Source organism: Lactuca saligna, chromosome 9, assembly GCF_052625555.1.
Source record: "Lactuca saligna cultivar CGN05327 chromosome 9, ASM5262555v1, whole genome shotgun sequence".
Classification (NCBI taxonomy): domain Eukaryota; kingdom Viridiplantae; phylum Streptophyta; class Magnoliopsida; order Asterales; family Asteraceae; genus Lactuca; species Lactuca saligna.
In genome coordinates this window covers 42,836,970-42,909,058 of record NC_136425.1, presented here as the reverse complement: position 1 = coordinate 42,909,058, position 72,089 = coordinate 42,836,970, and the positions used below count along the sequence as shown (strand labels likewise).

At 35.4% G+C, this 72,089-nt stretch overlaps 3 protein-coding genes and 1 non-coding gene across 5 annotated transcripts in view; 2 read left to right on the top strand and 2 right to left on the bottom strand.

The window, feature by feature from the left end:
* The window catches only part of CPK1 (calcium dependent protein kinase 1), a 4,459-nt gene extending 1,168 nt beyond the window's left edge, over nt 1–3,291 (bottom strand). Inside the window, exons 1-5 of the mRNA XM_078976013.1 lie at nt 3,082–3,291; nt 1,670–2,558; nt 1,407–1,550; nt 371–523; nt 1–83 (exon numbers count right to left, since the gene is read on the bottom strand). The exon at nt 1–83 is cut by the window's left edge and continues 33 nt beyond it. Coding sequence (XP_078832139.1) covers nt 1–83; nt 371–523; nt 1,407–1,550; nt 1,670–2,501 — 1,212 coding nt within the window. The 5' untranslated portion in view covers nt 2,502–2,558; nt 3,082–3,291. The remainder of the gene's footprint in view (nt 84–370; nt 524–1,406; nt 1,551–1,669; nt 2,559–3,081) is intronic.
* An 8,485-nt stretch (nt 3,292–11,776) lies between these two features.
* Nucleotides 11,777–17,407, bottom strand: LOC145014513 (fasciclin-like arabinogalactan protein 17). The gene is made up of 4 exons (XM_078972897.1): nt 16,262–17,407; nt 15,694–16,160; nt 12,634–12,759; nt 11,777–12,029 (listed from the first exon to the last, which is right to left on the bottom strand). The coding sequence occupies exons 1-3, from the start codon at nt 17,062–17,064 to the stop codon at nt 12,686–12,688; spliced, it is 1,344 nt and encodes a 447-aa protein (XP_078829023.1). The 5' UTR covers nt 17,065–17,407; the 3' UTR covers nt 11,777–12,029; nt 12,634–12,685.
* A 17,784-nt stretch (nt 17,408–35,191) lies between these two features.
* Nucleotides 35,192–42,771, top strand: LOC145014079 (ubiquitin C-terminal hydrolase 13-like). 2 transcript variants are annotated; one of them, XM_078972449.1, is made up of 29 exons: nt 35,192–35,424; nt 35,783–35,852; nt 36,008–36,155; nt 36,249–36,406; nt 36,507–36,772; nt 36,903–37,121; nt 37,204–37,428; nt 37,522–37,620; nt 37,842–37,951; nt 38,039–38,113; nt 38,202–38,427; nt 38,517–38,717; nt 38,878–39,000; nt 39,092–39,169; nt 39,284–39,372; nt 39,769–39,877; nt 39,957–40,025; nt 40,108–40,215; nt 40,312–40,367; nt 40,452–40,629; nt 40,708–40,809; nt 40,918–40,989; nt 41,091–41,156; nt 41,265–41,330; nt 41,604–41,687; nt 41,775–41,891; nt 41,964–42,038; nt 42,135–42,221; nt 42,322–42,771. In XM_078972449.1, exons 1-29 carry the CDS (start codon nt 35,395–35,397, stop codon nt 42,361–42,363), a joined length of 3,348 nt encoding a protein of 1,115 aa, XP_078828575.1. In that variant the 5' UTR covers nt 35,192–35,394; the 3' UTR covers nt 42,364–42,771. The 2 variants fall into 2 exon arrangements, with proteins under 2 accessions (XP_078828575.1, XP_078828574.1); XM_078972448.1 differs by having other exon boundaries at nt 35,193–35,424; nt 41,604–41,690.
* Nucleotides 42,772–48,599: 5,828 nt separating this feature from the next.
* Nucleotides 48,600–48,706, top strand: LOC145018864 (small nucleolar RNA R71). The gene has a single exon (XR_013667225.1). It is a non-coding gene; the product is annotated as a small nucleolar RNA R71 (small nucleolar RNA).
* Nucleotides 48,707–72,089: the final 23,383 nt, after the last annotated feature.

Genomic DNA, 72,089 nt, shown 5'->3' with positions numbered 1-72,089 from the left:
TGAAAATTGCTTCATTCGACTTAGAACTGCTGAATCAAGAGGCTTGTCAGGAGCGACACCATCAACTTGAACCCATGGATGACCTGTAAAAAGGTCAACGTTATAAACAGATAAAAAGAATACAAATACGTTGAAATTAAAACAACCAAATCAATAACTACACGAGTAAAAAACAATTTTGAGTGGCAATAAGTTTAAATCTTTGAGTGATTTAGAAGGTCGTAAGCACTGAATGATTTTCAAAACGCTCAACCAGTTAACTTTTTAGCTAATTTGATATATTTTACCCATTGGAGATACAATATAACCAAAATCGACCCATTTTTAGGTCAACAATCTCGTTGTTTAAGCATGGAAGTAGAAGACTTACATAAAACTTCATGTGCAGTTAATCGTCTTTTAGGGTCTCGAATAAGCATTCTCCTTACAAGATCTTTTGCATCTTCAGAAATATTTGGCCATGGATCAGAAGAGAAATCAAGATCGCCTTGCAGGACTTGTTCAAATATTCCTTGCTCCGTTTCTATATATAAAATTAATATACCCATTAATTACCAAATACGAAAAAAAAAAAAATAGGCTACAATAAACAACACTAGTTATACGATTAATATCACGAATAGCTATAAAGATACACAAATTACAACAATTTTCATTTCATTGCAAAGTTTCCGATTTTGTCAAACTTTTATAGTTAAATTAACTACATGTCCTTAGCATTATTACAAATTATCGATGGTGGTGATGTTGATCATATGTAATGATGTATTCTCCTTTGTCGTTCTTGAAGGGTATTTTAGACATTTAATCAATAATCAAAAACTTCAATTAAGTGATGAGTAGAGTTAGAGTCACTCTTGAAGGGTATTTTAGACATTTGATCAATAGTCAAAAAACTTCAATTAAGTGAGGAGTCAAGTTAGAGTCGTTCGTGAAGGGTATTTTAGACACTTAATCAATAATCAAAAACTTCAATTACATGAGGAGTAGAGTCTTTCTTGAAGGGTATTTTCGACATTTAATCAATAATCAAAAACTTCAATCAAGTAAGGAATCGAGATAGAGTCGTTCCTGAAAGGTATTTTAGACATGTGATCAATAGTGAAAAAGTTGGACTAAGTTATAACTAGAGTCAAAAGTTGTAACTTTCATCAAACGGAGGGTATTTTAGACATTTGATCAATAGTCAAACACTTCTTTTATTCTAAAACTAGAATCAAAAGTAGTAATCTTCATGGCATGGAGAGAGTATAATCCAAAAAGATATGCAATAAAGAAGCATTCAACTATCAACATTTTGTATAATCAGTAATCACCAATAGGAAAAGAAGGAATCTTAGAACACAAACAAATTGTTTCCATGTATTTTAGGGTATAAAAAATGAAGGGTATATAAGTAATTTCACCAGCCCAAAATGGAGGTACACCACTTAATAGGATATAAACAATAACCCCAGCACTCCAAACATCCGCTTCAGGACCATAACGTTTTCTCAACACTTCTGGTGCCACATAGTATGGGCTTCCAACCACATCATTAAATGATTCACCTACAAAAACAATAATAATATTAACTCAATCTTTTTACAAACTTATGCATATCCATATTTGTTTCACTTGTTAACCATTCTTTAACCAAATTGGTAAAACAATGCAAATAAAAGTATACCTGGTTTGAAGAAAACCGATAATCCAAAATCAATAGTTTTGAGAAGTGAATCTTCTTTCTTATCAACAAGCAAGAAATTTTCAGGCTTTAAATCGCGATGCATAACACCTAAAGAATGACAAGTCTCAACAACCCCAACAATCGTTCTTGTAAGCTCAGCTGCTTTTTTCTCAGTGTAATGTCCTCTTTGAATAATCCTATCAAAAAGCTCACCTCCTGCACACAATTCCATAACAACATGAACTGCAACAGCATCTTCATAAGCTCCTTTAATGGCTATAACATTCGGATGCCCTGCTAAATGATGCATTATCTGAATCTCCCTTCTCACATCCTCCACATCTTCATCTGTCAATAGCTTCCTTTTTGCAATCGATTTGCACGCGTAATGTTCACCCGTTGCTTTTTCTATACAAAGAAAAGTTGTACCAAATTGCCCTTGTCCTAGTTTCTTCCCCAATGTGAAGAACTCCTTTAAACTCCCGGTTTTTCTTTGTAAGACTGAATCGGTTCTAAGGCCAGCACTTGATACCCTTTTCATTTGAGGGGCTTTTTTGGGTTTTACTTGTTGTTGTTGTTCTTGTTTCTTGTCTGGTTTTGGAATTGTGATTTGTTCTGGTGGCTTGTTTTGAACAGGTAATGGTGATTCTGATTGTCTGCTGTGATTTGATTGGTCTCCATTTGGGGTAGGTGGGGTGGAATCAGCTGGGGTTCTCCACATTGCAGCTGAAACGGATTGGATGAATCCGTTTTTTGAAATATTTGGTCCAACACAGGTGTTACCCATTTCGCTTTGATCAATTGTCAAGAAACCCGATAAGGATTTTAACATAAAGATTTGATTTTTCGCTCAGAGAAAGAAAGATCTGAACTTCATCGTCGAGATAACCTAGAAAAATAAAGTCAAACCCACTTCAATTGACTGCAAGATTGTCAAAACAAGAACATGGTATCAATTATCATATACTATCATATCACCTCCCAAGATACCCCCTTTTCACCTTTAATATAAAGATTCAAAACAAAGATCTAAACTTTATCAAAAACCCAAAAGTCAAATCCACTCCGATTGACTTCAAGATTATCAAAACAAGATCACGAATCTCAACTCAAATTGCCAAAAGCAGAAGCAAATTAAACTGAACCACGATTCAAAAACTATACAGATTTGATTCGAGTTGTATAAAGTAAATTAAACATCAAGTAACGATTAATCACATCAAGCGATAAAGAGCAACAAGCATTTTGTATGCATAGATAGAGAAGAAAAGAAGACCTAGAAAGGATGAGAGAGTAATCGAAAGTCTATGCAAAGAACAAACAAATGTTGAAAACGAAGGAAAAGGTCAAAGCATCTCAAATGGAAAAAAGGTTGAGAGATCTTGATACGAAGAAAACAAAGAAATACTTACCTAATAGCTATGGAGGAGAAGGCGAAGCGAAGCAGAGGTGCTGAATTAGTCTAACCATTTCTTATTTTATGTGTTTTGATTAGTTCAAGGGAATGAATGAGGAAAGATGTATTATGTGAGTAAAAACATGTTGAGGATTATTATACTATTACTAAATCGTGAAGTAGAATATATACGACTGTTTGTTAATTGTTAGTATCATCCAACCTTTCATTCACACGGACAAGATAAACGCGGTTACTCCTGTCCTTCTTTTGATATCTCAATCCCCCGAAACTGGCGTTTGATATTTTCAATTTGTTTTCGTCTTTTAAGTTCTTTTGTCGTGTTTTTTTTTCCATCTATTAGAGGTTACAAGTTCTTTAGATAATTTTCCATTTTCGACATTGTTGAAAGAAAATTCGCATAACTCCGTTTATAGGTAAACCCATTGTGGATCTTATCCAAAATAGTTGGACTTGGACCCAACAACCGGATCGGGCTGATGGATTGGGCAAGTTCACATTTGGTCGTGCATAAAACTACATGCAAAATATGGCATCTAGGTAGAATTGACCGGGTCTCTTTGTAGAATCAGAAAGATCAAGTGTATAGTTGTATCCAATCAATATTGATAATTATGAAGATGGAGAAACTTGAACCTATATGAGAATGATTAAATTTAGGGGTGAGCATTTGAATCGATCTGGAACCAGACCGCTTTGAGAGGATTGTGTGGACCGTGGACCGAACATATTGAGACATACTAGTTCCGATGCTGGTTGTCCGGTACTTGAAGCAGTACAACATCCGTTGTGTATGGTATAAGTCGTTAAAACAATAGTGAAAGTTAGTTTTTTTTATGTTAAAGTTGATTTTTTTTATGGAAGCGTATTACGAGACTGACGACAAAGGCATAAGGAGAAAACATAAAAGTTGGAAAAAAATTTACTTTTATATACCAACTTTGGACGATTGTAACTCATTGAATATGCAACTAAAACGACGAATTTATAGCCTAAAATAAAGCATAAAGTCTAAATTGTATGCTCCGACTTCAAACGAATTAGTTATGCAACTATTAGAAGATTACACATAAAAGTTGAAAAAACTCTCAACTTTAATATCCCGACTGTAACTCATTAAATATGGAACCAAAATATTGAAATTATAGTCTAGATTGAATCACAAACTCTAAAAAGGATCTCATATCAGTCTGATTTCAAACGAATGAATTATGTAATTTTTAAAAAATTCACATAACATAAATTGGGAATCGATCCAAACTAATCCAAAAGCAATAATTGTTGTACTGTTCTGATTAACTGATAAAAAATCATAACATGTTGAGTGTGATTTCATATAATGAGAACCAGCTGAATAGTATAAAACCGATCTCAATCTGGTGTCGGTCCAAGTACAAATTAATGTAGTCCGTCAATCTGGATGATCATCCCTAATTAAATTCATGTCTCGCGTTCAATGATATTAGAACAAATGGAAATAAAAATGACAATTCATTCGACATTAAAAATTAATGGATGTTTTATGAAGATAAACAATCATGTATGATTAGGAGTAGTGACATATCAGTAGACAGTGAACACAATTTGTATAGTTGATTAGTTTTATCACGTGTATAATTGTGTCGTGTATTATATACCAGTGTGTATTTTCGAAAAACATATATATATGTTATGTTATATATAATTAAACCCAGAGTAATAAATAAATTATGTATGACATTGGTTAAAGAAAAGTATTGATCTTTAAATTATACTAATTTAGTGGAAATAAAATAAAGTAATTTTGTGTGTTGTATGTAAATGAATAAAGGAAAACATTTTTTTTTGTTTTAGTTTATCTCTTCATGAATTAAAAAGAATGGGAAATGAACTCTATAAAATGACTCAACTAGTGGTGTTATAAAAAAAAAAAAATAAAAAAAAAAAAAAATAAAAAAAAAAAAGCGTGGTTCCACATTAAACCAATTGGTTTCATCGTACCAACTGGTTTTATCAAACCAAACCACTTCAATGAACGAGTAATCTATTTTGGACCGAGTTTGACTAACTTTCATTTAGTTAATCTGTTTTTGACCTAGTTTAAATAATTCATAGAATATCTAATTAGTATATTTGCCTTTAACCCCGGGTTATATGCAAATATACTAATTAAATATTCTTTGAGTTATTATAGATTTTTAACTCCGAAATTAATGTAGAATAATTTATGTATAATACCAAAGACTTGACGCACGGTGGCTTAGAAATTAAAATCTCCACCAACCCAATTAAAATGTCACCATCAAACAAACAATGCAAGTACTCATGATTTGGGGATAAGATCTACTTTCGGATAAGATTTCTTAAGCCCAATGTTTAGCCCATTAAAGGTTTACGTTAGTTAGGCGCACACATTGCAAGTGCAAACTTCCCTTTTGGGTGGGTTGAGTCAAGAGTTAAGAAACCTTTCTTTCGATTGAATTGGGTTAATTTACATGAAAAACATAACCCATGGCATAAAGCAACGCTGGAAAAAGGAAGTGGCATGTTATTTTTTATTTTTATTTTTAAAGTTTGGAAGCACGGGAATGAATTAGCTTAGTTTACAAATGAACAAAACATAATCTAAAACATTGAAATAAAGACATAATAATACAACACTTATCCATTGATTACAAAATTTAAAGTTCAACGGACTCATGATTAGGGAGGTTAGACACAAATAAACCGAATAAGATTAATTGGTTAGATTGAACCAATACGGGTCAGGTTCAATTCAGATACTAATCGGTCTGGTTCGGTTATTACTCAAATAAACCAAATAACATTTATAATATAATTAAGGACAGAAGAACTGAAACCGAATAAAGTGTATTGTTTGATTTTTTTTTAACTTATGGCGTTGTTTTTGTAATTATTTAAGGGATTAGAAATGTAATAAGATATATTTTCGGATGTATTAAATTATTTATATCGTTGGGTTTCACAAGTTTTAAAATAATATTTTTTATATTTTTAACATGATATGATGCTACGATTAAATGTTAACTAATATTAATTCATTTATTAAAAAAAAAAAAATCACAATTGAGTATAGCTAACTATAAATTATATGCATCCAAATCTTGAGATATAGTTATGAAAGCCATATAATAAACAATAAACATTAAACATCCAAAAATCCATATATAAATATATAAGTCAAACATTGAACATTAAACACCCAAACGAAAATATGAATAAGCCTAAAATATATACCCGAGAACCAAACCAAAAAGCTTATTACGTCCTAATTTGGTCTGGTTCCTTTAGAACCGATTAAGCAGTTATCCAGGTAACCGGGGCCAAAATACCCGAGAACCAAATAAGTCTAAAATATATACCTAAGAATCGAACCGGATAGCTTATTTGATCTGAATTTGGTTCGGTTCGGTTCAAGTTCATGTATTCGATTCAAATGCTCATCCCTACTCATTATGATTCTAAAACATAAAGCTAGTGCAAAAATTCATAGCCTTCAAATAAATAAATCTCCCAAATCACACGACCTAATTTGAAAATTTTCGAATATGTTGCTTCCATCATTTCCTCATCAACTTCATATTGAAGCTCAAAGATTACAATTTAGCTAAAATTAAAAGTCTAGGTTGTCTTTTTGATACTTTTTCTTCTTCATTGCTTCCAAAACTAATCTCCATCCAAGTCTCTAGTCAATTCCAATGAGAGAGAAAGAAGTTGGGAGTTTATGTTCAAATGTTTGGACACTTGGCTTTTTATTCCTTTTATAATAAAGTTTATCATAAGCTTGTCGAACTTGTTTAATTAAACCTAATACATTAGGATTTTTCTACCTTAAATCCTATACACAAAGTTTCTTAACATATTTGAACCCGACCAAGTCAAATCAAGGCCAAATCTAAGTTTTTGAATTTAAGAAGTTTATCCTCTCAAACTTAAATCTTCTCATTTATCTTATTTTGACCTTCTAACTATTTTGGAACATAAAAAACTCTAAAAAAATCCTTTTCCAAAATCATGGTTGTAGAGACACAAAAGTTGGCGGAAAACACAATATCATATCCCTAAACATGGAGCTTCTAGGGTTTTCCAACTAAAGGATCACATGTTTTTTTCATGCTAATGCCAAGGATAATTCAAACCCTTATAGACTTCCTTTCTTTGTCTAAAGAGTTTCAGATCTAATATTCAATTTAATGTGATCTGCTTTTTTTAAATGCTTTCATATTATAACTCGTATTGTAAATATTATTAGGGGTCAATTAATAATAGATAATAACCATATTATTCATTCACTTTTTATGTAACGTCCGGTTTCCAGGTAAATTCTTTAAGTTTTCAATATTTAATTATTTTGCATAAAAGACGATTATGATGGTCGTAATTGAGAGTTACGAGGGGCGTAACTCATTAAACTTGGTCGCGATTTCTCTTGAGTACGTCGGTCTGTATTCAAGGCAAAGGCAAACCCTAATTTTTGGGTATTGAACCATATTTAAAGACCTTAACCCCTTGGAAACCCTTCTTATCATCAGCCACCACCAAGGCCGTCCCAAGATGATTTGAGGCCCAGGGCAAAAAAATGGAGCCCTTTGCAATTGATATATAAATCTAAATTTTATTTTTAGTAAAGGAGGGCGGTACCTCTGGAAAATTTTATTAATTATAAAAAATTAATACAATTGCAGGCTGGGAACTCCCCACCTATGGAAAGGAAAAAGCTTTGGGCCAGCCCAACCAAAGCCAAATAATCTAAAACTGTAAATATAAAACAATAAAATAGAAAGACTATAACATGTTTTAAACCCTATTACATAAAGATAGCAAAAAAACTATAAAAAATTACATTTACGAGCTTTTTTAAAAGCAAAGTCATCATAAATAGTATCAATGTCAATTTTATCCAACATATCTTTTTCAATACATAACATAGTCAAACCATTCAATCTTTATTGTGACATAGATGATCTCAAATAACTTTAATTCTGAAAAACTTCTTTTTACTAATGCTATAGTAACATGTATAATTAATAATATTCGATATGTAATGAAAACTACCATTATTATCTTCATTAAGCTTCTTGTTAGACCCTCAAAAAGCCAAATTTTGTATTTTGATAAATATTTGACAACAAAAATTATTCTTATTAAAACTTATCTCCAACGTTCTTTTTCTTTTACATATTGTTGTTGCAAGTCTTTATCAATCGTTTCATTATTATTCAATCGTATTTTTAGCTCATTCCAAGATCGCACACATAAAATATGTTGGGCACTATTTTTATGTTCATCAAGTCTTTCAAAAAGGTGTTTCCAATTGTTAAATCCATTATTTGCCAAAGTAATTTGATTACTATTATTATTAGGTTTAAACAACTTACAACAAAAACAGTAAACTTTATCTACTTGTTTAAAATAAATTAATCATTTTTGATCACTTGTTTTACCATTACCTAGCTTTCTAGTATAAGCACCATTCGAAAAATATCTAGATAAAGTATCTTTAGGAAACACAAGATTTAATTCTCTAATGGATCATTTTTCAACTAAATTTTCCTTAATTTATTGTCAATTTTATCCTAATTACATGGATCATAAATATTTAAATGATGAACAAATTGATGGTCATTTTCATTCATATCATTTTCACAAATAGCATTAGTTTCATTACCAATTTCATTCTTATTAGTGCTATTTTCATCCACATTAGTAAAAATATTTTCATTACCAATTTCATTCTCATTAGTATTGTTTACATTCTCATTAGTAACATTATTTTCATTATCAATTTCATTCTCATTAGCATTAATCTCATTATCATGGTTGTCATTTTCATTATCATTTGTGATATTTTCATGTTCCGTTGAAGCATTAGAATTATTTACCTTTTTTATAAATTTCTAAATAGATCCCTTTTGAGCTTGTTCGCTTGTTCATCTTGTTCTATTTTTTGTTTCTTGTCTTTTTTGAATTCCAGATAGATGTTTTCTAGAATTATTTACCTTTTTTTTATAAATTTATCCATAGTTCCTTCTGATTTTGTTATTATATAGGCCTTTTATATATACATTAACATACTTCTAAAGTGGGCCCTATACAATTTTGAGGCCCTGGGCCAATACCCAACCTGCCCCCCCCCCCTCCCGTATTGGGCTGGGCATGGCCACCACCCTCTCTCTCAGCCTCTGATATACATTAACATACTTCATTTGTGAGAATCTCAAGCTTTTATGTGATTTTTGGTGTGTTATAACGAAGAGGGAGATCTTGGAAGGTGTGCTTGGAGCCCATAGCTTATAGATCCAGACTTTGCTCACATTGATCATCCTTCTGGAGGTATAAAGTCTCAACCTTTATGATTCTTTTGCATAGATCTAGATTTAGCTTAAGGTTTTGGCATGCTTGGTCCTAAGGGTTGGTCTTGTGAGTATAAGCTACTCTAGAGTTCAAGTTAGTTACTTTAAGATGTTTATGAGGATCTTGAGCCATAAAAATGGAGTCTTTGATGTTATTTCTCACTCATGCGAGAGTTTAAGGTTGTTTAAGAGTGTTAGGGACTTAGGGTTTGGTTTTGGGCTCTATTAAGCAATACAAAAGCTTAAAGTAGTCAAGTTTATAAATTAAGACGTTCCCAAGATTAAGATCTATGAGTTAGATAAAAAGGTCTTTAAGCAGTAAAAGCTTAATAACAATTTTGAGCAACTGACAAGTACGTTGGGCATACCCTCTAGGTACGCATGGCATAACGGGTTTAGCTCGTGTCCCTTTTCAATGAATTCCTATTACGCTGGGCGTATGCACGGTGTACAGATGACGTACTCACCTGAAGCCCTTTGGGCCTTGGGCCAGTTTGGGCATTGGGTCATGGTTAGTTGGGTCCATAGTAGGAAGGGTAAAATGGCCTTTTACCCTTTGTAAGAGAGATTATGATTTAGACCTTTATTTGTGGGTTATTACCCTAAATAGTGATTAGGGTTGGTTTGAATGTGTTCAGTGTGAGGAGTTGTTGTAACAGCATCAGATTGAGGTGAGTTGTTACATTGTACTTGTGGGTCGAAGACACCAATATCGGCCCATTGGATTATATTTGTAGGATGCTAGTTGTCTATGTGATACTTGCATGTTGTGTATGTTGGGTGGGGCTCGTTATGCGAGTTAGGGCGAGGCCCGTTATACTCATTGGGCGGGATTCGTTGCTTGTATGGTATGTGGTATTTTGGGAAACTCACTAAGCTTCGTGGTTATGGTTTGTGTTTAAATGTTTTTAAGTACTTTTGGTTCAAAGGGAAAGGTTCCAGCCTGATCACAGTGCATCCACCCGTATCCAACATTTTACAATTTTTGGATCGTACTATGAGAACTATTTTCTATCTTGACATACTTTAAGAATTTGAGATGAATGATTGATGATTTGGGTTGATCTAAAAATAAAAAATTTTACTTAGTATTTTTAGAATGTTACATTTTCCTTTTTGTACGACCCAAAATAGAATAGATGGCAATGTTGTGCTTATTGTATGATCATGTACATACACTAATAAGAATTGCATTATTTATGTACTCTCATCCATGATAGACGTTATGATCCTACAACTTTCTTATATTTGAATTGCTTGTAAAGGAACAATTTGGATATTGTGATTTTTTAGAATCCGTAAAACTAATATTAATAGAAACATCTAGATCATGTTTGTCTATTGTATGTTGCGACCATATAATTGGCATGAGATTAAGGGTATACATGATTATGATGACACATACGGTATTGGCATCCAGTGAGGGTGCGGATAGTGAATCGTTGGAGAAGAATGTCCTGTGACAACTTAGTATTCTAGATTATTGATAACCAAATAGTTGGAATTAATGTGGGCAAGCCCGAAGGATGCCCCATGACAACTAAGCATTTTAGATTGTTAATAACCAAATAGTTGGAACTAATGTGGGTAAGCCCACTCCACAAGTAACTTCCCAATATATTTGTTGAGGCATGTAAATATATGTAGAATCTCATATTAACTCCCTAAAATAGTCTTTGTGGAGAGAAAGGAGACCTAACATATATAAACACTTATTGAACCGTGTTGCACCGTTGTGGGATACACTAACACTGACATCAGAGTAGGAGGCTCGATTCGGATAAACAAGAATGTGTTGAGCCATTGGGGTGCAGGAAGTCAATTATGATACCATGTAAACATATGTTGAGTCCTATATTTACTTTCCAAAAGAGTTGTTGTGGAGAGAAGAAATACCAACATATATAGATATTTATTGGACTGACCAATATGATATACAATAGCATGGAATCTTAGTAAAGATGATGATTGGGTTTGATTATGAAAAATTCCACCCAACCATGACAAAGATGGGATGTAGCATGCGTTGCACATAACATAGCATGCACACATTATATTCATCCATGAAAATTCAATTTTTCCATGATATATGTTTGTATGTTTTATTGTATATGAACCCCTTATGTTTGTATGTTTGTAATTTGTCTATAAACAAGTTACTTATCGATTAAGATTCCAACTTTACTTACGCACGACTCAAGATGACCATCACATACCAAATTCTTTTGTACCTTTTTCCTTTTCTTTATTTTATATCTTTCCACATTTTAATGTGATTAAACAACTTAGACGCAACACTTGCAACAAACAATACAAATAGACGTTAGACAACTCACCTTACCACCATCCAATCCTTTATTTATTTCACTATGCACAAAATAATAATACAAAAAAAATATTCTTTGATTGTCATCTCCAACTACCAATGGAGAATGACTATTATACCCTTTTCTTTTATCAAATAAAAGAGCTTACACATTAAACAAACACAAATAACAACCCACTAACACCCCCACAAAAAAAGAAAGCATGGAGTTTGATGCATACCATAACTGTATCTCACATGTCCTTTCAAGTCTTTATACATTCCCTGTGATGAAAAAAGAAATGGAAAAACAAATACTGTAGGAATTAATGACTCGTTTAATTAGGAGAAATTGGTTGTATTTTCGAAATACCCATTTATTAATCTATTTCCCATAATGAACGTTTTATAAACATTTTTTTGGTAAAACAATTTGAGCAATTCGGCCTAGGCGTAGATGTGACATATAACTTGAATCAATAAGAGAAAACTTTTGTTATTGCCTTTCTATTTTTTAGGTAAGCAATACACAACACCTGAATAGAAATTTGAAAGAGAGGTAACAACAAAAGATTCATGGACCTTTTTATACCTAATTAATTAAAAATTAAGAAATATCTAAGTTCATTTATGTCATTTTCTATCTTCATTTGCAATTTGTGACAGGTCATCCGAACTTTCCCATTATTAAAGATGACTATATATACGGTTGAGTTGACCTTTCTCTATGATAGAAATCCAATAAACTAAACCACACCACAATTCATTTGAAGAAAACTTTTGTGATATATATATATTATCATTTATTTAATATAAATAAAACCAATCATGAAATTATATATATAAAAAATAATAATAAACACAAGATTTGAGAAGAGAGTTTTTGAACCTTTTGATTGGCAGATCAGATGAAGTGTAAGTGATGAATGAAAGGGAGAATTCTAGTGGCACGTGGTGAACCGGGAATCTTGCCCAAATGTCCCAAGCACTTGACATGCTACCTCGACCAATTTCCCTGCATATAATAATAATATATTATTATTTTTTTTGGTTAATTAAGTATAGGTTTATTAATAATTAATAAATAATTAGTTCATCATTAGCTACATATAGTTTAATTAAACTCATTCAAAAAATAAAACAGCTTCATAACTTCATGTTATTCCGTAACGACTACTGACAACAGTTAATTGCTTCTTAAAATAATAATTAATTATGTTTAACATTTAACACGTCGTTGCACACCATAACTATGTATACACATTAAACACGTACATAACCACCTTTATTTATTTATTTAATATAGATATAGATATAGATATGACTAATCCAGTGCACTATATGTGAGTATTATTATTACTTATTATAGATGAATTTAGTTTAATAAATAAAATATATGAAGATTAACGAATTGCTAAATATAAAAAAAAAAAAAAAAAAAAAAAAAAAAAACAAGGAGCGGAAAACTGACAAATACTATAATTAGTGAGATTGAATGCTTTTACTGACAGCATGATTCTGAAGATGTCAAAAAGCAGGAGAAGATCCGATCATATGGCTAACTACATTACAATTGTAAATGCACGTATAAAGATATAAAATATTTGATGATTAATGATTAATGTATGTATAATAATACACTTTGGATTCTTTAATTATTTTTAAAAGCACATGAGTATACATACCGATACCATCAAAATAAAGATGAAATACCCTTTTCGTTTTTAAGCTATAAAACATGTTTGATGCGTAAAGTGTGGAACATGCAACATGCCTACTCATGAATTTCGATGTCAAGAAAGTGGAAGATAGATAGATTGACCATACATGTACAAGCGAATGAGCACAGAGTACAAGTGAGTTTCAGCAGTGAGTAGGGTCTCAAAGAGGACAATTACAACAAGAAGGAGTTGGGGTTTTGGATTTATATGTTGGTTTCGATTTGAAGTTTCAGTGTGTTGTTTAGTGGAAGTGAGAAGCCTGCCAACGTGGCGAAAGTATATAGAGTTTTATTTCCTTTAATTTTAAGAATTCTATCAATTACAATTTACAATAATGGTAATAAAAAAAAAAAAAAAAAAAAAAAAAGTCAACCGAGCAAAATAATTTGACCGAGTTGGCATATCAAAGAGCCCTTTAAATCACCTAATCCGAATTTGTATACCGACTACTCGTGGATCGGTTATTCATTGCAATAATTGTATGTATTTTTTTTAAATACTATAAACAAATAACTAAAAATATATCGTTGTATCTTGCTTTTAGCTCTATTTCGATATAAACCACTAATTTTTTGCAATTTGCAAAAAGAAATACACTCCAGCTCATATATATGTTTATATCAAAATATATATGTACATCATCATTAAATAATGGACCTCACAACAAATATTATTTATTTATTACCGAAACAAAACAAAAAACCACCATGACATAATGTTTTAGTTGTGTTCATGGTAGATGCATCATGATTAATGATATAGAAACTTAGACAAGAATCCTTCTTGTTACACTAAAGGTTGTTTTGTCTCTGGCTGAGAAATGTTGTACATTACAAGTACCAAAAGCTATGTTTTTATTTTTCCCATTGAAATGGTAAGAGTATAAAAATTGTAATTCTACATTTTTTATCAACATATATTTCTTATAAGCTAATTAATTATATTATTTGTATAATGTAACCAAATTAACTATAACATAATTAGTGAGTTAGGCGCAAAGAGACAATGTTAGGTACGATAGTATAATGAAGCATTTATGAAAAGATTAGTATCTAATATAATTATAGAAACATAAACATATAATTTATATCTTTTTTTTTTTAGGTATGCAACTACAAATATGCGAAAACTTTACCAAATGTATAAATTGAATATTAATTAATTTGTCAAGGTCGTACATGACAAAATCATAAATTTTATTTATACTTTTACGTGTTTAACATCCTTTTAGTATTTATAATACTTGTACCTTTTGATGCAATTATTGATCATGCATAAAAACTTTAATATATTTATATTGACTTCATATGTTTAAAAAGGTTTCAAATGTAGAATTAAAGTATGACAACGAGTAAACTAACAGATGGACAATCACTCAACCATTGGAGAAGTTAGTACTTCATTTATCGCTATGAAATTATAATATTTACAATATCATAGAAATGTCAGTTTCAACAATTTATTAGAAAATGAATCAATTTTGTTTTATATTTGGTTTTTAACGGGTCAAATAAGTAAATTTTAAAACAAACAAATATATTAACTTTATGAAACAAATTTTGTGATAAAAAATTGAGCAACAAAAAAAGGTCAAAATTTTTCTTCCTATCTTCTAAAGAAAATTCACTAGAATGTATACTTAAGCTAATTGAATCAAATACAACTACGGATTACACAAAGGCTTTTAAGTGTAATATTAAATTGTCTGAATCTAACCGAATTAGACACAGCTAAAAGAAAATTCACTAGAATATATACTTAAGCTAATAGAATTAAAGTATGACAATATTTTTAAATTATTTTGTAAAAATATGGTTAAGTTTGTTGGATCTATTTGTTTGAATTTCAGGAAAAATCGATAAATTATAAATAGTAGTAAACATTTTTCATGAAATTCAACCTTGAAATTTCACTACCTCATTTATGATGTTCTTTAACATCCTAATAATTAAAAGGTGTTATTCATCACGGGCCACCAGTACAGATTAGCAAAATGTCGATTTTGCCCCTCTTTGACTCACCGACAAAACAAGTCTAAAGAAGTAAGAACAGTGATTTTGATTCTTGTGAAGAAATAGGTTGATTGAAATGTCTGTTGGCATCATGTAATTAGGTAAAAAGATAACTCATGAATCAACGTAAAATGTATGCAAAATTAAACCACCATTGTTTCCGGCAAGAAAGGATAAAACAAGAAAATGTAATGCAAGAAGAGGTTTCCGGCGTACCTCTACGAGATTTGGGTGTGACTTGAACATGATCGACGGTTTTTGTGATTTCTGTCTTCTCCGATGCCGGAAACAAAACCCCATCAATACCCTGAACCGATATTCTACCGTCGGTGTAAATATCAGGATCGAACAGATACGCCGTTTCCTCGTCGTCGCCGAATTTCACCGATCCATCGGCTTCCTGAGCCACCACCTTATGAGGAACGTGAAGAGTATCGTATCGAATCTTCCCGAACCTTCTAACAGCATTATACATGCTTTCTTCAGTTTGGTACTCCGGCACGATATGGTAGTACATGATCCTCTCCGGCGCACCAGGCTCCGCCAGTTGATCGGCGGTCAATTTCGCCATTGCTTCGTCGTTAGGTGCTAGAACGGTTAATACGTATCCCTCCGACACTAGTTTCCCCATTTCCGTTGCCAAATTCGTTAAATTCACCAAAATGTCAGCCATCTCGTTGTATCTATATACACCAATTAAGAGCAATCGTGTTGAGTTTTGGAAATAAGTTGTGATTTTAGATGATTAACATTTAACATGATCGAATTGTGGGTTTAAATTTACCCGCCGTAGTGCAGCAGCGTGTGGATGAAATCCTTCACCTGGCTCTCACCGTCGAAGTGGTGGCGTGGACCGCCAGGTCCGGGAGCGGGAGCAGGTGCCAACGACGGACCGGGTGCCATGGCGTAGTAAATTGGTAGCACCGGAGACGATCCAGCGGGAACCGGAGGTGCCGGTTTCTTCAGTCTATTTGTTCTCGGATCCACCTCCGGTGCACCCTCCGGTTTAACGGCGGAAATGGCACGTAAGCTCCGACGGTTGTTGAAATCCTGCTGTACGGATTTGGGGATCAACAAACGACTAATTCCGTGAATTATTCCATCGGGTCGGAAAACGTCGTCTACCCGAACAACCTCCGCATTGCCGGCGAGCTTCATTGAATCCAAATTGGAGAGGTGTATGGGTTCCGCCGAGAGTGTGTCGTGACGAGTTGACTTTTCCGGCCACTCAGACTGACCTAGTCGACTAGGAACGATGTGGTGGAGGAGAAGCGTTTGAAGAGACTGAAGATTCCGAGGTTCAAGTAAAAACCGTTTGAATTCCGGGTCAAGCTCCCGCTCCAGAGCTTCATTTCTCGGAGCAAAAATGGTGATATTATGATTCGAAACAGCTTCTTCAAGCGTCTGCAATAAGAGCGCCTTCTCCACCAGCTCCGCCAGTTCGGTATAATGGGAATCAAGCAGCGCCACCAGTACAGAATTGGAGTTGATTTGCGTGGTCGCGTTGGTGGGTTTCCCAGACAATGCAGCCGCAGCGAGTTGACTCAATACAAACAGCATAGTAAGACACTTTCGTGTGGACGCCATTTTTTCCGGTTGGTGTCTAGCCGGCGATTATGGCGAGGGAACCCGTCTTCTTCAAGTAGGAAAAAGGGATTTTGATTTGCTTGGAAGGGAGGTCAAGCGTCTATGTGTGTGTGTGTGTGAGAGAGAGAGAGAGAGAGAAAGAGTGTGTGTGTTTGTTTCTCTCTCTTATTGGTGTTATTTCTCTCTCTAAGTTTGCTTCTAATTTATATCTTCATGGTGGTCGGGAGAGATGGTGGTGTGTACGACAGTGGTAAACAGGGGTTTGGTATAAAGGCGAGGGGTTGTGTGGAATTAAGCGAATCTTGAGGGGAGTTAAGTGTAAAGTTATGGGTAAAGTATCGTCGGTGGTGTGGTGGTGTGTTGCTGTCTATCGTCTATACGTAAGAGTCAGGCAGAAGAGAAATGAAAGTTTGATTATATGATGAGGAAGTCTCATAAAGTCGTCTTGCGATAATAGACAATGTATTAAGGGGGTGATTGGACTTTTAATATAAAACTGTTTATAAATTGTCTAATTTATAACTTATATATTGGATCTTAATAGGAAGTGGGGCAAATTATTATCTTATTATCTAATTAATAATTTCTATATCAAATGTCCAAGTTATAGTGATTGGTGAGTGATATTGAGAGGAAATGGGTTTGTTATTTTCATAATTTATTTTAACTAGGACCTTCTATTGTGAGGGATAGGAATGTTGAAGGATTCAAAAGAAATCGTCAAACTTATATAAGGTTTATTTGTGATGATCAATAGCAAGAACGTGAAGAATGCGTTTGAGGATAATGAGAATGAACAAAGTCGTAGAAAGAGATCGATTTCCTATTGGTACGGGAGGATAAAGTAAAGTCGCTAGCAAACTTTTTTAACATTTTCCTAGACACAATCAAGATGTTTAACCACTAGAGATTTTAGCATTGTGAATATCTATGAAACAAATAGGAAAATAAATTATAAGGATAATTTTTTTTTATATATATATTTGACCGGTTAAGTAGTCAAATATGTATATATAAAAAAATTGTTTAAATGCGATCAAATTTTTTTATAAATTTTTTAAGGTTTTTTATAATTTCTTACACTATTTTTATTATATTTGTTTCTAATACAATGTTTTAGATTTTGTTTATAACTTTTTTAATATTTTTTATACTTTCATATAATTTTAATACAAGTGTTTTTAAACCAAATATTTTATAAATGTTTTAAATTTGTCTTACAAGTTTTTAGCTTGCTTTTTTATATTTTCATACAATTTTTTTTAACTTTCATATATTTATTTATAAACTTTCTTTTACAACATTTTTAGAGTGTTTCACAAATTTTATATGTCAATTTATTATTTTTTATAACATTTTAAAATAGTTTCGTTAAATATTAGTTTAAAATGTTGTATTTAAAAAACTAAAAGTTTATAAACTTCTAATTAAAAATTATTAAAAAGTTCCAATAATTTTAAAACATTTACATTATATATATTTTTTATTTTTTTATTTGCTAAGTAATATTTTCTTTGTATTTTTTTAAAAGACATTTCATATTTATTGTTGCATATTTATTTTATTAAATTTTATTGTTAGATATTATTTACTTTAAAAGTATTGTATATGCTTAAAACAAAAGAATATATATATATATATATATATATATATATATATATATATATATATATATATATATATATATAAGAGGCTATATAAAATATTTCACAAAACAGAAATATATTTCTTAATTAAAAAGTAAAATTTAGAATTGATCAATATTTAATTAATATTTATGAAATTATGGATATTTTAAAAATAACGCTTGAAAAAAAAAATACAAACAAATATGAAAAATAAAATCGTTATTAAAAATGGGGAAAATGACTTATCATGGTAATTAATTTTTCGTTTTATTCATATTTAGGCAATTTTTTTTACACATTTAACCATTTAACTTGTTAATTTGTTCACATATTATCAATGTCATCTACTATAACCGGTGACAATGGCAATATATAAACACATATAACAAGTTAAATGGTCAAATGTATACAAAAGTAAAAAAGTTACTAAAATGTAAACAAACGATAGAGATTATTACTCCGGTAAGTCATTTTCCTAAATAAATATGGCAAAGATGAGTGATGTTGTAATGATCTAACACTGTGATACTAATATGTGATAATGAAAAATGTGGCAACTATAGAGGTATTAAGTTATTTAGTCATATAATTACAATATTTAGAAATATCCTATAAGTTGTTCTATGTTTAAAAATATCCTATAAGTTGTTCTAACTCACAAAAAAATTATCCTATAAGTTGTTCTAACTCGTATTTTATAAGATTTAAATTTTGATGTGTTGTATTATTTACAAAGATTTAGGGGTATTTTCTTGGCATAATATTTTTTAAAGTAATAGAATTTGTCAAATGAATTTGAATTTGAATTTGATATAGGTTTGTTTGATATGGAATGAAATCTAGTTTGTTTTTTTATTTGTTAAATGAATTGGAAATGAAATTATATAATATGATCAAAAATACATTTTTAGTGATTTTTTTGTAACTTATTTTTTTAATAAACATGTCATGAATTTATAATTTTCATTTAACTAAAAATTATATTATTAAATATTCTTCAAATATAAATTATACAAATAACTAACATTTATTTTGATGAACACCTGACTACAAATCAAAAAACCTTTTAAAACAAAATATTGAACGATTGACTATAATAATATAAATCAATAAATGTCGGTCATTATCAATCTAAAAATAAAAAGGTTCACCACAAATGAATATGTAAAATAATGTAGCCACCTAATTTATACTCATAACACTCATGCAACATAATCATCACAGCATTACCACAATCTTTTCCTTCCAAATTCCAAAAACTTAACACAAATTCTGAATCATGCATTATTTTCCGACTTGCTTTGACTTGATTTGAACCTATCTAGCACACTCAATGACTGCATTTTTGAAACTTCATAAATCTCCATAGAAGCTTTCTTTTGTACATTTGTTTATTCTAATATAGCTTCATTCATGTTCTTCACTACCTTCTTCATTTTTTTTTCTCGATGCATCTTAGTTGCAATAGTTATTCCTTCTATTACATGATCAACTCTAAATTCCTCTTCTTTGTGCATGCATTTGTATTGGTTGCATCTTCTTCCATTTGGATGGTTGAAATCCACATCTATTCTTTAGTTTGCTCTTCATTGTTTACATATTCTTCCATTTAGGTAAAATCTTTGGTTTTATTCCCTTTCTATCCTTTCTAAAAATAATACGTAAGTCCTCCAAGTGAGGAAATATCGTGTTTGTCCACATGTACCTTTTCAAGTACTTTTATATATAATGAAACATTTAGCACATAAAAGTAAAATATGAATATTCATGAAGTAATAAAATATATAATAGTTTATATATTATACCGACATGCAAGACTCCTAAATTGTTGGTTTGGTTGTTACAAAATGTGTGGAGCTATCATAACAAAAACCACTTGTGTTCGTACCATTCACCATATCATAAACGACTTATCAAACTTTTTTCATGGTCTTGATACTTGACTAAATGCCAGGTTTACCCATTATACCATATTCTATAATATTTTTCCTTCAATTTATTTTCTTGATGTTGAGAATGTCCTGATTTAAAATTGATGTGATATGTGATCTCTGATAAGTCTCCTCATGACAGCAGCTACAGTGATGATTTGCTAACACACAAGGAAGAAAAAGAGCACCCCAACCATTTTCCAAAAAGGGGTCCCAGGAAAACACTCTAATGGTCTAGTTAGTTTCTAAAAAAGAGAGTTGTAGTGAGTATGAGAATATGAGGAATGGGATTTCTTTACAAATGTGAGAAAGGGGCCTTTATATTAACTCCTTGATATTGGTATCGCAATGAGAGACAATGGCGTCAAATCCGACAGGGGATAATGACATTGATTAGATGATCATTCTCATTTTGTATGTCAAAGCTTATGATTGGTTCGGGTAGTAATGGTCTATGCATTCCTCTTTGACGCCTGAAGGCGTTGCTTTTTGTCACAAGGTGACCAGAATCAAAGGTTAGCCAACCCTCCGCAGGCTAGTTGGCGCGAATTGTGAATGTCCGATGACTTGGCGCTAAATAGGGGTTTAAAATGTAAAATGGTAGCTTGGTTGTGACGACCAAAATCTTTTTCACTCTAGGTAGTTCTGGGATTATTAGAGATTTCTATAAAAATGTGGAATTCTATAACTCAAAACATTTTACATCCCAAACTAATATTGGGTTTATAATAAAATCATAATTATAGTTTAAAGCAACAAGGTCATACGAAAAAATAAACTTCTTATACTCCAAGTCCTTGTGCTCATATCTCCTCTTATACAACAGTTACTACATACACCTGCAACACATCAAATTATCTACAACATCATACCACGTGTTTAGGGAGTTATACTTTAATTAGTTCTCACGTATTCATACTCTACTACTCTTGTTCTTTCTTTCATTTCTCTTACTCTATCCTACATCATGCCTTCACATCTATTTTCATACTCGTTTCACACTTTATCTTAATGTCTTCTCATGTTCACTTCATTCTATATTCATCCCTATGTGAGGCTCTTCACGAATCCTCTCATTCCACTTTCTCACCTCATATCTTTCCTATCGTTTAACTTTATCTATACCTCTTATTATGCCCTTCTCTGTCACCTCATGATCCCTTCTAATTTTATGGGATACTTACTCATCTCTCTTCATGTCATCTCATCCTTGCTCTCACCTCTTTTTTTTTCACTTTGTCATTCTACTTTCGTTTAGACCAAACAGTCTAATCACATATGATAACTTCACATATCATGCAAGGGGACAATATACTTTGACCTTTGTAACGATCCAAAAAAACTTTTACTAACGATGTTAGCTTTCATTACTAGAATAAATGTTTTGCAGATGATTTTGGTTGTGTGGTTAAAATTTGAACTAAAGTAAATAAAATCCTTTCAGGGGAATAGTTACAAGTCAAGGGGTTGAAAGGTAATTTTGAAAAGTTAATTTTAAAATTAAAATAAGAATATGAATATAAAGTGCATAAGGCTAAAATGCATAGGGACCATAACTGTAAATGTGAAATAAAAGCCCTTGTGAATCTAACCATGCGCTTGATTACTTCCCCCACTCCATATTCTTGTTATTTTGTTTGGTATGCCATCGGGCGATCTAAAATACCTCACGTGTCATTTGTGTGGGATGTTACTTCTTTAATAGGAACAAAAAAAAAAGAGATAGATGAGGCAGAAAGAATGAGAGAGATAAGAGAAATAGATTGAGATAGCTTGAGAGAGAAAGAGAGATTAGTGGCCATATATGTAACGACGAAAATTTTCAACAAAATTTAAACTTTTCAAAAACATCCCAATTCATTAAGTTATTACAAAAATGTTTTCAATACATTTATTATCAGAGTATTCCCAGGTCCATATCATAAAACATAAACACGAGGAACGATACGATCATGCCTTTGCCTTGCCACGGTTTCCTGAAGAACCTGAAAAACATTAAACCACAACTGTAAGTCCGAAAGCTTAGTGAGCTACCTCCAAAATACCAACCACATATACCATACACATATCATAACAAATCACAGAACAGCCATGCATATCGGGTCTACTGTAGTACTGTGAGACTAGTCCGCCGTGTCGGGCCTTCAGTCCACCTGGTCCACCCTCTGAGTCCAGTCATGTCCCTCAAGTGTACAGTGTGGTTGGTCCGCTCGCACCAGGCCTTCAACTTACCTAATTCACTCTCTGAGTCTACAGTATGACTGGTCCGCCCGCATCGGGCCTTCAGTCGGCCTGGTCCACTCTCCGAGCCTCGGCACGTCTGGTCCGCCCTCGCGGGGCCTACAGCCTATCCGGACCGCTCGCTGGGCCTTCGGAACAACCGGTCTGCCATGTATATCTTGGCCTATAGCACAAAGTAGGACCCGCCTCAACCCATCTCCAGTCCAAACAACCATGTGCACATATACATACAATCAAATAACAATTCATATTCAATCAAACCGATCTAGCAGATCACGTAACTTAACATACTCTAAGCAGGATACCGACCTAACCGGTCACTAGCATAGCATCACCCTATATACCATGATACCGACCTTAACCAGGTCTCTAACGAATACCATCATAACTACCAGGATGCAACACATAACAAGCAATAACATAACAACAGATACCCGGATCTCAATCCGATAAAGGGCCGGCCTTGGTGCCTTAGACCCTGTTGATATAGTGAGGATAACTCACCTCGAAACTGCCGGCTGAACGAATAACTCAAACTGCTCCGACTACTGGTAGGATCTCCACCACTCGCCAACCACCAATATACTAAACTTAAAACAATATTCATCAATTACCAAAATGCCCCTGGAAATCAACTAGTCAACCCTTGGTCAAAGTCAAAGTCGATACCTGACCGACTCTACTCGCCGAGTCACCCCGAGACTCGCCGAGTCCAACAACTCTGAGTCCACACGCACACATCTCACCGAGTCACAGCCCATCCAAAAGAAACTTGGACCCAACGACCAGACTCACCGAGTCCAAGAACATACTCGTCGAGTCTACGATTATCTTCAACCTACTCGTCAAGTTGTTCTTACAACTCGCCGAGTTCCAGGCCATCTTCATCCAACTCGCCGAGTTGTTCTTCCAACTCGTCGATTTCCAGCCTTTCTTCAAGCAACTCGCCGAGTCCATCCATGTGACTCGCCGAGTATCACCGGGTCTGAATCCATACAGAGGCTTTCCAAGCCATGCAGATGATCCAAACCATAAATCTACCCTCCTAAGGCCATCCATCACGTAAAGTGGCAATCTTTACGTGAATCCAAGAAGATCTAGGCATTCTCACTCTAGGTTTTGGGACAAGATAGCTCCATCAATCACTTAAAGCAGGGACCTTTATGCATTCTAACCCTCCTCCATTCCAGATCTGAGGTAGCAACCTCAGATCAAACCTCTAAACTCTAATACATCAAAATATATGATCTCTAGCACCTCCAAAAATGATGAATCTAGATAATAGCAGCTCAAACAATGAAGTATTACCTCAAAAGGATGCTCCAAGAGAAGGTTAATCCGAATCCTTGCAAAGCTCGTTGATCCAAGACTCTTCTCCTTCAAGATTCTTCAACAATCACTTCCCCAAGCTCCAAATGCACTCAAATCCTCCACAATCACGTATCTAGGGTTTATGGACTTCAAAGGAGATCAAAGAGGCTGGGGAGAGGGTATAATGTCCTTTAAATAGGGCTCATCCTCCGGTTTTAGGGTTTCTCCACTCAGCACCTACTCGCCGAGTCCATCTCTGGACTCACCGAGTAGGCCACTTAACACGCGACCAAGGTCGCGACTCTACTTGCCGAGTCCACCCATGGACTCGCCGAGTTGCCTTTATACACAATTTCACTTTTATCCCTTCAACTATACTCTTGATATTCCGAGATGTTACAATTCTCCCCCACTTAAATTAGGCTTCGTCCTCGAAGCCTGCGGCAACTCAACTCTAGAAATTCTCTTGCATTACAACTCCTGGCATTACCCCGCCAGTTTCCCCAAAGCACAATCATGGAAACCAAAAACTCACTTTCTCCTTTCTCGCGGTGTCCTGACACCGTCACAAGCCTGCCACCGGCTTTACCCTCTGATAACCACACTTAACAACTGAGTACCACCCATGATGCAACACTGCTCCAAATCACAACCATCACTCGACCCATATGAGCTATAAATAACTATGAACCATCGGATTCCCGATCCGCGTCCAACTCTATCCATTCCATGCTGACAGAAAGACACATTCTTCAGAGCAACTCCCATGAGTTCTCCTTTTGCAATCACCTGCACATGCTGAACTAGCTCTAGCACCCTCGGGTTAGGGAAAACCCATCACACTGACGACCTTCAAAACATCCCTCAAGATGAAACACTACTACCTACACAATTCCTTGATCAGAATCAGACTGGGAGTCCAAGACTCCATCCCTGCATCCCTTCCGGGCCTCTCGGTTCTGCACCTGTGGAATTCCTTCCGCGACCTCAGCAAACATCCCATCCGGATGTGTTTTCATATCACTGTCGCACACACTGCGCAATAACCACAATGAAAACACTTTAGTCATAACTTCGCACTACTTTTTTCACTTCCGTGACTTGCACTCCCTCTCGGAGCTACATTCTCTTCCTTTTTCATTACCAAGGAGATTTACTTGGTTGCCTTGACACTACCACAAGTGCCACGGTGCTCACCCAATACTACACCATTTCCTTATGGCATAACCGCTATCCCGTGCACCATACATACTCTGAATCCACTCACGAAGACTCTTGAGTCCATGCACTACCTCCACTGATCGTGATCAATATCCGGGGCCAGACCTTACAATTCTAGCATATCGCGACATACTCAATCCATTTTCTCGCACCTATTTAACGACACATGCAGAGTCTTCAGCATGACTGGACTGCCTTACTAGGCCTTCAGCCAACTGGACCACTCTCATAACCTTCAACAGACCTGGACCGCCTTCCAGGGCCTTCAGTCTGGCTGGACCGTTCCCCGAGACTTCGGCCTAACTGGTACGCCTACAGGCCTTCAGTCTATCCGGACTGCTCAACTAGCAATCAACATTTCGAGTTACTCCTTCGGTAAACTCCTCCCATGCATACTGTTCTAGCCCTCTAGGGTTCCGAACTCTACCGCCATCCCATAAACTCAATCCCGGCCCGATCCTAGACCTTCCACAATCAATCGCTATTCGTCTGTATCCCGCCCCGCACGCCTGCCATTTACTCATACCAGCCAATGCCCTTGGTTGACCGAGACACAACTGAATCCCCATGCAGCTAAACAACCTTTCATACTCATTGATCCTCCGGAGAATTCTTCAATTCTCCCCCACTTAGAGCATTGACTATCAACCACCGGTCACCATCGCCGACCTCCCGCAACAACCCTTTACGACACATACTCCTTCACTCGAACCGCCTCCCACTTACACGAGCAACCTTCACCAATCACATATCAATACTGATGATCCCGGCACACAAGAACTTGATCCTCCGCTAACCACTCCTCAGACTGCAACTGCTACCCGATAACCATATCAACACCCGATTCCCACGAACAACCCTCATGAAAGATCACCCACGAATTTCCCAACACTCAATCCATAACCAGCCATAACCCTCAAAACCAAAGAATACAATACCGAAATCCACGCAACAAGACTAGCAGATAAACAATACTCCACAATAATCATACAATAATAAGACATCAAGAGGAAACATACCCACAGCTGCATCCGACACTACCCTGACCTCCTTCGCTGTAAGCTGAAAAGCACGACCCTGAGTCCTTGGGGCTCCGCTCCACCCTGACCTCCACCTGTGATTCTCAACGTGGCCGGTGTTGGAGCCTGCACCGGTCCTGCAGCAAGCTGTGGATAGTTGACCCTCAAGTGCCCAACCTGATGACAATGATAACAAATCCTCAAATCCCGAACCTGCGCTGACTGCCGACAATCTCTCGCATAGTGCCCTTCCTTTCCACACTTGCGGCATGCACCACCGGACCGACAAACTCCGGCGTGACCCCTCCCACACTTCCCATAAGTGTGGCTGCTCTGATCTCCCAATCTAGAATCAACGGTCTTGGACCGTTTCGATGCCGGCTGCGACTGCACCGGAACTTGCCTCAGCTCACGCCACTGCAACTCAATCTCCAACTCCCGCGCCTGGCGGCCTCCTACAACTATAACAATGTCTCACACCTTTGCGCAGACACGAACTGTCTGATATCTCTCTTTAGCATACTCATATATCGGTACATCTGAGCCTGCTCTAAAGCGAACTCAGGGCAAAACATCGCCCTCTCAGTAAACATCCTGGTGATCTCCGTTACCGACTCCGAATCCTGCTTCAGCTTAAGGAACTCCTGAGCCAACCTCTCCCGCTCGACCTGCGGAACATAACGAGTGCTGAACATCTCTCTGAACTAATCCCATGAAACCGCAGCCCTTTGCGCATTCGAGTATGACCCCATGGTCAATCTCCACCAATCCTTTGCCCCGAGCCTCAACAGGTTCAGAGCACATCTCACCCTCTGATCAGCAGGGCATGAACACATGAAGAAACACCCCTCCACATCTGATAACCATCTCATAGCAATAATCGGGTCCTGAACTCCATCAAAGGTGGGAGGCTTCGTATTATCGAAGTCCCGATACTGAAAACCCCGACCAACTCCTCCCCCTACCGCTGCTACAGCCGTTGTAGCCGTCGCGACAGCCGTCTCTATGAGAGCTGCATAGCGCTCATTAAAATACTCCACCATGGCGGTCTTGATCGACCCAAACTGCTCCGGCAACTCGGCCCGGAACAACGCAACAACCTCATCATGCAGGATCTCACGAATCCTCGCATCCAACTCGCACGCGCTCATCTGACCGATAACCTCGGGCGGTATTGACCTGCCCTGACCTCCCTCTCCTGCTCCCGATCCTGACCCGGATCCACTCCCAGCATGCCTCAAAATCTCCATACTGAAAATAAACCACAAAATCTCAGACACTTCCCACTATCCCGGGAACCAACTCTTAACCCAACCATAGAGGTCATGGTTTCCCTGATACGCGTATGGGTCCTGTGCTTTCAGTAGTACGATCCCATACTACCTTCCACACCTACCCATATTTGTATGAAGTACTACCACAACACCCTAGTGAAAACATACATAACAATGCTCTACCCTCACTACTAGAGGAACACTGGAAATCTCTCACAAGGAAACCCTAGGCTAACAGGCATCATAAAACAGGCAACATTATCATGAAATCCTGAAGATCCCTAGCCTAGCACTAGCATGTTGTTCTATCAAAGCTCAATAAAAACAAATATCATGTATGGTATTTTGGGGTTACTTACTGGCTCCGCCTGATGGTACCTCCGCGTCCTCCTTTACTTATTTTGAAAACCATTTTAAATTCTCTTTTGAAAACCCTCCTCGATTTGAGACTGGAGTCACACGAGTGTTTCTCCAATTCACTCAGACCAAAGCTCTGATACCAACTTGTAACGACCAAAAATTTCAACAAAATTTAAACTTTTCAAAAACATCCCAACTCATTAAGTTATTACAAAAAGGTTTTCAATACATTTATTATCAGAGTATTCCCAGGTCCATATCATAAAACATAAACACGAGGAGCGCTACGATCATGCCTTTGCCTTGCCACGATCTCCTGAAGAACCTGGAAAACATTAAACCACAACTGTAAGCCCGAAAGCTTAGTGAGATACCCCCAAAATACCAACCACATATACCATACCCATATCATAACAAATCACAGAACAGCCATGCATACCGGGTCTACTTTAATACTGTGAGACTGGTCCGCCGTGTCGGGCCTTCAGTCCACCTGGTCCACCCTCCGAGTCCAGTCATGTCCCTCGAGTCCGCAGTGTGGTTGGTCCGCCCGCATCGGGCCTTCAACTCACCTGGTCCACTCTCCGAGTCTACAATATGACTGGTCCGCCCGCATCGGGCCTTCAGTCGGCCTAGTCCACTCTCCGAGCCTCGGTACGTCTGGTCCGCCCTCGCGGGGCCTACAGCCTATCCGGACCGCTCGATGGGCCTTCGGAACAACCGGTCCGCCCTGGGTATCTTGGCCTACAACACAAAGCAGGACCCGCTGCAACCCATCTCCACTCCAAACAACCATGCGCACATATACATACAATCACATAACAATTCATATTCAATCAAACCGATCTAGCAGATCACGTAACATAACATACTATAAGCAGGATACTGACCTAACCGGTCACTAGCATAGCATCACCCTATATACCAGGATACTGACCTTAACCAGGTCTCTAACGAATACCATCCCAACTACCAGGATGCAACACATAACAAGCAATAACATAACAACAGATACCCGAATCTCAATCCGATAAAGGGCCGGCCTTGGTGCCTTAGACCCTGCTGATATAATGAGGATAACTCACCTCGAAACTGACGGCTGAACGGATAACTCAAACTGCTCCGACTATTGGTAGGATCTCCACCACTCACCAACCACCAATATACTGAACTTAAAACAATATTCATAAATTACCAAAATGCCCCTGGAAATCAAGTAGTCAACCCTTGGTCAAAGTCAAAGTCTATACCTGACTGACTCTACTCGTCGAGTCACCCCGAGACTCGCCGAGTCCAACAACTCTGAGTCTACACGCACACATCTCACCGAGTCACAACCCATCCAAAAGAAGCTTGGACCCTACGACCAGACTCGTCGAGTCTATGACTATCTTCAACCTACTCGCCGAGTCGTTCTTACAACTCGCCGAGTTCCAGTCCATCTTCATCCAACTCGCCGAGTTCCAGCCTTTCTTCAAGCAACTTGCCGATTCCACCCATGTGACTCGTCGAGTATCACCGGGTCTGAATCCATACAGAGGCTTTCCAAGCCATGCAGATGATCCAAACCATAGATCTACCCCTCCTAAGGCCATCCATCACGTAAAGCGGCAATCTTTACGTGAATCCAAGAAGATATAGGCATTCTCACTCTAGGGTTTGGGTTTTGGAACAAGATAGCTCCATCAATCACTCAAAGCAAGGACCTTTATGCATTCTAACCCTCCTCCATTCCAGATCTGAGGTAGCAACCTCAGATCAAACCTCTAAACTCTAATACATCAAAATATATGATCTCTAACACCTCCAAAAATGATGAATCTAGATAATAGCAGCTCAAACAATGAAGTATTACCTCAAAAGGATGCTCCAAGAGAAGGTTAATCCAAATCTTTGCAAAGCCCTTTGATCCAAGTCTCTTCTCCTTCAAGATTTCTTCAACAATCACTTCCCCAAGCTCCAAATGCACTCAAATTCTCCACAATCACGTATCTAGGGTTTCTGGACTTCAAAGGAGATCAAAGAGGTTGGGGAGAGGGTATAATGTCCTTTAAATAGGGCTCATCCTCCGGTTTTAGGGTTTCTCCACTCAGCACCTACTCGCCGAGTCCATCTCTGGACTCGCCAAGTAGGCCACTTAACACGCGACCAAGGTCGCGACCCTACTCGCCGAGTTGCCTTTATACACAATTTCAGTTTTAGCCCTTCAACTATACTCTTGATATTCCGGGATGTTACAATATATGTTAGTATTGTTTTGTGATTTATATTTCAATACAAGAGAAGGGATTCCACTAAGAGAAAAAAGGAACAGAAATGTGTTGTAGTGTGTTATCGAAACCAAAATGGGGGAGCGTTCTCCTAGGGTTCAGGAACAGAAGGAAGTGTGGATTTAGGATGAGTTAGCATTCTCGTTAGCAAGGAAGGCAACCCAAGTGACTGATTGGGTTGAAGGGTACTAGAGTTAGGAGTTTGGGAAACTTCTCAACATATGGTTTCATGTTTTTGTTTAATAGCTAACTTAGGAATCAGGATGGGGATTCTAGTCAGGATGCAATTTCAGACAGGAGGATAGGTTGTATGCATGATTGAAGTGGGAAATGTTGTAAGATTGTAGGTTAGCCGCAACATCTATTGCTAGCCAGCTATCGGAGTGTAGGCGAGGCCCGTATCTCCTAGTTAGCAGAGTATGGCAAGGCCCGTATCTCCTAGACCGTAGGGTGTGGGTGGGGCCCATACCACCTTGTTAGCAAGATCATAATCAGGAAAGGATAGATATATAGAACTCATGGGAGTTGTACCTGCATAGCCCTAGATAGGTGAGACCTGGGAGCAAGGTTACTTAGTAATATGGTTTAGGCGAGACTTGTGCGTTAGTAGCAAGGCAGGTGGGACCTGGCCGAGACCATAGGGTCAAAGTAGGGGATCATGGTTCCCAAGATCAGGTAGTCAAGTGGCAAGGTAGATAGAGCAATTTTAGATAGCCGAAGTTCTCTTCAGAAGTCACTGGGAGCGACTAAGAGGGTGATCAGTGGTTCAATAACCGGGTGGAATCCAATATTCCAGATGGTGAACAGATAAGTTTGGACTTGGGAGGTCCCATTTCCTTTGGATGGTAGATTAGAGACAACATGATGTTCAGGTAGAAATAGTGATGAGAGGAGTCCTGTGAGAGGAGTAGCTTGCGGATCAAAAGAGCGACGACACTTGCAACTCTCATCTGAGTCTAACCGCTTCAGGGATGAATCTTTTACTCGAAGGATTATCTAATCCTCCTGGCAAGTATTAGTATTCTACATTTGGTTATAGACAGAGACTGTGTTGTTGATGCTAGCATCGAGTTGATCAAGGTGAGAAGTTTTATGGTTGAGCAGTTATTCGTTGAGGTTTTGGCATGGTGATATAGGTGGTCCGTCAGGGAGACATACCATTATAGATATCAGATTATGGAAAGACGGAAGTAGTTCCCCTTAAAACAGTAAGGATGACTTTTCATCAGGTTTGGAAGGTTCTGATGGTTGGGTCCGGTTGCCTTGGGAAGGCCATTGAGTACGTAGGAGGATAGTGATACTGCTAGGGTGACGAGTTCTGGTGACGGTGGAAAACACAAGATGGTCTAGAGCAGATATGAGGATAGATGCGAGTGTGACACGTGAGATGTTCGCGGGGTAGGTGAGGGTAGTAGACTTCAAGGATGAAGTCCAATTTAAGTGGGGGAGAATTGTAACACCCGAAATCCAGAAGGCCAAAGAAAGGAAAGGAAAACCCTAAGTCTAGAAGGCGACTCATCGAGTCCGGGGGATGACTCGACGAGTAGGAGCGAGTTTTGGTACGTGGGTAGAAGGACCTACTCGATGAGTTGGTGGACCAAGTCGACGAGCTGGTATGGGTTTAGGAAACCCTAAATCCGGGTTTTATACTATATTTAAGCATCCTCAACTCACACCCCCTGGCGTCATTTACAACCTCCATTGTTCAAACCCTAGATCTCGAACCCTAATGCTATAACGAGCCATTATTGAGTGTTCTTGAGTGTTTTGAAGCTTAAGGAAGAAGAAGGAGCTTAAGGAAGCAAGAGGAAGCTAGTAGATTTGGCCACACCACCTCATTTCCATCATTTTTTGGTAATCAAGTTTCTATATTAGCCACTAGTTCAATAGATCTCTTCCTTTCTGTTTTATGAAGGTTTATGATCCAAGAATTATAGCTTTTGGGATTTGGACGTCCCAAGCAAGGATCCCATCAGATCTAGGATCATTAAGGGTTGTTATGGCATAAAGGTGCAAACTTTATGCCACTGGAACCCTCATGCAAGCTTTAAGGAGTTATTAGGGCCTTTTAAGCCCCAAAGGCCATGTATGGAAGAAAAGGCATAAAATTTACGTAAGCAAACGATGTCTAAGGCTTGGATCTATGTTAGTATGCCTTAGTTTGGAATACTATGGTTTTTGGACAAGAATTTATGTCTTAAGGAGTTAGGCTTTGAGCTTAACCCTTGTAGGAAAGGTATTAACGGGTAAAGTTGGAAACTTTACCCTCTAGTAGTGTTTCCAGAGTGTATAAGGAGTTTGGAGTGTAGATCTAAAGTGTAGAGGGCTTAATCGGTTAAGATGGCCCAAACTGACTGAGGGACTCGGTGAGCCCAGGGAGGGACTCGACGAGTCGAAGTGAGTTGTCTCGTTTCTATTCATGTTAGAACTCGACAATCCTGGGGAGTGACTCGACGAGTCGATTCGATAAAATGCGACCATGAGTAGATAGGGAACTCGATGAGTCAGGGATTGACTCGACGAGTTGGATCGCGATTTTAGGATTCTGATTTAAGAAACTCATCGAGTTGAGTCAACTCAGAGTGTTGAATTTAACCGTTGACTTTAACTTTGACTAAGGTTGACATAGTTTGACCTTTGAGGGCATTTTGGGACTAAGTGTCATTTTGGCATTGATAGCTCGGGGAGCCGAAGGAGCAGCAGTTCAGAGAATTTCAAATTAGCAGCCAAAGAAGTATCAGTAGGACGTCAGCTTGTGAGGTAAGTTTTCTCCAGTAGGAATGGGTCGAAGGCACCATTGCCGACCCGTTTATGTATGTTAGTGTATACTGGATTTAGATCCGATTACGGGGTTAGCCCGATGTAGTTTATATGTTCTGGATTTCGGTCCGATGTCGGATGATGCCCGAGGAAGGTTTATATGTATGTTACCGAACTACGGTTTGATGCCGGGTGGTACCCGAGGAAGGAATGCATGCCTAGTTATACTTGTTGTTTGTGATACATGTATGTGTCGGTAGGGAGATGAGTGTGGGTGGGGGCCTGTATCTCATCACTAGCTGAGTGTGGACGGGGTTCCATATCTCATTAGTAACAGAGTAAGGGCGGGGCCCAAGATAGGCGGGGCCTTGAGACCGACAGTTATAGTGATGTGTTTTCTTGTTATGTACTAGCTTGATTATGATTATATGTTTGCATGTGTATAGCGGGCGGGGCCTAGAGACAGGTGGGGCCTAGTAGAAACAGATATGTATACCGAGCGAGACTCGATTCTAGGCGGGGCCTGATGCCGGATTCATCCAATGCTGGGGGGGGGGGGGGGATGTAGCGGGCTAGGTCCAAGGTTTGCAGTATATGATTATGTGTATGGTATGTGGTAGTTTGACGAGACTCACTAAGCTTCGTGCTTACAATTTTCAATTTTGGTTTCAGGTAATTCCAGTTGCAAAGAGAAGAGCTCGGGATGACTGCATTGCACACACCAAGATGTTTTAGCCTGAGATGATTTCTCTAATGTTTTGAAACTCTGATAACAATGTATGAGATATTATAACTTATGTTTTGATGAAATGGTTTGATAAATGTGGTTTTATTATTAATTAAAATGAAAAATTTGGACCGTATTTTGGGATGTTGCACTTAGTTAACGGTCACAGTCCGACCTACTGCTAGACCCAGACCCTCGCCCTTGTAGTCTCACATTAAGACCTTGATGCTTGACATACTCATGCCTAGTTCCTATTCTTAGCAACAATCTCTGGTTTGTAATAAGCCAAAACACAGTTGGTCATTTCCCATAGCGACAAGTGTAACGCTCAAGGCGATGTCTTCTGTTTTTCCTGCACCAATAGAAGATAACCACTAGTGGTGCACGATCCACCTATGGGACACCTCCACGTCCTGTCGGTCTAGATGGGACAAAGGATATTGTGTGGATCATGTACAGTGAGCAACATGAATAAAAGGAACCATTATTCTTCAGAAGAATGGATCGTCTCATTATTCTCTAAAACCCTAATCACCATAATCTCATAAACATTCTAACTAGACCATCAGAACTTTGTCTTAGGACCACCTCGCGGACGTCGACTGGGGTTACATCTTTATTGTTGTGATTATAGGGGTCAATCCAATCAGAATCTCCAAGTGACAATGTTAAGTCCCAAGCACATATTACAGCATGGGCATTCTTGGTAGATGGTGCGATTTGCGCTTTCCTTATTTTAGAGTGGTGGAGGATGCAGTGCAATGGGTTGATTCGACTCATCTCTTGCTAGTTAAACGTGTGGTTATGAAGTATATTATGGTGACCATGTGGTGACTGCTTTGGAGATACAGTAATGACGTTCCTTTTGGTGGCCATAATTTCAGAAGGAATTTGTTGATTGATAGATTGATCGACTATTCCTACAACTGAATTGTGAATAAGAATATGATATTTGATGTTACTTCGGTATCTTGACGTTTAAACCTTATATTGGCTTAAATTTTGTAAATTTTTGTTAGTTTTACGCTAACCCTTATAATAAAAATCTTGTTAACAAAAGTGTTTGCAATATGTTATACGAGATCCGAATAAAGGTTGTGATGTGTTTCTTCGTCCTACAATTCCTTGTTTACCGAATGGATGATTGATCACACGATGAAGACATTTTTCTCTTCGAGTACCACAAGGTCGGGGAGGTCTTCCAGTACCTCCCCTCATTCCCTTCTCGTATCGATACTGTCCACACTTAGTACCCAACGGATCTAACCTTGAATCCCATAGAGAGGTGTAGTTTGCCCTTTGGATGAGAGAAATCGACTACCATAAGGACCAACTAAACGAGGGCTATATTGCCATTTCGCCAAATACGTCCACCGAGACATGGCCACCCCACTATTTCGTCAAACAAACGTTCTCTGAACTTTCTCGGCTGCTCCCTCTTTTACATCTCCCAAAATACCCAAACTACCCTCAACCCCACCTAAACCAGCCTCCCCTTTTCCCTTTCTCGATCGAACTTCACGTTTTCTGACCCCCTCCACGTCTCTCCGCCGATTTGCCGATCGAATTCCGCCACCAATCGCCGTCGATGACTCTCATGACTCCGCCTCCCATTGATGTAACAACAACGATGTTTATATTTCTTATGCAAATATCTACACACACATACCCACTGATTTACAGTCATTCACGAACATGCACACGCAACACATAACTCTATAGGCGTATGCCTGTATCTCAATTTGCTGTTTTAAGTTGCTTAATTCACTTTCTTGATCGGTTTATCGAGTTTCGATCTCTTAAATAATCGTTTCTGAATGTGAAATATGATCTAAAAGTGCTCATGTTTCGTGTCCTTCTTTTTACTATTTGTGGAAAATGCTCAATTTTTAGGGTTTTGAATTCCGAGGATCAGAAACTTCGGAATTAAATATTATCAGATCCAATTTGTTCATTTACGGAGTTCAATTTTGCAGCCGGAAGAGGAAGAGATGCTAGTCCCGCATTCTGAATTTGCTGCCACCGAAGGACCCCAACCAATGGAAGGTATTGCTGGCTGTCTTATTGGATTCCTTCTTTTCTTTTTGAATTTGCGAATATCCTGTTTATGCTTGTTCAGATATATGTTATTCCATCAATGGTTTGCATTTGTACTCTCCTTTTTAAGCAAATTAACTTGTGTAGCATCCGCTTTTTGTCAGTTGCACCTGCAGAAGCTGCCAATACAGTTGATGCACCAGCAGTTGATGATCCACCATCTGCAAGGTTCACATGGACTATAGAGAACTTCTCAAGATTGACTGGCAAAAAGTTGTACTCTGAAGTTTTCTTTGTTGGAGGATATAAATGGTATATCTCTATTTTCTTAAAGAGTTTCAGTAATTTCAGACCAATACATGAAAGTGGCAATTGGTTCTTAATAAATTCTTTTCACCTGGTCAGGCGAGTGCTTATATTCCCAAAAGGAAACAACGTGGACCATTTGTCAATGTATCTTGATGTTGCTGATTCCACATCATTGCCATATGGTTGGAGTAGATATGCTCAGTTCAGCCTAGCTGTGGTTAATCAAATTCATAACAAATTCACCATGAGAAAAGGTAACCCTTTCATGGAAACATACGAGCTCCAATGATTCGATTAATAAAATGATTTTGGGATTGGTGATAGTTATGAGTTATGACTCTTTTGACCTTGCAGATACCCAACATCAGTTTAATGGACGTGAAAGTGATTGGGGTTTCACATCATTTATGCCACTTAGTGATCTATATGACCCCAGTAGAGGCTATATTCTGAATGACACATGCATAGTTGAAGCTGATGTGGCAGTTCGAAGGGTTGTTGATTATTGGTCACATGACTCAAAAAAGGAAACTGGTTATGTGGGGCTTAAGAATCAAGGTGCTACTTGCTACATGAATTCTCTCCTCCAGACATTGTACCATATCCCTTATTTCAGGAAGGTTTGTAACTAACTATACCCCATCAACCTCTGTTCTCTGATTCTATCAAAGATAGTATTCATAAGCTGCTACTAAATACTGATAACATGTTGAAGAAAGGACTTATATATATAATTATGTTTTGAAACAGGCTGTGTATCATATGCCAACAACTGAGAATGATATGCCATCAGGGAGCATACCCTTGGCTTTACAGAGTTTATTTTATAAGCTTCAGTACAGTGACACCAGTGTAGCAACAAAAGAGTTGACAAAATCTTTTGGATGGGATACATATGATTCTTTTATGCAGCATGATGTTCAAGAACTCAATAGGGTTCTTTGTGAGAAGCTTGAAGACAAAATGAAGGTATAGGGTTTTTCTTGTCATCTTTAGTTTTTTTTTTACTATCTGATCATACCTGATTATGTGGTTTTATTTTATTATGAAGGGAACTGTTGTGGAGGGTACAATTCAACAACTATTTGAAGGACACCATATGAACTATATCGAATGCATAAATGTGGACTACAAATCAACAAGGAAGGAATCTTTTTATGACCTACAACTTGATGTGAAAGGGTGTCGCGATGTTTATGCCTCTTTTGATAAGTATGTAGAAGTGGAACGACTTGAAGGTGATAATAAGTATCATGCTGAACAACATGGGCTACAGGTTGGAATTGGATGAATATCTCCTAAATCTTTGTTTATATGTTATGTTTTAGCATTTTGTTTATTTGTTTATCTTTTGGCATTTTGTTTACAGGATGCTAAGAAGGGCGTTCTGTTCATAGATTTCCCCCCTGTTCTTCAGCTCCAACTAAAACGTTTCGAATATGATTTCATGCGAGATACAATGGTGAAGGTCAGTTACATTTTATTTTCACAATAGCTACTTAATCCTGCATTATTTCCACTCTAACTTTATAAAACTAAACAACCCTATAACTTTCATATGCTTCTTATATATGGCTGAAGAAGCATCAGTCACACTATTTCTGCCATATGCAAATCACACAAGTCAATTTCATGCTTTTTGCACTAAAAATAGTAATCATCTCCTTGTGAATTCATCCAAATTTACAGATAAATGATCGTTATGAATTTCCTTTGCAACTTGATCTGGATAGAGAAAATGGAAAGTATTTATCACCCCAGGCAGATAGAAGTGTCCGTAATCTCTACACTCTTCACAGGTATTTTTCTTTTTTTCTTTTATTAAATTTAACTTTCACATATTAAATTTTCCCACAACTTTTTTACTTATTTTTCTTCGTTGTCAGTGTATTGGTTCACAGTGGTGGGGTCCATGGTGGACATTATTATGCTTATATCCGGCCAACCCTATCCGATCAATGGTATGAAAATATTCAGAATAAAGTTTTAAAGTTATTTGTTAACTGCTTTAATACACATATTTAAAATTCTTTATCATGTATTTTATAGGCTTAAGTTTGATGATGAACGTGTGACAAAAGAAGACATGAAAAGAGCATTAGATGAACAATACGGGGGAGAGGAAGAGTTGCCTCAAGCAAACCCTGGGTTCAATAACTCTCCATTTAAATTTACAAAATATTCAAATGCATACATGCTTGTGTACATACGTGAAAGTGACAAGGAGAAAATAATATGTAATGTGGATGAAAAGGATGTAGCAGAGCACCTGAGGGTAAGATTGTCATTTTGTGTACATATTGTTATCGTACCCATGAAACTGTACTGATTACTGAGTATGAGATTCCTTAAATAAATTTTCAGATTAGATTGAAGAAAGAACAAGAAGAAAAGGAGCAAAAAAAGAAAGAGAAAGCAGAGGCACATTTGTATACTGTTATAAAGGTTGCTCGTGATGAAAACCTCCATGAACAAATAGGGAAAAATATATTTTTTGATCTTGTGGATCATGAGAAAGTTCGTAGTTTTCGTATCCAGAAGCAAATCTCTTTTGCCCTTTTCAAGGTACTAATACTATTACTCACTGAATAAGTAAATTGTTTGTTTCTATTTTCCCTCCCTCATTAAGTTATGTATGGGTAAAGTGGTTGAATGGGTATTTCTTTCGTATCTATACCGAATAAATTGTGAACGAGACTAAATGACCATTTTACCCTTCTTGCAGGAGGAAGTAGCAAAAGAATTGGGTATACCAGTGCAATGTCAACGTTTTTGGCTTTGGGCAAAACGCCAAAATCATACCTACCGCCCAAATCGTCCTTTGACTCCTCTAGAAGAAGCTCAATCTGTATGTGCTTTTGATATAAGTCATAAAAATGTCCAAAAGTAAGGGCAAAATTGTCATTAACATGTCGAATTGAATCCAATATTGTTGTTAGGTTGGACATTTGAGAGAGGTATCAAACAAGGCTAACAATGCTGAGCTTAAGTTGTTCCTGGAGGTCGAACTTGGACAGGTAAACATTTCATTTATACTTTTCTTATTCGATTATTATTTCTTAATATTTGTATAATACTCAACTCAATATTATATTGTTAATTCTAATATTCACTCATTAATATATATATAGGATCTACGCCCAGTTCCCCCACCTGCAAAAACTAAGGAAGAAATTTTACTTTTCTTCAAACTCTATGACCCTTTAAAAGAAGAGCTTCGGTATGCACTCTCTCTCTCTCTCTCTATATATATATATATATATATACACTATTAAGTCTTGTATGTGTAAATTGTAAAGTGGCTGAGTGGGTAATGATGTCAGTTTGGGTAAAGTGTTGTGTACATAGTGTCTGTTTCTTTTCTAGACTGAATAAACCGTCTGGATGAGACTAAATGACCATTGTACCCTTACATTCAAAAAAACAAATTTCATTTACGTGAGAGAAGTTGGAGGAAAAAAGAAGGGTTAATGTCTTAAAATATTAAGCCAGGTTTTTTGGCTTAACCCATAGATCAAGTAAAAAAGAAAGACATATATAGCTATCCATATTAAGTGCTTAACTCAATAAGTCAAAAAGAAACAACCCCTCAAATCTGGTTTAATGTGTTATCCAGGTATGTTGGAAGGCTGTTTGTGAAGAGTAGTGGAAAGCCAATAGAGATGCTGGGAAAGCTGAATGAGCTGGCAGGCTTTGCTCCTGATGAAGAAATAGAACTGTTTGAGGTCAGCCTTTCATTCAGTCCATTCTACTTTTTTGTAATGCTATATATATATTGTTTCCTAAATTACCCTCGTCATTCAGGAAATCAAATTCGAACCCAATGTCATGTGTGAACACATTGATAAGAAGCTAACATTTCGAGCTAGTCAGGTAAATCTCCAAGTTTTTTCTTTTTCATATATTTATGACAGTTTCTTGATTTAATTTAATCAATACATTTTTGGTTTTATAGCTTGAAGATGGGGACATTATCTGCTTCCAGAAACCTCTCAAGGACGGAACCGTAAAAAACCGCTATCAAGATGTTCCATCTTTTCTGGAATACGTTCATAATCGCCAGGTATACTGTGAAACTTAACTTTATATTTTTCCACTTTTGCCCTTTCTATGTTTATCCATACATATAATAAGTATATAACATATTCTGTGTATGTAGGTTGTACGCTTTCGTTCGCTGGAGAAACCAAAAGAGGATGAGTTCTCATTGGAACTGTTAAGTTTCCTAAGAATAAGATCTTAATTTCACGGAAATGTTTTTTTCTGTTTTTTTAATGTTGTTGACTTTGATTTGAGCAGGTCAAAACTTAACAATTATGATGATGTTGTTGAAAAAGTTGCTGGGCATTTGAAGTTAGATGATCCATCTAAAATCAGACTTACATCTCACAACTGTTATTCCCAACAACCCAAACCTCAGCCAATCAAGTATCGAGGAGTTGAACACCTCTCAGACATGCTTGCTCACTACAATCAGGTAACTAAAATTTATTAAATAATTTGATTTCAATTTGCTCAATAATTTATATTATTATGTTTTTGTTGTGCTGCATAGACTTCGGATATTTTGTATTATGAAGTACTGGATATTCCTCTCCCTGAACTACAAGGCCTGAAAACCCTAAAAGTTGCTTTTCATCATGCAACAAAAGATGAAGTAAGTGGTGTTGATTTTGGTCTATGTTTGTTTGACTTTCTGATTTTGGTCTTGATAATTGATATATAATAATAATAATAATAATATTTTGTTTGTGACAATTACTAGGTGGTCATACATACCATCAGACTGCCTAAACAAAGCACTGTGGGGGATGTGATTAATGACCTTAAAACCAAGGTAGTGACTAAAGTAGCAAATTCAATTCATATTATTATTATTATTATTATTATTATCCCTTATATCTTGTATAGTTGACTGGTGAATGTATGTTGAAACAGGTTGACCTGTCTCATCCAGATGCAGAGCTTCGTTTGCTTGAGGTTTTTTACCACAAGATTTACAAGGTATTGGTTTTGGACATGTATGATGTGGATTTGCTATTTTGAATTTGTATAATGGGTATAACAGTCTTTTTACTTTACTTCCATCAATTTATATTTATATGCATGCAGATTTTCCCCCTGAATGAAAAAATCGAGAACATTAACGATCAATACTGGACGTTACGTGCTGAGGAGGTATCCTCAAACTTTACGCTTACAGTCCTTGTTTCTTGTCTTTTTGAGTAAATTACATTTTTGGCCCCCGAGTATAGTTGATTTTTCAAATTTTGATGTTTTTGGTTCTTGTTCCAAACAAAATGATAATACATTTAGGACTAAAAATGCAAAAGTTTAGTTGTATCATCAGGGAGCGTAACTAGTCAACTTACTTGGAACAGGGACCAATAATGTAATTTAGTGTATTTCCCTTATTTAATTAAGGTTTTTGAGGCTACTTTTTAATTACAGATTCCAGAAGAGGAAAAAGAGTTGGGTCCTCAGGATCGTTTAATTCATGTTTATCATTTTATGAAAGATGCTTCTCAGAACCAGGTGGTAAGTATTTTTTTTTTTTTGTTGCTATGCTATGCTCTTAATAATTAATAAATAATAATTAATTTTGGTATGAACGTTGTACAGCAAGTTCAGAACTTTGGGGAGCCATTTTTTCTTGTAATCCGAGAGGGTGAGACATTAGCTGAAGTTAAAGTACGTATTCAGAAGAAACTACAAGTTCCAGATGAGGAGTTCTCTAAGGTATTATTTATTTATTTATTTATTTTGTTATTTTGGTTTCTGTCTTGTTTAAACCCTAATGTAATTTATCAGTGGAAGTTTGCATTTCTGTCTTTGGGTCGTCCTACATACCTTCTGGATTCTGATGTTGTCTCAAGCCGCTTTCAGGTTACTACTTTTTTTTTTAGAAAATGTTTAAAAAAATATGTGAGAATATGAAATAATGGCAAACTTGTAAATTTGAATGGGTGGTTTTGGTTTCAGAGAAGAGATGTTCATAGTGCTTGGGAACAATACTTGGGATTGGAGCACTCTGACAATGCATCCAAAAGGTCATATGCTGCAAATCAGGTACAACCAATAATAAATTTCTATTTCAAACTCTTTATCATTAAAAAAAAAACTACATTGTTGCTATTTATCTCAATACTTTGGTTCATTTATTATGCAGAATCGACACACATTTGAGAAGCCAGTTAGAATCTACAACTAGCATAGCTGAAAAGTGTGCCAAGTTGTAGTAAACCTTTTGGAGGGGAGAAAAAAAAAACATGTTAAAAGAGAACACAAAATATGATTGAGTCATGTCCCTTATTGATATCGTAAATGTGCATCTTTTTTTCTTTTTTTGTTGAAAAGGTTTGTTGTTTCTGTTTCTTAATTTGTGTAGCATCCCTGTATGTGGGCTATGGGGTGATGTAGTTTTTACTTTACCATTACTTGTAGTAGCTGATGATGTCTCTCATTCTCCATTATTGTACCTTAGAAGAATATGCATAAGATTTTGGATTTGGGATGTATAGAGGTATAGATGTGTCGTCTCATGTTGTCATGTGTCATGTGTCATGTCATCTCATGTGTGTCTTATTCAACTTAAACTTTTAAAACTTGTTTTCTTTTATTTTCTTTTTTAATATTTTTTTTTTCATAGATCATTGTATTGTTTTTGTTGTCATTTCATTTCATCCAGTATATTATTGTTTTGCTTGTTAGCTATATCATATCCCATTTTCGTATGGTTATATGATAAATATTAAAACATACGAACCGATGACACAATGTAGGAACAAAATATCAACGCTACATAAATAATCATAGGTGTCATAATTTTTCACCCCATAGTAAGATAAAAAAAAATTAGTAATTACGATTTCATTTTAAATGACAAATTAGTTTGGATTACATTTTAATCGTAACGTCTATTAGTGCTTTTTTTTTTCTACATTACAAATCAAAATATTATTTGAAAATTTTTCAGTCATTTTATTATGCAAGTTGATCTTCAAAGTTTTAATGAATAATAACATCTTTTAAGTGTTGCTGACCAAAGCCATGCACCCTTCAAAACCATTTTGGCAAATATCTGAAATTAGTGAACAATTCCAATAATTTTTTACTTCACATTCCAAGCGTATCAACATATCTTAAAACTTGGATACTTCGTTAGAATCCCCGACTAATATAGCAAACACAAACTTACAAATTTCATCATACATGGACTTAATTATCTTTTTTGAAAAGCATTCACAATCTTTTTGAATATCTGGAGACATCAATTTATTATTTCTGGAAGTCTTTTCTAAAGTAACATTTTTATTATTTGTCAATAAAAATTTACAGTACCAATTTTAGCATGTAATCGAAATGCATAATTAAACAATAAGGTTTGTTCTTTTTATAATATACTATAACCAATCAAATTCATCAACCACTTCAACAAAATTATTTGTTACACTTAGTTAAGATGTCAATCTAACCCAATAAAATCATTAAAATACATGTATTTGTAAAATCCATTTTATTTCATCAATCATATATCCCCAAACATAGGAGAAACACATACCAAGCCTTGATATCTCGCAATGGCTTTTATTATCAAGCAACACTTTGTTTTATGACAATTTCATTAAATCATTGTACATATTATTCATAAATAACGTTTACTTGATGACATACACACATACTAGTGTATTTTATTTATTTATTTATTTTATGTTTCTAACAAAAGAAATAAAAATCTAAAACTTTTTTGTGTACCGACAAATTTACTTCATAAAATGCAATTTTTATTTCATATACTACGAAAATCTTTTTTTTTTGAAGTTTTTAGCTGTGGAGGTTTTCAGAAACTGTTTTTCCAACAAAAATAGATTTTGTAGTGTGAAAATGGAATTTTTGATTAAAAGAAATTTCGAAGAAAGAATGATACTTCATATCATGTCATACTTTACTATAAAAGAGATATTTTTATTTGTTTTGTATTCATTTGAAACTTTCAATCTCTTCAACTTTCAATCTAATTATTTAATTTAGTAATTTAAATATGTTATTAATGTGAAATTTATAATCATATTAATGGTAGATTCTTTAAATTACCAATATAATAATCTTAAATGTTAATTTAGATATCATGTTAAATCCAAAATATAAATCAGAATATCAAATAAAATTTAAAAATTACTCAATTTTTTTTTAAAAGTAGTTTAAAAGGTTTAAATGTTTTAAATATAAAACATAAATTGACTGTACTATAAATATATTTATACTTTACAGTATTATTTTGAAACCCTTAAATTCTTTAACTTTTAACCTAATAAGTTAAATTAGTAATTTAAATTTATTATTAAATGTGACATCTTTAATCATATTAACTATAGATTCTTTGAATTATCAATATAATATACTTAAAATATTAATTTAAATATCATGTTAAATCTAAAATATAAATCAAAATTTCAAATAAACTTAAAAAATATTTGAAACCTATTTTCTTAAAATAGTTTAAAAGGTTTACATGTTTTAAATAGTAAGCTAAATTTGACATGTCAAATTAACTAAAACTATAAATTACATTACATTATCTTACAAACAATGATTTAATACTTTAAATAAATAATTGGAGTGATCGAAATTAAAAAAGATGAAATAGGTAATTTATAAATCAATTAATCATAATACAAGTGTAACACTAAATCGAGAAGCATATTTAATTTTCTTTGCACAATAGTTGCGATTATAGTTTAAAATAATTACAATTTTATGTATCAAATTAGTGTAAAAACTTATTATTTTGTAGTTAATATCAATTACATAGTTATTTTCAAGGTATATTGTTAAATTTTAACCACATAATTTTATTTTATACAACGAACGATATTCAACTACTTTAAATGTAAAAATAAGGAAAAACAAGAAAGGATCCTTCCTTAAAGGCGTCATATCCCATCAAAGAGTGATTCACAAATGCAGAGTTGTTAAATCAGTGGGTACTTAAGAAAATCCAAAAGATAACAATTTTATAAAATATTTTATCCAAAAATGATTAGTTTTGTCTAATCTTTTAGATAACTATTTTATAAAATATTTTATCCAAAAATGATTAGTTTTGTCTAATCTTTTCCACGTATCTATTCTAATAAATGGAGTTTTTTTTTTTTTTTTTTTTTTTTTCATTTACATGTCACATTCTCATTCAATTTTGCCAAATATCATTTTGTGGTTATTTTGAATTATTTTTTCCATATGTCATTTCATGAGTTTTTTCTATTTTAATAAATTCTACGTAATACTTTAATGTAATAATTACAATAAATATAGTAATAAATAAATATGAATTTTATTAATAGATTTACTTTATTTCAAAATTTCCAAATTAAAGTTCATTACTTTATTTTGTTTATTTATTTAAATTTAAAAGATAAAAAAAATCAATTTTAATAATTCATTATTTTTCTTATTTTTTTTATAAATTCAAAGTTCTTAAATATTTAGATATTTATATTTAATTTTATTAATTAACCCATATAATATATGAATCTTATACCTAATATACATATATTTTAAGGGAAATTAAAAACTCTAACAACCTTTTAATATGTATTTGAAGATAATAATTATTTTTTTAAACAAAAATAACCACTTTGGTGGGAATGGATTCTCCGGACCAAGATAAACATTTTTTAATCGATTTCGGAATGATAATCCGGATTTCAAACTAAAATACTGGATTTCATAAGGAAAAAAACTCTGAAATTTTAAGAATAAGTCTGAAAAACAATTCCAGAATTTCAATAAAAAATATTTTTTGCTTAATTCAACAAAAAAAAAAAAAACAAACAAACATAGTTATATAAACTATATACAATATTGGTGCATAAAATTAAACATTTTATTGAAAAACGATAACATAAAACATTACGAAATGTAGCATTTGAAATCTAAAATAAATAACAAAAAAACCTCTTTGAAAAATTAAAAAGAATATCCGGTATATAAACAGTACTCCAGAAGGAGAGTATTCCAGAAAAAATATTTATTTTTCAAACAGTGAAAAAAACAATTAAAAAAAAAAACTCATTAATAGTGGTTAAACTCCCCGGTTTCCTAATATTTAAGCCCCCGTAAATTGATACGTAAAAAAAAGGCTATTATGTTATTATTTTAATCATATAAACTTTTAATTATAGTAAAATCTTAATTATTTATAAAATTAAAAGAAGACGGTAAAGTGTTGATAGACCAACTAAATCTAACTCGTATCTAAACTTATTTAACTCGAATTTATTGTGACTTGTTATCGACGAATTCTCAAATATACGTGCAGTGCAGGTTGACTGAAACCAATTTGATGGTCTGGGCAAAATAAAAAAAAAACATTTTTTTGTCATTACCTGTGACGACTTAATACTAAAAGTTTTTTTTTAAAATAATATAAATAGATATAGAAAAATAGATCTCGAAAATTTGGATGTCTTAGGTCATCGTCCATGCTGCCCTACCCATTAATACGACATGTATACTTGAAAAATATTGATTTAGTGCATCGATAATAAAAGACATTATAACAATTTTTAGTGAAAAAGCTTATTGTATCTCTTATAACAGGTGAATTTTTTCATTTTGTTTTCTATCAAATGATATTCTATGGTTTTAATTGGTTAAATTTTTTTTGGATCTCACATAAAAATTAAAAAAGATTCTTGGTTAGAACTTGTTAATTTAACAGGCTTACTCAAAAGGTTTGGAACTAAAAAACTTCTCACTATAGGTTTTCATTTTTCAATAGTTTTTTTGTTTGAAAAAACTCTTGAAAAACCTCATGGTTATTGTTCATAAAAATTTCAATCATAAATATTATTTTGATGATTCGTCAAGATATTGATTTACAAGAACCTCAATTGTTCATATAAAATTCAATCATAAATACTTTTCGATCGTTATTTGTTATCTACCGATGACCATATTTATCTTCTAAAAAATAATTATTTGACAATTAATATTATTATATTCGCGTTTTTGAAGTTTACTCTCATAGCAAAACAAACAATGTTTTTTTTTTTTTTTTTTTTTTTTTTTTTTTTTTCATACATCCTCTCGATCAATTTGGCCATCTACTCATCTTCTTGTTGCGAATAATTGAATTAAAAAAAAATAAATATGAAATCCTTAAATTTACGACAATTCTAAGACTATACGAAATTTGGTCCCATAAAAATGTTTCTAAAGAAATATTTTTCATGAAGTTATAAAATTTTGAGATGTTATAACTGATACAAAACATAAACATAAAAGTGCCTTATAGTATCTTAGACTAAGAGTCCAAATCTTCTTGAATATCTCATCATGCATGTAACTTTATACCGCTGTCTGTAATATAAAGAAACTGAGTGTGTCAGATTGATAAACCTGATGAGATACATAAGATTTTCAACCCTTAATAATATAGTTAATTTGTTTATTCATATATTTCATATCAAACAATTAACCCGATTACTCATCCTCATTTTCTTATTTATTCTTCCATAAGGGGTTATCCTAAGGGTCATTGTCTGCATCACATTTCCTTATATGTTTATTTCTAAAGGCATTTCCTAAGGATCATCGCCTACATCGCATAAATAGTACTGTTTCGGGGATTCCTTCCCCACTACATGTCTAATAAGGACTTAATCGCAACACCTTTAGTTTGTTGTAGCAAATAAACTTTGACTCATATAATTATATCTTTTACTCACCAAATCGTACATGGCACTACGTTTTCTGACATCGCGTTACTAATGCGTTTTTGGAGATCCCGGTAAATAGAAGCTTTCGGTTTCGAAGCCTTGTCCGTGCATTTTCATGGTTTTCGCTTAGAACCTCTGTAAGTTAAGCTACACTCTTTTGTTTTCAGTGTAACGTATATTTTTAGTCATTAGTCGTTATTATGAGCCTATAAAGATCGATCTAGAAGGAATACTAGTTTATTTGCTACAACAAACTAAAGGTGTGTATTTTCTAATATCCCTTTCTTAATTTCGAAAATAGCAATGTACTTTTAGGGTTCTTAATATTTAATTGTTTGTTGCAAATTATAGTGAGAACAAAGAGCCTTTAGATTGCATGTGAACTTAGGGTTTAAGTTTTTTAGCCAAAATAAGATTTTGTAACCTATAAAACCCATCAATTTGAATGGCGTGAATTTCTTGATTTAACTTATTTATGCTAATGTATCATATCATGTTTGACATTAATAGTCTCTAATCCCTCTAATGCTCCTCTACTGGGTGTCTTCCCTTGTGTGATATCATCTCTTGGGTTATGGTACTCTCGAGAGTTATTTGCAAATTCTTCGATAAGAGCTTTATTGGTTGCGTGATTCTTCTTAGTGAGTGGCCCTTAGAGTCTAGGAGTTGCTTTGTGCAAGCATTTATTCCATTATAAAAAGTAGAGATCTCTTGTTTCACATTGAGGTCATGTTGAGGGAAATTCCTTAGCTTCTCTTTGTAACGATCCCATGCCTCATATAATTAGTCCCCATCAAGTAGTTGAAAATTTTGAATGTTCTTCTTTAGCTTGGAAATCATTGATGGCAGGATAAGATGTTCGATGAATTGACTCCTCAGCTGATCCTATATCGTAATCGCGCCTGTTAGTAGTGAATTTAACCAAGTTCTGGCCTTATACTTGAACATGATCGAGAACACTCTTAGCATGATTGCATCCTTGCTAAACCCAACGATGTGAAAGTAACTGAAAATCTATTCAACCGTATCTATGTGTTGATAAGCATCCTCACAGTCTTTACCACATAATGGAGTGTTTTGGAGTAGGTTGAGAAATTGTATTTCAAGCTCAAAATTCGTTACATCCAAGATTACTGGTCACACGAGACCAATGTGAAGGAAACCCATAAGGACAATGCTACTATCAAATCAAGTACATACCAGTTATAGTTATGAGCTTAGACACCTAATCTGACAGTCTCATACTTGGATAAGTCTAATAACTATAATTGCAAGTATGGCTTCAAAATCTGACTAGCAATCGTAGCTCTCAAAAGCCGTTGCCGAACTTTGAGCTAGTCAGTCGCATGTTCTTAGATAAGGGATCATATAATCCTCCATTCTACAAGATATCATGTAGAAAAATACATGGAATAGAATCATTCTCATTGTCCAGTAGTTTGTTTCCCGATTTCTGATTTGTATGACAAGGAACTTAATTGAAAACATGAGCTCAGTCCTGACCGGCCCTGGCACATAAGTTAACACAAAATCATCGAGGTGCCCAATATATCGATTTTACCCCTTGGGGAAAAAGGAACAGGTAATTTTGAATTATATGCTTGTACTATTTAATCATCAAATCATACACAACAACACGTTTTATAACATCAAGTTACTGATGCATTTACGCATTATCAATGCACAACCAACTCGTAAACAACAACTCATATATCTTGGTTTAAAGATTATACAATATTATCGTCTCACAATTACTCGTGATAAATTCCATGAAGTAATTCAAATGAGCGTGGGTTTAATCCAATACTCAAATCCTATTTTAGAAGTGCTCATTAATGTTGCAACAAACATTTGCTATGTCTAAGCACTTAGACAATCTACAAGCCAATTCATGACAATCTTCATTAATTACTTACTCCCAAAGTATGATCGATTGTGGATGTTTTGAATAATCCAATTATTCAGGAAGTAAAACATGCAAAAGTGAAGCACAAAATAAACAATTGACAAAAGACATTAAACAATTACTTATAAATAAATCCCCATTAGTTAATCATCAAATGTCAATTACATATATATTGTTACAAGTTTCTGAAATATCTATCTAATAACTAAAACTAATATCATCCTTCAGACTAATGTTCCTCACATGCTGAATGTGCTTAATCCTACTCAGACCCTTTGTGAGGGGATCTGCAAGATTGTCTTCTGACGATACCCTCTTGACCACGAGGAGTCCTTCTACACGATGTCTGATCAAATGATATCTTTTGTCAATATGTCTGGATCTGCCATGATGCCTTGGTTCCTTTGTTAAGACAACCGCTCCTTCATTATCCCAGAAAATTTCCGTAGGCTCCTTTATGACTGGCACAACTCCAAGGTATCCAATGAAGTTCTTCAACCATATAGCCTCCTTTGATGCTTCGCTTGCAACTATGTACTCTGATTCGCACGTTGAATCAGCCACGGTCTCTTGCTTTGAACTTTTCCAAGTCACAGCTCCTCCATTCAGGGTAAACACCCAGCCCGACTGAGAGCAGAAGTTATCTTTGTCGGTCTGAAATTTGGCATCACGATACCCTATGACTCTCAAGTCATCATTCCCACCAAGGACCCAATCCTTAGTTCGTCGCAGATACTTAAGAATGTTCTTAACTGCTATACAGTAAGCTCTACCCGGGTTCCCTTGATATCGACTTACCATGCTCAACACAAAAGCCAAATTAGGGTGAATACATGTCATAGCGTACATGATCGAGCCAACGGCGGAAGCATACGACACTCGACTCATTTGCTCTATCTCTACATCGGTACTCGGACTCTGAGTCTTACTCAGCTTGGTATTGCTTTGGATAGGTAACTCCCATTTCTTGGAATTCTCCATGCTAAAACGTTTTAGCACCTTGTCCAAGTAAGTACTTTGACCAAGTCCAATTAGTCTTTTACTCATATTCCTCAAAATCCAGATTCCCAAAATATAAGCAGCCTCTCCTAGATCCTTCATAGTGAAATACTTTCCAAGCCAGGACTTAACCTCCTGCAAGGTTGGAACGTCATTTCCTATGAGCAATATTTCATCGACATACAAAACTAAAAAGCTGACAATACTCCCACTAGCTTTGACATACACACATGACTCATCCTCACTCCTAGAGAAACCAAACTCTTTGACTTTCTCATCGAAGCAAAGATTCCATCTACGAGAAGCTTGCTTCAATCCAGAAATGGATTTCTCAAGCTTGCACACTCTATTGGGGTATTTAGCATCTACAAAACCATCAGGCTGAAAAATGTAAACATCTTCAGCCAGCTTCCCATTAAGGAAATCAATTTTGACATCCATTTTCCAGATTTCATAATCATGAAACGCAACGATGGCTAACATAACCCTAATAGACTTGATCTTGGCCACTGGTGAGAAGGACTCATCATAGTCAACCCTCAGGGTTTGAGTAAAGCCCTTCGCAACCAGTCGTGACTTGAATGTGTGCACCTTTCCATCCATATCGGTCTTCTTCTTGAAGATCCATTTGCACCCAACCGTCTTACGACTTGGTACATTGCCAATCAAGTTCCAAACTTGATTGTTATACATGGACTGGATCTCGCTGTCCATTGTCTCTTTCCATTTGGTAGACTCAGGGCCCTCCATGGCTTCCTTGTAGCTAGAAGGCTCATCCAAATTTACCAGTGTACTATCACTAATAAACGTATCATCATTTGTAGTAATATGAAAATCATAAAACTCCAGTGCCATTTTAACTCAAGTGGAACGTTGAAGGGGTAATGACTCGTCAATGTGTTCAATAGAAATCTCTTCCTCAGGTTGAGCGCTAGTGTTATAGGTTCCTTCATCGCTTGATTCTTGAATCTCTTCAAGATCAATTGTCCTCCCACTGTCTTCTTGGCATATGAGTTCCCTCTCGTGGAAAAATCCTCTCCTTGCTACGAAGACCACGTTATCACTAGGTCTGTAGAAAAGATATCCAAAGGATTTATGTGGGTACCCGATGAAAATATACCGCTCACATCGAGGTTCAAGCTTGTCGTGAGTCTCTCGTCTTACGAAATCTTTACAACCCCAAACCTTGATATGTCCCAATGAGGGAACCTTCCCTGTCCACATCTCGTGAGGTGTTTTGGCAACCTTCTTAGTTGGGACTAGATTAAGGATGTGGATGGCAGTCTCTAATCCATACCCCTAGAATTAGATTGGTAGAGAAGCTCGACTCATCATGGAACGAACCATGTCCAACAAGGTTCGATTGCGCCTCTCATCTACACCAATAGCTGTGGTGTTTTAGGTGGCATCAATTGTGAAACAATTCCACATTTCTTAAGATAGTCGTGGAACTCGATACTAAGATACTCACCACCCCTATCAGATCTGAGCATCTTGATATTCCTGCTCAATTGATTCTCTACTTCATGCTTAAACTCCTTGAACTTTTGAACGGTTTCAGACTTATGCTTGATTAAGTAGATATATCCATATCTGCTATAATCATAAGTAAAAGTCACATAGAAGCAATTTGCATCCCATGTGGTGGATCTGAAGGGCCCATACACGTCTGTGTGTATGAGATCCAAAAATCCCTCACCTCTTTCACAAGTAACAGTGAGAGGTGATTTAGTCATCTTCCTATGTAAACAAGACTCGCACGTGTCATCTGACCTTAGGTCAAATGACTCCAACACTCGATCCTTTTGGAATAATATGTAATACATTATTTCCTAAGTTATCTACAACCATCACAGTTTCACATACACCATTACAAGGCAATGCTTCAAAATAAAAAGTACCATTATAATAAGCATTGATAGAACCACTTTCATTATTAAATGACTATCTAAATCCTTGTTTGTACAAACCATGGAAAGAAATAATATTCCTCGTCATCTCTGAAGAGCAGCAACAATCATTCAAATCTAAACCTAACCCACTACTAAGCACTAAAGAGTAAACTTCGATCTTGGTAACATGAGACGACTTCCTATTGCCCACTATCAGGTTCATTTTCCCATGCTCCGCATCCCTACTTCTTCTTAGCCCCTACAAATCATAACAAATGTGGAAACCACATCCTGTATCAAGGACCCAAGAACTAGCATGTGATGAGTTTTTAGATAAAATTGTATAAATGCCTGCAAATGTGGGCTTTATCTTCCTATCCTTGAAGTCCTGCAAGTATTTCAGACAACGTCTCTTCTAATGCCCTTTATCATGGCAGTAGAAGCATATTGCTTCTTTTGGATTGGAGCAGGGAAGGGCATAACCGATTTTTACCTTTTGATCCACTAATAGAAGATCCATCATGAGACTTTCCCTTCTAGTTCTTCGAGGGAGATTTCCTCTTCTTCCCTTTTCCATGTCCAATAGCCAGGACAGGGGTAGCAGCAAGAATGGATTAAAAAACTTTGTCTGCATTCTTTGCAGGTGGGTTGTGATAGACTCTCCATCCTTCATCTTGGTTGTTATGAACGGGGTGACTGTTTCATACCTCTCTTGGCGTGCTCTTTGATGGTAATTTTCCATCAAGTCCTGGCACATCTCATAGGTCCAATGGTCCTTGTAGAACCACTGTAGCTTAGGATTCATAATGGCCACCATAATGCACGACACTTTGGTTGCTTCCTTGCATTTGGCCCTATACTCAGCCATTTCTTCGGGAGTAGCAGTGGCTTCATCTATCTCGACGAGTTCCTTATCGAGAATGTTTTGCTTATCCTCGTGACGAAGGGCCATTCGAATGTTTTGGATTCAATCATTTAAATTGCATCCATCAAAAGTGACCTTCCCATAAATGTTTACGAGCGAGCATGGGTTCAGGAGTTGTTGCTGGAGGAGTTTGAGCCGGTAGCGTTGTTTGGGCCATACATCTGAAAAAGAAGAAAGACAAGTTTTTTATTAGATAGAAAATCCTTAATATAACACCTAAATGAAATATTAAGGCTAGGACCCAACACAATAATTCACAATTCGGAAGAGGGATGCCGTGATCCAATTGTAAATTGTTAAAAGGTAGGTAAATGACGATTTACCAATTCCACCATGAAAAACGAAATTCAAATAAATTAGGTTTTATTAAATGAATTTCTTACATCTTTTAGATTCATTAAACTTTTCAATATCATGTTAATCTCCATTACTCCCTTCAAGTTTGTGACTAGGATACTGAGGATCACAAACAAGATGTGAATAACCTTGCAAATTAGCCTGGTACTCTCGATGTCATTTACCACCTAATCAATGTGCCAGTTAACCACACACGCTCCATTGACCAATGATAATTTACGAGCTACCCATTGCCACTCTTTTCTAGTCCAAGTTAGTGTGCGGGTTAACCACACACGCTCCACTAATGACTTGACAAAGTGCAATGTGTAATTTCATGGATTAGCATCAAATTCATATTTTTCTAAAGTAACCAAGATTGAGAATTTATAAAAACATTTAGTTACTTTTTATTTATCGTTATACTTATTAATGAGAGAATTAATGTCCTATCCTACCCGTTCGGCTAACGACTCTCCACCAATCAAGGAAGCGGTGGGTGAGAGTGGACACCCATTCAACCACCATTTTATAGGTAGTTTCCTTATACCCTCCTTATAGACCGACTTCGTGAATGAGGCCTACTAACGGTAAGATCGACTCATCTTATACATATATATATATAAATTAAACTTTTTATATTATAATAGTAAAAGAGTGTATTTTAAAACTTTTAAAATGCTATGGTTTCTAATCCAATTTAAAATTTTCAAAATTAAATACCTTTTAATTTAAAATATAAAATATTAAAAAGATTTGATTTAATAATTATCTAAAATTAAAACAATTAATTTAAATTATTAAATCTCATAGGACTATCTATTAAATTAAATATATAATTTAACCTAATCCCTTTATCCCCTAGATTTTGAAAAGTTAGGAATGGATATTACAAAATCACCAATTATCCATTTAAACAATTAAAATATAATACCTACCTAAAACCCTAGATTTTCGAAATCTAATCTTGGGGAAGGCATTTTTTTGAAAATTATAGGGTTAGCAAACCTAATAATCAAAAAATGGAGGCCAAAGGAAAGCGTTCAAAAACCCTAATCAAGTTTCGACCCTAGGGTTTTGAAACCCTAATTTCGAAAAATCCAAGCTCTAGGGTTTAAAAGCCATAAACTTTAATTTGTCAAGTTCAATCTATTGTATCAAATCTAATTGAAAATAAAACCAAAAGTTCTGATACCACTAATAGGTTTTATACAAACAATCCTAGATTGGATATATGTTTTCTCTATTAGACATACAAGCATTGAACATAAAAAGAAAACCCTAATATGAATCTAATAATTCAAAATGTACAAAGATTAGATCACATACCTTTGTTGATATATAGTAATAACAATCGATTCTTGAAGATCCTTTGTTCTTGAGAACAAGTACCACAAGTGTAGTACCTAATGGCTTACAAACACACTAGGGCAAGAGGATGAATACGAGAGAGAGGAGTGACTTGCTCAAAAATTCGTTTCTTCTAGGGTTTCCAAAGGGGTGGTCGAATTCAAGAGCCAAGGGGCTCTATTTATAGTTGAGGTTAGCTAGGGTTTTAAGGTGGAAACCTTAATTCCTTAGCTTAGGGCCTAAGCAACTCCATGGGCCCCTTCCTTAGAGCTTGGAAGAAAATATCTAGAACCTTCTAGGGATTTTAGGTCCTTCCTAATAAGGGTGATCCAATGGCCCAAAACCTCAAATATCAAATATTTACAAAATAGCCCCTGCACTTTCAGTCCGTTCCTTTAATTCCAAAATTAATTTCTGATTAAACACTTATTAACAATATGATTTCTAATTAATATATTATTCTTATAATTTATCAATGAATCATATTTATACATAAAATTTGTTATTCTAAATAATAAAAGCAACCTCACTCTCCAATAGTCATCACGTCTAGTTGCTAGTGTGAAGGCAACCTAAAAGGACTATGCTACTATCAAATCAAGTACATACCAATTATAGTTATGAGCATAGACACCTAATCCAACCCTATCTTCGATGAGGATCCCCCTATTATGTACTACTGAAACAAAACAAGAAAATATATGTAAAATAAACAAAAAATAAAATAAAACAAAAACTAAAAACCTTGTTACCGCAAAATGGAAACTGTATTTTCATAAAACAGAAATTAAACGACAGGAAAAATTACTTATATGGATTTAACCCCACAAAATGGATCGAATAACTAATGATATATAATTTTCACTAAAATTAAACGGTTCTCTGTCAATGATGCCAAAAAGTTGATGTGTTTATGTAACATCCCAAAAATATAATCCAAAATTTTCTTTTTAAAATCATTTAAGTAAACCATATTACATTAATCATCACAATGAAGATCATAATTCATGTATTTCAAATCATCATAATACAATATTGTATTAAAATAATATATCAAAATATCAGAGTAAATCAACCCAGGCTAAAAGTTGTGGTGTGTGCCATGGAGTCACCCCAAGGTCTTCCCTTTGTAACTGGAAGCATCTGAAACCAAAACTGAAAACTGTAAGCACGAAGCTTAATGAGTCTCCCCATACTACCACATACGATACACATATACACATAACAACATGCATTGGGCCTAGCCCGCTACATCGGCTCCACCCGACATCGGACGAATTCGACATCAGGCCCCGCCTGGCATCGAGCCCCGCTCGGTATACAAATCTGTTTCTAATAGACCCCGCCTGTCTTTAGGCCCCACCCTCTATATGCATACAAACAATAACATATAATCTTGCTAGTATATAACAATCAAACACAATACCATAACTGCTAGTCTCAAGGCCCCACCTATCTTGGGCCCCGTGCCTACTTTGCTAATAATAAGATATGGATTATGGAACCCCGTCCACACTCAGCTAGTGATGAGATACGGGCCTCTACCCACACTCACCTCCCTACCATGAACATACAAGTATCACAAAGTCAACTAGTATAACTAATCATGCATTCCTTCCTCGGGTACCACCCGACATCGAACCGTAGTTCGGAAACATACATATAAACCTTTCTCGGGTGTGACAACTCGAAATTTCTTCCGTTAAAACCGTTCAAAATAAATCAATTCGGAATTTATTTTCTGCTCTTGTCAGCATTATCTTGGGTTTAATTAAATATTCTAAACTCAGTACAATCGAGGTTTGGGTCCAAGAACACGTTTTTCCAAGTCAAGCATAGCATCCGGGCCAAACACCCCTTCGAGAGGAGTGTACGGCCGCAAACTTGAGTTTACGGCCGTACACCCCCCACCCCAACCCCTTGGCCGAAAACTCACCCCTATATAAGGGATGAGTGGCCTTCATTCCACACTTTACACACTCCAAAGATTTTCTTTATCTACCCCCTCTCTACAATTCTCGAGTTTGCTCAAGGATCCTCAAAAATGTAAGTGATTCTTCACTTTGATTGTGTTTTAATCTCTTTTCTAGTGTTAAAAACCATGTTTCATCCCATTTAATCTCATCTTTATCTAGATTCTCTCTCTCACCAAGAACACCAAGAACACACACTAGTTCTTAGTGGTTAAAAACCTCATTCAAGCCTCCTAAGAGTAACTATCTACTCCCTATGCTTGATATCTACTAGAAATCATTGATTTTCACCTAAAAATCGACCCAAATCATGAACACATAAGGGGTTTACGACTGTAAACCATGTGTACGGCCGTACACCCTTCATTGGTAGAAAAATCTAGTTTTGGTCAGTTATTGGTCTTAAACTCTTCCTTAAAAATATTCATCGAATTAGGACACTTCCAAGAGGCTAGAAAGGACCCCAGAACACCGAAAATCACACCTCTCATGAAGTGTTTACAGCCGTAAACCCATGGACCGTAAATGCTTGGGCCGTAAACTCATGGGCCACAAACCCATGATCGTACACTCCTGATTACGGATGCAAACTCCCCATCTTCAATCACGTGTGATTCTAACACTTAGTTTTAAGTATTTTCTAGTCCCTAAGTTGGTTTCCTTCCATAACAAATAGTGTTATGTCCTCATCTAATACATATATGTGCTTTTATATGTTAAATAGGATCCGTTTGTGTCCGAGGCATCATTTGACACCCAACAACTCTTATTGATTTACACTCGAATCCCACGTCAAATTGTGAGTTCATACCCCTACACTTTCATAAGTTTTATAACATTTTCAGGTGGGAATACAAGCCACACATAAAGGTTTTCACAAGTTAAAAACTGATGCAATTACAATGGTTTTACATTAAATTTTAAGATAATTTATCTATTTTGTATTATGCGGAGCATAAGGGATGCTTTCTAAACATAATTTCATAGTTTTCAGAACAATACATGAACATAACATACCAGTCAAGCTATAATAGGTATAGTTTGGAGAATTCATTACCGGTTTTACAGATTCAAACTTCATACAAATCCAAACATATAGATTACGACATATTTAGTTTATTCAATATTGCATACAAAAAACATGAGTATTTTACTAAATAATTATTTTGCATATAATTATTTATACTCTACACCGTATACAAACGATTTCAAACACGAGAACAACAGAACAACAGAACAACACGTCAACTAGTTAATACAGGATTGTGAGACATCTCTTCATCGTACCCTTTGGGGTACTGGAAAATCATGTACATTTAGTATAGCCAGAGTCTCCTGGAGGGAGAGCATGAAATTTGTGAATAGATCTATTCGGGATCGACAATCCCACACATGAACTGTTAGCTACAGTTAGGCAAGCATGCCTGGGGTGACAAATTTTGTAACATACGACGCTTGAAGAAACGTCGCGGAGGTCATCAGTCATATTAGCATGGCTATACGAACTCACAATAGTATAACTAACCTTTGTTTACGGGATTTTCCTTCTTCATTACTTTTATTTTAATTAATTAGACTACCTACTTACTACACTGGAGGGTATTCCAGGGATCCAACCTTTGGTTTTATTTTAAGTAATAAAACTACCTCTCATACTGGCAGAAGCCATGGTTTTCGAGCAGAACTTACATCACTTACTGGTGGTATACAGGCTTTTAAAACGTAACACATCTTACTAACTGGTGATTGACAAGGGGTTCGATACAAACGATATTTTACTTATAATGAAAAGAAATCATTGATACAAATTTAGTGACTAGTTTTCAATAAAAAAACATGCTTATGAACTCACCAGCTTTATGTTGATACGTTTTCAAAACCGATTGTATTCTCAAGACCACGATAGACAGGTACCATTGCTAGCTTTTGGAGAAGACGGAGCATTTTAGAGTCTCGTTTTTTTTCTTTTGCTACTGTTGATGTACACAAGCTATGTTTTCAAATAGATGTAAATATTCATATTGTAATGTAATGGTTGTGTTTACTTTGATTGCTATGATACGATTGTTGTGATACTACGCATGACATCACCCGCCCCCCGACGTTTTCGCCATCTGTTCTGACGGTTCGGGGGTTTGACATCGGGCCTCATCCGACATCGGACCGAAATCTGGAAACATATAAGCTACATAGGGCTAACCCCAGCATCAGATCTAAATCCGTTATGCACCAACATACATAAACGGGTCGACATTGGTGCCTTCGACCCGTTCCTACTAGAGAAAAGTCACCCAACAAGTTGACTGTAGAATCCCCGCGAATAAACCTCTCGTTGCTAGCTGGAAGATACCCGAACTGTTGATTTCTCGACTCCCCGAGCTATCATTACCAACATAATGCTTAGTCAAGAACTGGTAATTCTTCTTAGGGTAAATACCATTTTACCCCTGGTCAAAGTCAAAGTCAATGCTTGGTCAATGTCAAGGTCAACACCCCGAGTTGACTCAACTCACCGAGTTCTTTAAATCAGAACCTTGATGTCACGATCCAACTCGTCGAGTCACCCCCTGACTCGCCGAGTTCCCTGGCTACTCACAATCACGATTTGGTGAATCAACTCGTCGAGTCCCTTCACAAACTCGTCGAGTTCTACCTTAAACTTAAATCGGGACAACACGATTTAACTCGTCGACTTCCTCAATAGAGTCGATGAGTCCCATAGTCTGTTTGGGCCATCCTAACAGATTAAGCCTCTACTCTCCAGTTCAAAGCTCCATACTCCTTCTACTTACTGGAAATACCCTTTCAAGGGTAATGTTTCCAACTTTACCTGCTATTAGTACTTCTTAATGGGTTTAGCTAAAACCCTAGTTCTTTAGGACATAGATCTTTATCCAAAAAGCCATAATACTCCAAGCTAAAGCATACTAACATAAATATAGACCTTAAACACCAAGTGAACACGTAAAGAATCAGGCTTTCCTTCCATGCATGGCCTTTTGGGGCTTAAAAGGCCATAAAAACGATTTAAAGTTTGGATGGGGCTTCCATGGTCAAAAAAGTTTCACCTTTATGCCATGAAACCCCTTCTAGATCCCAAATCTGAAAGATAAGCCACTTGGGACGTCCATGTCCCAAAGATCAGGATTCTTGAACCAAAACCATCATAAAATGGAGATAAGGAGATCTAATGAACTAATAACCAAGTTAGAGACTTGATTACCAGAAAATGATGAGGATGGAAGGAAGTCTCTAGATCTACTGTCTTCTCCTTGAACCTTCTAGCTCCTTTTTCTTCTTTAAGCTTCAGGAACACACAAAGATTACTCAATAATGGATCACACACTTACAAAATGCTCTAGAGTTTCGTGGATTAGGGTTTAGGACATGGAGGCTGGAAATGAGGCCATAAGGTGGGGATTAAGATGCTTAAATATGGTGCAAAAACCCAAATCTAGGGCTTCCCAAACCCATACCAACTCGTCGACTTGGTCCTCCCTAACTCATCGAGTAGGTCTCTCAACTCGCGTCCGAAAATCTTATTTCTACTCGTCGAGTTGTCCCCCTTGGACTCGACGAGTAGACCTTCAATTTACATAAAATCTTTCCTTAATTAGCCTTCTGGTTTCCAGGTGTTACAGTTTATTTGCACTATTAGTTTTAAATATATGAGTCATGTAAAAGCTAAACCAGCTAAACACAAATATGCAGTGTACCTCGTAATTAAACTACGACTAAACACAAATTTATGAGTCATGTCGAACACTTAGGGAACGGGTATGATTTCAATAAAAACTACGACTACTAATTAAACTAAGAAAATATTGTAAATTGGTGCGTTTTTAGCTGATTTTACAAGTTCAGAAAAACTTAAATTATCAACTGCGACAATTAACTTAACTATGATTACTTTGACTACGCAAGCAAATAGAAAATGATTTCAATCAAGATTAAAGAGCACTTTCGTTTAGCTTCAAATCACCTTTTCTCTATGGATTTCTTATGTTATGGATTATTTAGTTAGTTATCGAATTCTAAGGTTACTAGTTATTCTTAATCTGATTTCCTAGAGTTTACCAATTTATGAACTACCATTACAATGATCATGGAGTAAGTGAACACTAAATTGATTTTAAGCCGTTTAGACTATGAATGACAAGATCTATGATTTCTTATCTACGATCAAGACAATAAATCAAGCACATAATATGGATATTTAATGCTCTCTAAGACAATCAAAGTTACTAACTATTACCACCTAACCATAGGATTTGTTCGATCTCTAGATCTAACAATTTAATGGTCATTAATAGCTAAATATCGAGTTTATGTAACTGGAATGGTCATCTAACTACACGAAACTTGCAAATAAGTGATAAAATCAGAACTTTAATATGCTAGGAGGTTGATCTATCAAACACATGTAAAAACCAACTAAAATAAATCCAGATAAATCGAAATCAACACATAGTATTAAGGTTCATCTATGATAAACGAAATCAAAGGGTTTTAGCCCATAACTAAATCAGAAACACAAATAAACATTGAGTAAACTAGATTAGACATGTTGAAATCAAGCAAACTGAATGATTTATTGCTTCTTGTCTTTGGATCTCTTTGTCGTTCTTCAATCGATCAGGGTTTCTAAGAGCTTTATGGTCGTAAAAAATCACAGACAATCGCAACTCTCTCTAAAATCTTACCTAATGGCATGTTCCATAATGTTGTCATATAATACGCCATCGTGCCGCTGAATATTGACTACCACACGATGGACATGTTTCGTTCACGCACTCTCCACGAATCCATGCACTTTAACCGGGAATTTTTCTTTGCTAACACGTCACCGCGGGGTGGCCAAAGGATTATCGTGTCATGGTGTCTTTTTCTTGTAAATTTCTAGCCTTTGATGCCGGTCTTCAATTTTCTAGCTTCCGGCTTAGCATTTTAGCACCTTTTCTCTCGAGAACGTCTTTGATGCTACAAAAATGAATTATAAACGAATTAAATATCATTTATAACAAATAATGACTAAATATAGCTAACAAGACTTAAATATTGCATAAAATATATGTACCTAGCAATACTTAAATATTGCATAAAATCTATGACTATATATATAACAATACCGGTAAACTTATAAATCAACAACTATTTGTTAAAATGTCTAAGTGAACACTATTTATATAGATGTTGGTTTATTTCAGCAAAATAGTTAAATTTTTTGTTTATTGCTTAAATCTCAACATGATCATCACTACATTAACAACCTTCTTTTGATATAGTTTCTTATTAAATTTCAACAACCATGAAAAATTTAAAATATGTTGTAGATTTGAAGTTTAACAAGCATGGTCACGAGAGATGAAGGTTCTTTCTTCTATTTCTGTAGACTGCAAGGTTAGTTTTCGTATTAGACTTTTCAAGTTTTTGAAAATTAGGAACTATTCGTTATGAAGTTCAATTACTCCTTCGAAATCGGTTGTAATAGGAAGAAATGAAGATTGTAGGAACTTTATTGGAATTAATCAAAGTTAATAAAACTCTAACCACAAAGAGTTGTGTTCTATGGTGCACCATGGGCAAAACGGTCATCTTTCCAAGCTATAAAGTGTTAGAAAAAAGGGATGAATAGGTTGCTTGGATTCTCTAAAAGTCGTGATTCACTATCAAATTGAAGTATTTCGATGGTGCAGATCGAACACTCAATTGGATGAAATTCAGAGAATGAAATCTGAGAATGTATATTAAAAATGTTCTTCAACATGTACCAGAATATTGACCAAAAAACGGATATATCAATCCTGTCTGAAAACTGTCAACAGACAGTTACAAACTGTCATAAAACTACCAAACTGTCATTAAACGGATGTCATGGAATAAATGGTCAACTTTCTAAAATTGGATTTTTGATGCAATTTTTAATTGTCATAAAACTACCAGCCAGGGGCTCTGCCCCTTGGACCCCGCCAGGGGCACTGCCCCCGGACCCCCGTTCGTTTAGGGGCTTCGCCCCTAAATAGCAATGTACTTTAAATCTTGAAAAACTTGAACAAGTGTGCACTCCTACACCATCCTAACTTGTTCAATATTCAACAAGATCACTTTTGGTCAACAAATTTAATCCTATTACACTTAAATAATATTTGATGATATAAAATCACCAACATAAAGTCTATTGCATTCTTATAATTGGAAGTTTGCAAATGAGGTGATAAGTGTGCCTGAGCCGTTAATTAAAGTTTTAAGGATTGTTGAAGGGTTAAACAAAAAAAACATCATATTTCAAAAGTGATTAAGTATAGCAGTATACTTTCATGTTGATTTTTGCAACCTGTTTTGACTAATAATATTATAAATGGGTATCTTCGTAATTTCATTTTTATAGCTATTATTATTTCTATTTGTTAAACATGAATACCTAGGTTTGAATTTTTTAATATGTTGAGCCATCTCCTATTTTCCTTTATTCATTTATGATATATTGATATTATTTCTTTATTCAATGCCTTCTGTAGCATTTTCCAGAGTATACCATGTAACATCCGGGATCTAGAAGGTCCTTTATGGAAATAAATTTCCTTTTTGGGGCCAACTCGTCAAGTTTATGGCATAAACTCGACCTAAAATTGACGTGTTGGAAGCTTTTGGGGCGCATATTTTTAAGGACCAACTTGTCGAGTTGGTGAAGGGGAACTTGACGAGTTGGACGTTGTTTGAGAAACCATAATTTTTAGGGTGTTGCACCATATTTTAAGGCCTTATACCCTATAGGTGGCCTCCATAACAGTCTCCTTTGTCCAGAAAAACCCTAGTTCGTTCATCCTCTCCCATATTAGTGTGTGTGTGTGTGTGTGTGAGCTTGAAGAGTGATTTTTTGGTGTTGTCTTGAAGAAGCTTGAAGTTTGAGGTGGCTTGATTGAAAAGAAGGCTATAGATCCGGAACCTAATCTTTTGTTGCAGTCATTTTGAGGTATAAATTCGACACATTGCTTACCTATTTCTTAGATCTCTTTCATGGAGGTTTATTGTCATATTTGGCTCATTTTTGGGATTGTTCGTGGGTTGGGTATTTCATGAAGTTATCACTTCAGATCTGGATGTTTTATGGCCTCATTGGACTTAAGGTTACAATATTTATCAAGTTCTAAACCTCCTTCGTGCTTTAGGTCCCTTATTAAGCTTTCTTTGAGTTTAGAGCTTCATTTAGTCCTGCATGAGTGTAAAGTTGGCAACTTTACGTGGTTTTACGGCTCAAGAAAGTCATATCTATGTTTTGGAGCCATATATTAAGTGCTTAATTTGTTTAGAGGTGGTTTCTGGCGAACTCGGCGAGTTTGTTGGATAACATCGGCGAGTTGGCTTAGTTTTCCCCGATAATTTCAGTTTGATAAAGGAACTCAGCGATTTAATGGGTCAACTCGGCGAGTTGAATTGGTTTTTCCCGATCTATGCAGATTGATGGAAAAACTCGATGAGTTGAAGGATAATTCGACGAGTTGGGTCAACTTGGAACGTTGACTTTGACTTTCGATTTATGTCTTTGACCAAGTTTGTGCCGAGGGGTATTTGTGATAACTTGATTTGGATTTAAGGAAAATATGGGCTTAGGAAAAGATCCATATGGAGTTCGGCCAAATTTAGAAATTTGAGTCATTAGTGGGCCTTTGTGGATCTTTTGGTTTTAGGCCTCATTTTTGGTGCATGTTGGGTCAGGAGTAAATGGTTATTTAACCCTAAGTATGGATTATGGATTATGGCATGGAACCAAATTTCTAATTGGGTGTGATGTTAGAATTGATAGCTCGGAAGCTGGCGGGACAACAACTAGGGATTTCTTTCAGGGAGCTTTTGCATTCGAGGTGAGTTTTCCTCACTATACTTATGGGTCGAAGGCACCAAGGTCGGCCCTTTGGATTGTTATCTTGGTTTATCTTATGCTTGTATGTTGTAGTAATAGGTGAGATTGGTATCCTGGTCGATAGGATGTTGCCATGTTGTAGTGATCTGGTAGATCGGTATGCTTGTAACATCCATAAAAATCATGCTAAATTTGAACTTTTTCAAAACATTTCAAAACCCTTAATTATTACAAAACTTGTTTTCAATATAGTTTAATATCAGAGTATCCCAGAAACAAGTCATACACATGAGGAGATGTAGGATCACACATTTGCCTTCCCGCGATCATTTGAGGTACCTGAAACCAAAACTAAAACTGTAAGCCCGAAGCTTAGTGAGTTCCCCCAAAATACCCATACACAACAATACCGATATAAACACAAACAACATACTACGGGTCCAGTCAACCATCGGGTTGGAATACCCCAGGCCCTTAACTGTTCGATTGGAATGCCAACATACTATGGGTCCAATCATCCTCGGGATGGAATACCCAAGGCCCACAACCAACAGGTTGGAATGCCCACATACTATGAGTCCAATCATCCTCGGGATGGAATACTCACGACCTACAACCATCGGGTTGGAATTCCCAGGTCTATTGGCTTCCGTACAAAGCAGCCAAGCCTCAACAACTAGTCAAACTTGTGCGCATATAACACATAACCACATAACAATCTATAGACAAACAAACCGATCTAACAGATAATAACTGCACATAACATCCTATTTACTAGGATACTGATCTAACGAATCATAATAGCACATACCATCCTATCTACCAAGATACTGATCTAACAGATCATGCAATACTCAAGCATATAACAATCCAAAAAGGGTCGGCCTTGGTGCTTTAGACCCTTGAGCATAGTGAGGAAAACTCACCTCACCGTCACAAACTCCACCACCTATTTTCATCATAGAACCATATTCGAATTTCCCAAAATTCCCTATAAGTCAACTAGTCAACCCTTGGTCAAGGTCGAAGTCAATGGTCAAGGTCAACAACCCATGTTGACCCGACTCATCGAGTGCAATCCACCGACTCGTTGAGTCCTTCCTGAATTCGAGAAGTCGTGAAATCCACCATCGACTCGTCGAGTTTCCCGCAACTCGCCGAGTTCATGCATGTTTAAAATTCGGGAAAACCCTAGCTGACTCGCTGAGTCTTCCTACGGACTCACTGAGTTCATGCAGAAACCCTTGCATGACAATCTTCATCGGACTCGTGGAGTTAACCATTCAATTCGTCGAGTCCTTTGAGTCTTTTCTCCATTCAGATGTTTTTAAGCCATTCCAAAGCTCCATAACGTAGATCTAAGCTCCTAAGGCATACTTCTTACATAAAGTTGCAAACTTTACGTACATGCAAGGTGTAAATGGCCAAAATCAAGCTAGAGAAGAGGTTCTAAGTGAGGATAAGGCATTATCTTGCTAAAGGCTGGAACTTTATGACCATAAGAACCAAGATGAGACTAGATCTGAAGTTGCTACTTCAAATCATGACCATTACCAAAAATAAGCACCAAACAAGCTAAAATGGCCCTAATCTTAACATAAAGAGATCTAAGTATGAAAAGGTCAAGTTACAACCTTTTTACCTCAGGCTAACTCCCAAAACGATGTAGATGGCAGATCCACTTCCTCTTCTTCAATCCAAGCCTCTAAATCTTTGAGTTCTCTTAATGAAAGCACCAAAACACACATTAGTTCCTCACACACTCAAGAATGGAGTCTCCATTGATTAGGTTTTCCTTTTAGCCGTCAACAAGTGATATGGAGGCTGAAAGAAGGAACTTAAGGCCCTTTAATTAGGGTTTTCTCATTCCAGCCCCCACTCGTCGAGTCTGTCATCCGACTCGCCGAGTTGGTCACTTAAATTTACGGTCCAACCGCGTTCCACTCGATGAGTTAGGGAATCCAACTCGTCGAGTAGACTTTTCAATATGAAAGATTAAGACTAAAATTAATATGTGAGAGTCAGGGAGTTACAATCCTGGTAGATAGGATGATGCTATGCTTAGTGATATGTTAGATCCGCCTGTTATTTGTTATGGCTATATGTTTTCCCGTAGCATGTGTTTATGTAGTGTGGTTAGGTTGAGACTGTACTACTTTGTGCTGCCAGTCAACAAACCCTGTAATATTTATATCGATATGTTATATGCCTGTTATGTGTATGTCGATATGGTTGTGTGGTTAGGTTGCGGCAGACCTGCTTAGTACCGAAGGCCAACAGACATAGGGTATGTCGGTTAGACTGATGGCCAGTAGGGCGTACCAGTCAAGCTGAACGCTTGGAGAACGATCAAAACAGGCTGAAGGCCCTGTGAGGCGGACCAGACATGCTGAAGGTTCTATGAGCGGCCCAGACAGGCTGAAGGCCCGGTGAGGCAGTCCGGACATACTGAAGGCTCTTTATGCACGTTGTTATTTGTATATGTTATCTGGTTGAGTGGTTGTACTTTGGTGGAACTCACTAAGCTTAGTGCTTATAGTTTTGGTTTATGGTTTAAGGTACTTTAGTGGATCATGACAAGGTGAAGACGTGACCGTACACATCCTCGCGTTTTGGAGTTATGAACTCTGGGAAACTCTGACAATGTGAATGTTTTGAAAACTATGTTGAAAAAGATTTTGATTTTTAAATAATGTTTTGGGAATAACTGTTTTTGTAAACACTTCTATAGAAAAATAATTGTTTTGAAAAGTTTAAATTTTATGAAATTTTTAAGATGTTACACACCATTATTTTGGGAGTGTGCAAAAGTGTATGCTATGAAGCATATACTGTGTGGCCATTTTCTGATGTTCATGTTGCTTTTGGTTCAAAATGTGAGCATTTTCTAAAGTACATAATTGTATGTGGAATGTCAAAAAGATGCATTGCTATGAAGCATTTACTATGTGGGAATTTTGATGTTTACAAGAAGTTTAAGTTGATTTTGTAATTCAATCTTCCACTTTGTAAATTGAGTTGTTTTAATTTATTATATATTTCTATTCGTACATAAACTCCAATTGTAATTACATGTTTATCCTCTTATTTTGAAGAAACTTGATAAGTTATAAATATTAACATCATGCCATGTGTTTCTAAGCTATGGTTTATAAAATGTTCCATCCAATGATATGATAATTGCTTAATTTTATCAAACATTGCATGTTTGGTGCCCACCATATCTCATCTATTTAAGGTTCAAAGATAGCCACAAATTTTGGTGAACCTAATGCTATCATACATAATAATGAGTAAACACTTTAGGCTTCAACCATTAAACACTTTAGGCTTCAAGCACATTGCTACACCCCTTTTTATTACTACAATGGGGTTTAAAAAAATACTTATTTTAGACAAATGATTTAAAAAACTAAACTATTTCAGTTAAATTTCTCCAAACATTATCTATGTCTTTCTTTTTAACAGTAATTTCCACGAGTTTAAACCCAATCCTAATTCTAATAAATAAGTAGAACTCTGCCACGTGTCAATCTATAAGACCTCCAAAATAGAGTTTTCCCGCTCATTTTATTCATCTATATTTACGTAAATGCCATACAATCCAAAATCAATAATTCCGAAAAAATCTGCAAACAAATATGTTAATCAATCTTCAGATTCGAAAAACACGCATTAATTTTGAAAGTTTGTTTATTTTGATTGCAAATTAAATCCCTAAAAATCTGCAATATTTATCTTTTTCAAACGTAAATAGCATTCATACGGTTATTTTCTTTTTACCATTCTGCTCCAGACGAATTCTGCTCCATAGTAATATTTGCAAACGTATTCTTCTTCATTCTTCTTGATTCTGCAACGCTTCAAAAATTATAATATCAGGTTAGTGTATTAAAATATCAGCATTACTAATATTTCTAACCTCTTAATTGTCTGATTTACCAGTTTCTATCATTTTTCATTTTATTAGTGATGTTCTTCTTCTTCCTTTTGCTAATTCTTCTTAATCATGTTCTTCTTCTACCTTTTCAGTTTAAAAGACGTAAATGTTAATGAAAATGATTACAAAATACGAAATTAGTAATAAAAATGAGAACTTTATTTTCTTAAAAAAAAACTGTTCTTCAAAGCTTTAACTATTACAATATGTTTTTTTTTTGTTTTGCTGTTTCATTTACTTTGATTTGCTGTTAATTTAAAAGGTTGCTAATTTTCGCCCCAATTCCAAAATCAAATAACAGATCCTTCGTATGATTCATTTAATAACCAATGCTTCTTTTACTTCAAAATGACCATATTGCCCCTAACTTGATAAGTATTTCATATATCGCAATTAACAATTAAGACAAATCAATCAATCAATCAATTTGTATAATAAAAATGCGAAATTCTTAGCTTTCTTCCCCAATTCGCATTCTACTGTAAAATTCACATTCTTCATTCACCCTCTTTCTTCGCTTGTTCCAGTCATTTTTTTTTTAGTTCATTCGCATTTGAGTTGTTTGTCTCACCAAATACGAAATGAATATTAACCATAATCACCTTCGCATCTTTAACCCCAATCCATACAACCTCATATGCGAAACCCAATTTTGATTTGTATTACCAAATGCGAACATTTTTGCTTTTACACGTGAACTGCATTTGACTCCAATATGCGAACATCTTTAACCCCAATCCATACAACCTCAAAGCTTTAACTATTACAATATGTTTTTTTTGTTTTGCTGTTTCATTTACTTTGATTTGCTGTTAATTTAAAAGGTTGCTAATTTTCCTTACAATTCTATAATGATTAAATTTATTGCAGAAAATGGAAATAGGAAATAAGGTTTACCTAAATAACATTGACCAGATAGATGAAAAATCGCATATCAAGGTTCGGGTGCTTAAAATTTGGAACTATGTCAGAAATAATAAAGTTTGTTCCATTGAAATGATCATCATGGATGAGGAGGTTTGTTGTATTTGATATATTTTTTATTCATCATTCAATATTAGACATGTTTCATGAACATAATAATTTTTAATTTTTTTTAAACAGGGTACACAATACCAAGCTCGTGTCTTCAATCAGAATTTCTCCAGATTTCGTCATCTTTTAAAGGAAGATGAAAGTTATATAGTTATAAAACCCAATATGGTTGCTGTTACTAATGGTTTTAGTTATACAGGTAATAAACAGACCTTAACTTTGGATTGGAAAAGCATCCTAAAAAAATGTGATGATTTATCGGGTCCGGTCAATGGATTTATGTTTGTTGACTTTAATTCTATCATAGAACAAACATGCCCAAAAGACACATTCTTTGGTTAGTCATAAAATATTAATAAAATCATTTTTTATCATTCGTTTTTTTGGTTATACATTTTATTATTTAAATATTACGAATTTAATCCTAAACTTTTATTTTTTTGTGGTATCTGTTGTGTAGATGTTATTGGACATATCGTGTCATTTAGGCCTCTTGAAACTTCAAATCCAATACCATCCAAGCATTATATAAAAGTCACTCTTAGCAACCTAGAGTGAGATTATATTGTATTATTTATTTATTATTTATTATCTTTAATTAATCACAAATTAATATTAATATACTATTTTATGGTTTATTTAGTTCTGTACATCTGAAGGTTACTATTTTTGGAAGTCAAGCATATCAAATTTCAGAATACCTAAAAAATAACCCGACTGTTAATTTTGTTGTTATCGTGATGCAGTTTTTGAAGCTAAACATTTGGAATGGTTTGTATTCAGTCTTTATATATAGATATTTATAATTACTGTTTTTATATAAATTTTAATAATTGGATATACATTTTTTAAAGGTCTTGGTGAAGCTAAAAGTCATTTTGAAGTAACGAAATTGTTCATAAATTCTGACATTTATGAAATAAATGAGTTTAAAAATAAGTTAGTTTCCAATTGTTTTTTATTTTTTTATAATGTATTTTAACTTAAAAAAAACACAAAACCTAATATTCATGAATCTAAATTAAACATTACAGGTTGAAATGTCATGACAATTTCGGTATAACTGAAAAAAGCATAACTACACTTCAAAGCTACTCTTCTTCATATACAGATGACTTTAAGGGCAATTTTCCATTAAAAACAATCTGTGAGATCACCGAACCAATTAAGGTATATTGCATTATTTTATATGTTTTACATTTTATTTTTGCATAATTTATTTTAATAATTTTTACATTTTATATGATACAGGAAATGAAGTTTTTATTAGTTGCTTCCATTGTTAATATAAGGCAGAATCTACCATAGTATTATGAAGCATGCAAAAAATGTGGAAAAAAAGTTATCCCTGTTCCCAAAACCAATCATTCGTATACCAACCCTGAGGGAATTTCCGAAACTATGGTTGTCGAGTGTACAAATGCACAATGCAAAAAATCTGAATTTCAGTCAGTTATAAAGTATAGACATATTTATTTCTATTAATTTTGTCAATCTTAAAACAACACTAACAATGACATAATTATTTTTTGTTTTAGGTATATAATTCCAATTAACGTACAAGATTGTACTGGAACCATTGGATTGACTCTTTTTGATAGGGAAGCAAGGAGGTTGTTAAATATAAGTGCCTACGAGTTGAAAAAGATACATGATGCGGTATATTATTCATACCTTTAAAATCAGAAAACATTTACTTAATTTTTTTAATTTATTAAAATATATCTTACAGGCCGGAGACAGTGATGCCCTATTTCCAATGCAACTTAATGTGTTGAAAAACCGCAAGTTTGGTTTTGTTGTAGATATTACAGAATACAATGTCAACAACTATAATAACATCTACATAGTTCTCAGAGTTACAGAAGATATGTCCATTGTTTGTGAATTGGAAAGTAAAATAGAACTTATGGTATGTAATTTTTTATTGTTGAAAATTTACAATTCTTTAATGTTAAAGTACATAACGATTAACATATTTCCATTTTATTTTTTAG

Excerpts from the sequence above, each read along its gene's own strand:
- LOC145014513 (XM_078972897.1), bottom strand. The coding sequence starts at position 17,064 with ATGGCGTCCACACGAAAGTGTCTTACTATGCTGTTTGTATTGAGTCAA. Across the intron at positions 16,161-16,261 it reads ACGCTGCTGCACTACGGCGG|ATACAACGAGATGGCTGACA; the intron begins GTAAATTTAAAC and ends TGGTGTATATAG. Across the intron at positions 12,760-15,693 it reads CACACCCAAATCTCGTAGAG|GGAAATTGGTCGAGGTAGCA; the intron begins GTACGCCGGAAA and ends TATTATATGCAG.
- LOC145014079 (XM_078972448.1), top strand. The coding sequence starts at position 35,395 with ATGACTCTCATGACTCCGCCTCCCATTGAT. Across the intron at positions 37,429-37,521 it reads CTGAACAACATGGGCTACAG|GATGCTAAGAAGGGCGTTCT; the intron begins GTTGGAATTGGA and ends TTTTGTTTACAG. Across the intron at positions 42,222-42,321 it reads GGTCATATGCTGCAAATCAG|AATCGACACACATTTGAGAA; the intron begins GTACAACCAATA and ends TTTATTATGCAG.